Raw genomic sequence first — 72,089 nt, 5'->3', positions numbered from 1 at the left:
TATCCGGCCAATAGTATTGTGGAGACAGGAGTGACAGTGTCTTCTTCACTCCGACATGCCCGAAATGTCGATGTGCGTTCTTAAGAATGGTAGGGCGCAGTTCATGGGGCACATATATCTTCCTCAGTCCTTTTCTTTTGACGATGACTATGTTGTTTTCCAATGAATACGGTCCTCTTGGGTGCTCATTGGTGCATCGTTGAAGTTCGTCGTGTGACAGAAGTTGAACTATGGGGGCTCTGGAGAGTGTATCTGCTTCTACGTTGCTTACGCCTTTTTGATGTTTGATGTTGACTTCATACATGGACAGCTTTAAAGACCACCGGAAGAGACGACCTTGAGGATTCTTAACATTCTTCAACCACTGAAGTGCAGAGTGATCCGTTACGACAGTGAACGGCTTTCCGTGAAGGTAGCAATGCCATTTATCAATGGCATCTATAATGGCAAGGCATTCTCTCTCTGTAATAGCGTAATTCATCTCATGCTTAAGTAGTTTGCGGGAATAATAGGCAATGGGATGTTCCTTGTCTTTGTCGTCAGGCTGCTTCAGCACTGCACCAATGCCTTCAGCAGACGCGTCACAGTACACAGTACATGGTCTAAAAGGATCGTATATGCGAAGCACCGGTTCTTCAGTCATTCGCTCCTTCAGTTCCCGAAAGGCTTGCTCGCATGCTTCTGTCCACGACCATTTGCTGCCTTTGCAGAGTAGTTTCGTGAGGGGAAGAGCGATATCGCTGAAATGAGGGATGTACTGTCTGTAAGTGTTTACAGTGCCCAGGAAACGCTGGAGATCTTTCTCTCGTTTAGGTGTCGGAAATCTGAGTATTGCAGCCACGTTACTTTGCTTAGGTGTCACTATTCCTTGTGAAATTTTGTGGCCCAAATATTCAATGCTGGATCTTGCAAACTGGCACTTTTTTCGTTTTAGTTTTACGTTCTCGGCTTTAAGAGCTTTTAATAAGGCCTCGAGGTGTCGTATATGATCGTCAAATGTCTCCGAGTATACGACCACATCGTCAAAGTAGTTGGTAACATTAGTGAGCTGATGTTTGGCTATTACTGATTTCATTGCTCTTTCAAATGTAGCCGGAGCGTTCTTTAACCCGAACGGCATTACCAACCACTCATAGTGACCATTAGCCGTGACAAACGCAGTTTTCTGAACGTCGTCGGGATGCATTCGGACATGCCAGTATCCGGACGTTACATCCAACGTAGTGAAAAACTCCGCCTTTCCCAAGTGGTCAAGAATATCATCTATACGTGGAATTGGTTGATAGTCGGGTACCGTTATGGCGTTGAGCTTGCGGTAGTCAATACATAGACGAGTACGTCCTTCGCCCTTCTTTTGCGCTAAGATGACCGGTGCGGCGTAGGGGGACAACGAAGGCCTCACAACACCTTGCTTAATGAGGGCGTCAACTTGTTTGTTAATCTCCGCTTTGTCTGCCTGTGAGCATCTGTATGGTGCTCGATGAATTGGTACAGCATTGGTAAGTGCGATCCTATGTTGCTCAGTAGTGATGCATCCAATATCTGTTTGGGATTTCGAAAAGATCTCGTCATACTTGTTTAAAAGAGAGTCGAGCACTGCAGATTCACGCTCTGATAAGTTTTCCGAAGTCAGGGTTTTCATCAGCGGGGCTTCAATGGTTTGCTTTTCATTATGATGCGGTAGGTTCAAATTTTCACGTCCTTGTGTCACTGACTTGCTTTCCAAATTTACAGAAAGATTGAAGTACGAAGCGCTGTCTAGGCCAAGAATTAATTGCGTTCTCATGCCTCGCAGAACGTGTACATAAACTTTCTTTGTGACATTCCCAATTTGCAAGTGAATGTTTACGCGACCCAAAGTTCGAATGCTTGAAGTAACTTGCTGGACAGCGATGCTGGAGTCTCTCATCAACTGAAGTTTGAGCTGTTTGTACACATCCTCACTGATACAAGTAATTGTTGCTCCTGTATCGAGAATTGCAGTTATTGACCTTCCGTTGATGAGAGCTTTGAAGCGTATTAATGAAACTCTGGGTCGCTCTCCTCGTTTCCCGGTCTAGTCTCAATAGCGGACACGTTGCCGCGGCGCGGACATTCGTTGTGCCAATGAAACTGTCGTGGGAAACCAGCGGCTGAGCAATATCTACATTCGTTTTGTGGGGCACGCGGTCGAGAAGTCAACGTTGGCTGCTGCGGTTTGCTGAAGAGACGTGAAGCTCCTGATGTAGTGCCAGGATTACGAGCAAAAGAAACTCCTCTCACCCGTTTTAAGGATGTCTCGACCCGTTGAGCAGCGGCGAGCCACTCTGATGACGAGGTGAAAGACAGTCCGGCCAGCGCTAGTTCCACATCAGGAGGAACACCGTCAGTCAGTCCGGAAATGATGTGGCACTCTTTAAGGTCGGCCAAGGAGCCCAGTCGTTTTTTCTCGTCGTAGTAGTCCTTGATGGTCTGCCCTCCTTTCAGCCGGTAGTGAATGAAGAGACGGAAGGCATCTCCGTCGGTCGTAGTAAAGCGGTTTTGCATGCCGCTCTTTATGTCGTCCCATGTCTCGCCTTTGCCGAAAATCTCTGTCAGGTACCACTTGAACGCTTCCCCTTCGATGTATTCGCTGAAGTGACTGACCCGATCGCTGTGTGTCCATGCTGCCTCGACCGCCTTCATATCGAAAAGAAGAAGCCACTTGTCGACGGGGACGTCTTCTGGTGTTCCCTTGTACTTCGGTATGTTGAGCGGAGGCTTCGGCTTAGCCATGGCAGGTTGATGAGGTCGATCCTGTCGACTTGTGTGACGTTACAAAACAGAGACGCGTCGTGGTTCAGATGATGATGATGATGATGATGCTCCTTGGATGATGGCACCTACCCACTCAGGGGGATCGGCCAAGAGTCGGGCGGATCATAAAGTCTGAAAATTTTAAGAGCTAAAAGACGTTACTGTATCAATTAGAATGAAGCGTCTTTTTCTTTTTTAATGATTTTTAGTTTTTGATTAGACCGTGTTGCATAACCTCCCAAATGGCCAAATTGTTTATGTCATTGCCATGCATTTATTCTAATGCACGCGCACTTCCTCTTCGTCGCCTTCTCCTACCATCGCCTTGTTCATACGTTACATATATATATATATATATATATATATATATATATATATATATATATATATATGAGGGCCATGACGGCAACGGCAAGAACCAGCCGAGTTTCCGTAAATTGCTATCACAAAAATTGGGGGACGTTTAAGCTTCGCCTTTAAGAGTTCAACGCGATAGCGATATCCTGCCCTTAGTGCGCACTTCGAACACTACGAGTGTTTAACAGAATGCGCGCACTAAGGTGTGTGCCTTATGTAATGGGTAGCATGCTTTAAACCAGGAGCAATTATGCGCGAGAAACTTTTTCGAAGCTGCGATGCACCCACTACGGGGTCTTAAGGGAATACGCGCAGTAATGCGTGTGCCTATGTGGGTGGCTGTCTTTAAACGACCAAGTCGTTATGATATTGACATGGCGTGACGCCCGATGGCAATGTACGCTTGTACCACGCAATATTACTACAGGATTTTTGTGAAGCATGAAACTTACTTTCAGTGCAGCTCCAAGCAGAGGCGTGGCTGTGTGGTAGAACCAAGGAGGTTCTATAGAACCTCTGGAGTGGCAGTCCCGGCCGCCGCCAACGGGAGCAAGTGAAGCCGCCGGCGGCCATGTAGCTAGAGGAAAAACGCGGCGCGACCGCCATAGACGGCAATGGAATACGCGCGGCGCGCGCGTTGGTTTGCAGTCCCACAATCAAAAAATGAGATGGAAACTGCTTTAAACCCACGAACAGTTGCCTCTTCTCGTTTATGAAACAAATTATGTCATACTATTATGTCAGCTGCAGACTAATCTGTTGTCGAAGGGGTGCTTCGTATATCGAGCGCGCTGTAATTACATATGTGTTACTAGGAACTGGGTTTTTGTGTTGTAACGGCGTCAGTGTTCAAGGGGTAACCACAAGCTAACGTGGAACGCACTTATTCTCTTTACATAAGCACACATCAATCACGCGAACATTTGGCCAGAAGGAGGATTCGCAAGCATTAACCTACGTGGGCGACGTGTGCCATCACGGCAAGCGCAGCGCGCACAGCCTCGAAACGAGGTAGCTCTCGCCCTCTCAGACTAGACGCATAAAAAACTAAAGCAGCCGCGTCCTTCGGTGTTTCGATTTCGGTTTTGTCGGATTTCAAAAGAGTTACATCTTGCTTTTGCCGCAATTTTTTCTTTTCGTAACTATTTGTGTTGAAGCTACGTCAAGGAGGTAGAAACTAACAGGCTTTTGTAGATGCGCTGGGAAAGCAGGAAAAATTGTAGGTACAAATTGTAGGTGCCAGGCCGTCTGCCCCGTTCTGTCGAAGCAGCATTCTGCGAAGTGAATAGAGCAGAGGTGGTTGGTTGGTTGGTTGGTTGTTCCTTGGCAACCTGGCGCAACCCACCGCGGGGTATCGGCCATGAAACGGGCGGCACCTTATTTTAGAGATAAAATTGTTTTACATGGAGCAGAGGTGGTCAGAGCTGGTAACCGTCCTTAGCTCTCTAACCACTTCTTCGACCGGCACGTTCCCAGGTAGAACGCTGCGCGCAGTCTTTTGGAAACATGTAACACGGATAATCACGTCATGGAATGTTGCGTTTGCCAATTCCTCGATAAACATCCATCAAATTCGATATCCATGCACCGGATAAATATGCATGCACGCCGTCAGTCTTGACTTGCAAGAAAACACCAGAAAGCTCGGAATTCTAAGGGCGTTCTGACTTCCTACTCGTACCAATATTGCTCGGTACGTCCAGCTAGACTGCACCCACTTCGTGTATACACTTAAAAATCACGTACAACGTCGTGTCAGCGAACATTTAAAGCGTAAAATTTTCTTCGCTACAACTGCACGCATGTATTACATGTATGCGCACCTTTCAAATTGTTTCCAGTTTAACAGCATGCACGAAAAACAGACAATCGTCAGCGAACTAAGTGAGGACACTTACACGTGAAAAGTGATCCCAGGCGTCTTCTTATTGCGATTTGTGCAGCCATAAGCGACGCACGAAGTCGCCATGGCCTCGTAAAATGTTTAACTGCTTTACAAAAGCATGCCACCGTCCCCAAAGACAACTGCGACGGCGGGGCAACGGAGCGCACTCCGTCGTCTGCTTCCGAGTTTTTCCTTTTGCAATATGGCGGCGACCGGCTTCACTTACGGGGGCGCCACCTCCACTCCAGAAGAAATAGTATATAACCTCCTTGGGTAGAACACCTGCTTGCCGCGCAGACGGCCTGGGTTCGATTCTCACTCGGACCCAACATTTTTATTATTTACTTTATTTGCAGCTTTTTCGATTTTTCGGTCACGGACAAGATGATGATTTTTCGCTCACAACCAACGGCCCCGACGCCGACGGCGGAATTTCTGCGATACGAGCTCTTTAACGCTATCGCGTTAATAAAACGCGAGCGCGTTTCATAAATAAAATTTATTTACGTGTCGCTGAAAAAAAAAACTCAGATTTCGGTGTGCAGAGGTGGCTTCACGACAGTGCTTCACAGCTATGCAGAAAAGCTAGCTTCGCGGCAACACGCGAGGATCATTTTTGAAAAAATTTCCGCGAATAGTTGCCGAGGGTGCGGGTTGTACGCGAGAAATTGTGGTATATGTTACAGAACGATCCAGAAGGTAAACGTAATGTTGTAACCACGCCGCAGCATGCCTTATTTCTTGGTTGTAAGTCGACCTTAAAGCAAAAAGTAGTTTCGGTTTCGACTGTAAGTCGACCCCCCTCCCCCAACATTGGATTTCAAATTTAGATAAAATGGGTCGACATACAGAATTTGACCGGAAAGTAGTAGGACTGATTTTTTCCCACCAAAACTTGGTAAAGGAGGGGGATGTTCCTGTGCTGGTTGGGTGGTTCACCAATTGCCAATAGTCTCCAAGCTTTCGCGTAATGTAGATTGAATTTAAGGGGAACCCCTATCAAGGTGCCTTGTCATCCGCACAATGAATTTTGTTGGAGCAGCGTTATGCGGTGAAGTTTTACTTCAAACTGGGTAAAACAGCGCGTGACACCCATGACATGATCAAGATGGCTTATGATGAGTGATGCCATGGGTCGATCAAGTGTTTTTGAGCGGCACAAGTTGTTTCGGGAAGGAAGAGAGCAAGTTGAAGATGAGCAACGGTCAGGACGCCCTTCAACGGCAAAAAGTCACGACAATGCGCCGAGCCACATTCCTCTCATGGACCTCCTGTCGAAGCATGTCATCACAAAGCTTCCCCAGCCACCCTACAGCCCTGATGTTACCTTTTCACACTTCTTCCTCTTCATCCGACAGAAAAGGGTCATGAAAGGACGGCACCACGGCTCAGTCCAGGAAATTCAAGAGGCCGTAACGAGGGTGCTGACAACCATTCCAGTTTCTGCGTTGCAGGGAGCCTTCAGTGATTGGCAGAGTTGCTGGAAATGCTGTGTTGATGCAGAAGGGGCATATTTTGAAAACTATTAAAACGATGTGTCAGAGATGTGAATAAATTTTAAAGAAAATTCAGTCCTACTATTTTCTGGACAGACCATGTACAATAGCGTAAATATGCTATGCCACACGTACTTCAATAATTAGCGTTTGATACTCGTTACTGCTACACCCTGGCGCTATTGTGCAAGAAAAAAAATCAAGTTACATGGCAAAAATGTGGGATACAGTTAAAAATTGATTGGTACACAACCGGACACGTGTACGGGTAACCGCATCCGCTCTTGGATGATACTGCTATACTGCGTTGGATCAGGCTTCAGCGTGTTCGTACAAACCTAAAGGCTTGTACGAGGTAGAGGAGTAGCCAGAACTTTTAACAGCGGAGCCGTTTAAGCTTGGCAAAACTTTGGGATCGTCCGCACAAAACTGGGTGAGTATGAGCCACATAAAGCGGGTATGTGCCAAGTAGCTCCTAGCATAGCATGTCCACACAAAGTATAGCATAGCACATGAGTTGCAAAGCTAAGCAAGAATGAGAAAGAACGAGGTGAGGGAGAAGGAAAGGAGGGGAGGGTAAAGCATTGCATAGCTTTGTATAGTATAGTTTAGCAAGGGGGTGGGAAAGGGAAGCCAAGGTGAGGGGGAGGATAAGAGTAAATCGTAACATAGCCGTGCATAGTATTACAGCATAGCAATGGGGGTGAGGAGGGGAAGGCGACCAGCTCTGCTGTTTCCTCAACCTTCTCACCACTAGTGTGTAGGTGCCCCAAATTTTTTTTTCTCTAGGGAGCGGGGAGGTCAACCACCCTTTATGTACGTTCGTGCATGCATATGTGTGCATGTATATATACCTTTGCAAAATTGAAACATTTCGGGGGAAAATTTGAACCCCCACCCTCTCCGAAGACGCCCACGGAAGGGGGTGGGGGTGGAGCAATTCCCAGGCAAGACGTAGTGTACTGCCGGAATGAACTTCGCGTAAATAAACTTCCAAATCTTTGTCACAGCAGCGTCAGATTTATTTTGAGTACTTCACTCAATGCACAGTTAGCCTGGCTTTACTTCCCCCCCCAACCCCCCCCCCCCTCCCGCTGAATGACTCTGGAGGAACCGGGAAGAGGTTGACAAACGTTGTTGGCATGGTCACTCCTTCCTTTGGAACACCAAGACCACATGAAGGCTTATGTCAATCAAAGTTTTATTCTCATAGAAGAGAAAACTGGGAGAGCACGAATTTTAACGATAATAATACAGGCAGTGGATGGCAATAGCACTGCAGGAAACAATTCGCAGGTAAAAAATAACAAATGCGTGTAGCCTCGCCGTAAACGGTAGTTTGCAAAATGTGCCCAGTCCTCCACTACCGGAAATAAAAAGTGCAACAACCAAGTTTATGGCCGGTGTGCATCGTTTAGCAGCAAATTCAAACCTTTCTGCACGTAACGCTGCGCCGTAAATGGCTCGCCAAATAGTGAGAAAGCACCTTCAACATTTCATGGCCAAGGCAAACCTCTTTACGCATGAAATGAGCAACACGTACTATAGATAGTGCAATCCTTCAGTAAAGCTACAGCTAAGATTACTTCAAGTGTACGTCGTTAGTTCAAATGCGCTTCACAGAAGAGAAACAGTTGTAGCTAGTCCTACGAATAAGGCTTTTCTTGCCACGCCGTTGTGCAGCTCAACATGCCCATCCCTCCTGCTCCTCGCATTAAGATCAGGCCTGTAGCCGGGCGGGGGAAGGGGCCTAGGCCCCCCCCCCCCCCAATATTTTGGTGAAGTAGGTGTTTTTACGAAGAATAAATAATGAAAATAGGTGTTTTTCTCAAATAGACAAGATTTTCAGCAAGTGCCCCCCCCCCCCTAAAAAAATTCCTGGCTACGGGCCTGATTAAGATACATGCATTTGTGATGCAGTAGATGCCCAACCGGCCCAGTCCATCAATCGTTTTAAGTACTGGCGCCATTCTTTGGTCTACATGTCGTGTCTAGGAGGTAGCACCTCATACCCTAAGAAAGTGACACCACCCCGTCTTCCCGAAATTTCAAGGTGTTTCGGATCAATAAAATCAATACCACTGAAAAATCTGCAACATTAAACTCTAGGCATAAACGCAGCATTTCGTAAGCTTACGAAAAGGACTGCACTGAACTACAGTCGCAATATCAAAACTACACAGTTGATAAACTGGTAATCTTAAACTGGCTCCCTACTTGCGAGTCTGGACTTAAGCTTATGCATCTGTGGGAGCATAAAATTTTCGTAAAAATGCCCCAGCTGAAAAAAAATACAGCTCAGCTGTTTTTCATCTGCAAATATGTTTTAAGATGGTGTCGTTTTTTAACAAAAAAAACATCTGCGCAACCCCTGTAAAGGTGCACAAATCTTAACAGTAACAGGAACGAAAAGAAAACTGTCACATAGACCTGTACATACTACCGTGAGCTTAACACCAACTTTTTGTCACATTATGTGCAGGCAAATTATGACGTTGCATGATTGCATCGTTCTCTACAATGCAGAGATTGAAAAAAACATGAGCTCCATCTTTTCGTGAGTGTAAACCATTAGTAAAATTCACATATGAGCAATCACTGAGTGCCGTTTGCAATCGATCGAAAACAACATGAAATGCAATGAATTCCTCGAAAAATTGACAATACCTACATAACAAGGAAGGCTAAAAGAGAAGGAGGCAATGTCTGCCCAGACATTCATAACAAGGACTAGCACCAGAGATAAGGTGTGCTTAGAAAACAGATGACAGAGTTGTTCAATGACAGCTGCCAATGAAACACTGGCTAGTGCTACGTTACTTCTCCACCAGCGTGCACCCAGGAAATTAACTAGAGGTTAACTAACAAAAGGTACACAATGCCAAAAAAGATTAGCGAATGTTTTATTTAAGTGGCCTCAGCAGGCTTTCGCAGTTTTAGTAGTTCGCTACTAAACAAAAGCATGCACTCCTGGGCTTATTTTACGTAAACAAATCCAGAAGTTGTAACAGACACAAAGCTACCATTGCCCCTTGTGTGTGCTGTAACCACACAAGGACAATTAAAACAGTCGAACCCGTTAAGTCACTGTTTTTGCACACTGTGCCCTTGTAATAGTCTTTTATCATTATCGTTACGATCCCACACATAGGTGAAAGAATGACTACCGAATAACTTCTTCCTGTGATACACAATCCTGGATAAATAGACTGATCTCCTCCTCCCCGCAGGAAATTTTTTGGGCATAATTTGCAACTAGATTGCCCGCATGTACATAACTTAACAGAGCAGTACGGCGAGCCTAGAAAACTTGAGACCTGAAAACCAGGAGGTTGCGGCACCAAGTTATAAAAAGATTTGTCGTCTTTTGAGAGTAGTGTGAGGAGCACTGCAACAAGCAATACAATAAACAGTCATGCTTTCCAAGTACTAAAGTTCGCAGGCAGCATGCTACTGACTGCAAAAGTTTATGAAGCAACGTGGCCTTGACAGAAACATTTTTCTGCAAGCCAACACTAATGCACCTTGGTGTTGAAGTGCGCAAGCCAGAACTATGAGTACTCGTGTCCATGACAGTGTAAATGACGGTTTTCAACGGATTACTCTCAGAATCCTCGAAAACAGGCATTGTCGCGAAGTGAGGAAGTGCTGCCGTCAACAGTATGGTAATGTAGACGCACATGGATGCAGATGCTAATCTCCGATTTCAACTTTTAATGCGCTCGCCTGTGGTAGATTTCATTTTTGCGAGCAAGAAGACTGACTACTTTCGTGACAATATCCAAGTCACGCAAAAAAGAGAAAAGAAGCCGACCGGCAGACGTTACATTACTGTCAGATACAGTCACGTGTCCTGACGCCACTCCCTTTGCCATTGGATGTGGTAAAGTACAGCGTAGCGATGCAAGAGAATCCTCGTTTCTCGGTCTAATAAAAAATGCCTGTAGTGGTAGTGGCCACCTATAGTCAGTTGCAGCGTGTCAATAAATATACAAGCTCCGCCCACAGAACTGCGGCTTTCCATTCACCTGTGTGTGTCGTGTTAGCTGGTTTCAGTTCAAGGAGTGTCATCTTTCTCTGTGAATGTAAATACTATGCAGATTGGGAAATAAAAGTTCGATGTTTCTAGCTAAAGTATTAAGTTTGGATGAAGTGATGTCAAAATCTCTCGTTAAGATTTTCCAGTACATTACATTTTGTTTTTGCCTTAAAACTAGTGGCACGGATGTGTGTCCGTATGGAAAAACCAACTTTTATAGCGGTGCGCCAGTGCTTGATGTCATGGGAAACCCAACTGGATTAAAAGGGAATCCTGAATTAGGCTCTGGCGAGTGGTCCATCCATGGTCCATCGTCATAAGGTGCGTTGGCATGCCTCACTGCTGAAAGTTAGCAACAGATCATTGCTTTCCTGTAGTGGAGTAGTACATAGTACCCTACATTGTCAACCATTTTTCTAAACAATTTCCTATGCTTTCTAAGAGCACCCTTTGCTAGTACATACAGGGAAAAATTATGAGTTAAAGGAGTCATGAACCATTTTCCAAGTATTCCTTGAATGACCTCAGTATCGAAGTTTATTGCTTCACGAATAGATAGCCGCAAAAATTCCTTGAATTCGTCAAGAACGAGCGGAGTTACAGGGGTTTCTAACACGCTTTAAGCGCTTTCTATCTCCTCATCATGCTGGAAGCTATGCAGGGAGGGGTGGCCCGGGGGAAAGTAGTTAGGTCAGCACGCATGATGACCTTGAGCGCGCATTATGAAATGCAATGGCTCGCTCCTGTTGTGATTCCTGCATGCGAGTGCAGCTACTGTATAATGTTACCAGACTATGAAACTCTGTGCTCGCATGTGGCGCCACCCCATAACGAGAAGCGCATCTGATCCAAACACAGCTCTTGATTTCTGCTGGCTATCGGCCAATAGCATGCTATCTGCTGTTCGACATCAAACAGGAGGTGCCTGCAGCTACGATGAGAGCGAGCACAAGCATCTGGATGAAAAGAGAGCGCCTAAGAAAATGGCAATTTCACGCCTCGCTGGTAAGCTCTCCTTGCCGCACACGAGTGCAAGATTTGGTTGAGATGTTCCGAGTGATGGTACGCATTTAGCGTTGATTCCGTGATGCGTTTATTAAAGGGCCAGTAAACAACCCCGAGGTCCAAAAATTGTAATGAAGAGAAATATGTGTACTTCTGCTATGTGAACATGCTGCCACAAGAATATTGCGAGTACGTGCTATAATAAGGAAGTTGCAGGCGTTAGAACATCCGTTTCTGCTGCTTTCAAATTTTCACGCAGCCTCGCCATCCTTTTCCGCCACGGGGAAAGGAAGGCGTAGCCCGTCATCGTGACTCCGCCCCCTTCGGCAACGTGACACGACGTGAGCAGTTGACGTCACTCGCGAGCTCGATCAGTCGCAATGCACTTCTGCTTGCTGCGGCTCCTGGTTGTTTATTGTTTACATTGTCGCACGTGCTCCGTAACTTGAAGGGCAGTTTTCGGCTCTTCAGTATTTTTAAACCTTTGTGACAGTTCACAATGCAGCAGGAATGCGTGCCTGTTTTCCAAGATGTTGAAGGGGTGCGAGAGAAAAGCCTGGAGAACCCGGCTTGCCACGCAAGCAAGCACGACCCGTCCGAGCTACCGGAGATTCCCCTCTCTCCGCTTGATTTGCAGCCGACAACTGAACAATGCTTTGCCTCATGTCGAAGGTGAAGTGTGTGCAGGTGCTATGGAGTGCACTGAATATATGCGCGACAACTGCGTGGCCGAAACCGCATCGCCACAGGGCCAAGAAACAAGGAGCAGTTTCGTAATAATAATAATAATAATATCTGGGGTTTAACGTCCCAAAACCACGATATGATTATGAGAGACGCCGTAGTGGAGGGCTCCGGAAATTTGGACCACCTGGGGTTCTTTAACGTGCACCTAAATCTAAGTACACGGGCCTCAAGCATTTTCGCCTCCATCGAAAATGCAGCCGCCGCGGCCGGGATAAGGAGCAGTTTTGTAGCGGTGGGTGGGAACAGGAACCGACGTTAACTACTTGAGGCCTGGTTTAGATCAATCGACGAGCTCAGTGGTATGCTAAGTTGCCCATGGGCAAGTTTGCATCACTGCGCGTACGAGGGGGATTGGTCAGGCGAAGGAAAGAGGCGCGGGAATTCTTTTTCGAAATGGAGGGTCAGCGCGGCGGGCGGCGCTGTAATATTCGGAAAATGTGATCGCTGTGGTCTACTGTACGAACTGGCGAGCTTGTTTGGGGGGTATAAAAGAAAAGTCGGAGCCTGTTTACTGGCCCTTTAACATTTATTAAAGAACTAGCACAGGTGAAGCGACCAGCGGTCCAAAACGGAGCAAGCACGAGCACCAACAACCGTCCTCGTCTTCCACTGGCGCTCCTGTCTGCGCCCTATTCATTTTACACTAGCAGTGTCTGCTATCTGCAGGATGCGTTTTCTCACCATGCCCGAGGGGTGCTTCGTAACCCCTCTACTATGAAGCCACGTATGAACCAATGTGAGGCGGCATCACATGTGTTCACATGCTCAAGTACACATGTAGCAGCACATGCCAACTGAGGGGAGTGTGTTTTTCCACGAGTGATTGGTAGCCTGCTGTAGTGACTTATAGTGCAATTAGAACAGATGATAACTGTGTCTTCATGTATGCACTGTTGGCCACAAAAGTTTGCAGTACCTGCAGTGCATGGCGGAACGACTAAAAACAGCACGGCTGCACCACGTTCTGTCACATGATGTGATGTTGAGGCTATTGGCCGTGGCCTCCGCGATTAGCTCAACCAATGCACCATTGCCGAAACTGATCGCGTAGGCTCTGGCACATAGCCTCAACACCACACCGTGTGACACTAGGTGGCGCAGCAATGCAGTTTTCCGTTGTTCCGCCACGTGCTGCAGATACCACAAAGTTTTGTGGCTGACAGTACACTTGTTTGTATGTTTGTACGAAGTGTTTGTCACCTGATACGATTATGGTCACCAAGAGTGTATTTACTAGCACCCAATAAATTTTCCTGCGTGGAAAGAGTGTCCATGTAAATTCTCTCTGGGTGGCACAGCGATGGCTGTGGGCGGAGCCTATATATATTTTATCGGGTCGTAACCAACTACAGGGCAATGCACCCACTCCCAGGCCCCTATCTCCCAGAAATAGCAGCATCTGCCCGATTAAAACATTCTTCTGCCCTGCCTGTCGTCTCTTGCCCTTGCTATCTGTCACACTGGTCTGCCTCGGAAGCCTGAACATTAGGGCTACCCTTTGCTGGCTGGACACCCACACAACATGCTCTAAGACACAGTCACAATTTTTCCTCCTTCTTCCGCGGTTCCTTTTCGTAACAATCCACACACCGTTCTCGCCGTATAACGCTGATCAAAATGAGGTGGCAGTCTTCAAGTCATCAAGTTGACTTCACCAAGTGAATCTGAAGCTTGTGAAACGGCCACACCACTGTAGCATTCGACGTCATAAGATTGACCACCTCAAGTCCTCGTACGTGGAAGTTTGAAAGACTACTTGGCGGGAGTCCGTCGCTGAAATCCTCCTTGTCGCCTCTGGTGCATGTTCGCTCTTTCGGTTCAGCGTCAGCTTCTTGAAAATTCATAGAGGTAACTCAGCTGGTCCTTAAGCTTTCAAGGCAGGGCTCAGGAGTTTTCGCCGTCCTCGGGCAAGGGCTGCGAGTTGAAGTACTTGAGCGCTGCCGCGGCATTTTCCGTACCAACATTGTAGAGTGGGTGGACAGTGATCTGAGGAAGAAAGGGAAAGAAATTGAGTACATTTCATGGCACTGCGGGAATTCACAGACGCGAAGCCTTTTGAACATAACACAGTTGTGCTAATAAATTTGTTGATGTTACGGGAAGTTAGGGTAACGTACAGTAATCCCCCGTTATAACAGAATCACTTTACTCGAAATATTGCTTTATTTGAAATTTCTTCCGGTCCCAACCCAAACGCATGCATATCAAGCCGCATTACTTGAAGCATATGAAGAGCTTGACCCGCTTAGAATGAAGCGCTGAGCGGAGACGATCCTTTTGCACATGCAGCGTCAAACTGATACCGCCAATGAACAGGCCGCAAGAGTACCAATGACCGTCTAGTAACGTACCAAGCAAGTGCCAAGTGCTCCCAACTGTTAAGTACTGCGAAGCAAACGGGAGCTGTAATATTCCATGATACAGCGTGCCCGAACTGTTAATCTCGGTCATAATCGCATTGCTGGTGTCCACCGTGATACAATCTACACGAAAATAAAGTTTCCTTGGTGCTTTGCGATGCCAGAAAACCGTGGTCACTTTAATGCCAAAAAGTGGCCAGAAGACCGCAGGTTGACAGCACCGTAGCATCCCATGAGGTGCGCTGCGTGGTTGGCCATGTGATTGCGTTATTCAGTGTTTTTTTTTTGCACCTGAATAAAGTTTTGCTTCGCTGAATACATTGTGTTTTGACTTCGCTGCAGTTGTAGCGCAATTAAAGTTCAATTGCTTTAGCTTCTCTCGAGTGGTCGCTTATATAGAAATGCCGCTTATACCGAATTTTTTAACACGAAAGTGTTTTATGCCGGGGTCCACTAAGTACTTCCGTTACCGGATATGACGTTCATAAAATGCACGCCAATGGGTGAGAAAGAAGAAAACCAAGAAACAGATCCGCCACTGGGAATCAAACGCACGACGCTGCGGCTGCGACGGTAAGCGCCCGACGCTAAACCAACTAAGCCAGCTTGGCAGACGCCAGACACCTCATGAACGTGCCTTATATCTTTCACACATTCTCTCTTGCACGGTGCTCTCTGTTGGTGGTGTAGATAGGCGGTGCGGAGCGGGGGCATTGCCGCCGTCTGTGAGAGATAAAAGGAAGTAATGCGTCACGATCGACACTTACTAGTGCTTACTCCGAGATTGAGCATGACATCGGAGGTCGTGGTTAAAGTGTCTCGATACCAGCGAGGGACGCTGGCCGCGCTGGCGTCGCCGAGGCACCCTAGACGCAGTTGCATTTCGCTTCGTGTGAGCGTGCGCCGGCTCATCGGAGTAGTGCAGCTTCCACGTGCATCAACGGAATATTTCTCCGCCACCGACTACGTAGTTCAATTGCGAGAGCACCAACTAACAAAACTGCTGCAATAAGTGTTGCCGAAAGGACACGATTTCGACAGGCGAATGTCGCGCCTTGGTGGAGCGAGACAGAGGCCAGCGGGACGCACGCGTTCGCGGCTCAAGCTAAGAACCTCTACGAGCTAGGCGTCAACATGGGTGCATTCACGCCAATCGGTGCTATAGCTGCCAAGCACGAATAGCCATTGTACAAGCTCTCATATATCACTACACAATAAGCACTACTTCCGTGTAGACATGTTTCACTTTCGTGTTTTACCGATTCCTATGACAGAGGGATCAGCCATGTTTTTTTTGTTGTCCTGCTGACTTCGTTATAACGAGGGATTGCTGTAGTTACTATATCACGTAGACAGCACACTTATGTTAAATAATTGCTGGGATTTTACGTCCCAGAACCAAACTCTAAAAATGCCATAGTGGAGGGCTCTGTAAATTTTGACTGCATGAGTTTAATTAACGTGCACATAAATCTAAGCACATAGGGCTCTAGCATTTTGCCTCAATCGAAATGAAGCGACGGCGGCGGCCGGGATTCGATCCCATGACCTTTGGTTCAGTGGCCAAGCACCATAAAAGCTAGAACCCTGCGGCGAGTACTTATATCATGCTGATTTCATGCATAAACATAGTGAATGACCACCCTGGTTTCATATTCAAGCATATCACTATATATGCCCAACTGCTTCCATCACACGGTAAATGTTGAAACCCCATTGTTCTTGCGGTGTATGCAGATTGGTGAGCAGAGACATACATGCTGAAGAATATCAAATGTAGCATGTGACATCCATATCTTATATCCTTTGCAAAGGCATCATCACTTGCACCTCTCAACTGAGATGTTAGTAAAACGTACTTAGCATCGCATTCCACTATATGAACATCATTTGCAATGGTCAGACGAGTGCCACCTTATGTCGTGATGCTAAAGCCATGATATCACCGCTGTTCTTTGTGCTTTCTCTATAAATGCCAAGCATTTCATTAAACCAACCGCAGGATTGGCTGACACTGCCGGTGACATTAGTACTCGTGCTCTAAACTGTGCTCTAAAATTCTTGCGAGGACACAGCACACCCTGGTGCCAAGGTGGGCTCACTATGCCAGCATAGTACATTAATTAGATCCCAGAATAAATGCAGTTCTAATTACAAGCCAGAAGACCAAGAATCGCTGCGCTGTGCCACAGCAGATTCTTTAACTTTCCTGAATGATGTAAGTGAGCATGCTAACTATTTCCAAGGAGTATTACTTGACTACTTAACTGAACAGCACAGGCCAATCTCCAGTCAAAAATAAGAATGACCGAGTGGCTAATTTCTAGTTTTGCTCACGGATTTACCGACCGATTCACTGACTGCATTCAGCATACCAGAGCCATTAAATAAAACTGAAGAATGCTGTCCTTTGGAGGTGTCCAACGAGACATGCCTAAACTTCTTTCAAATAAGTGTACTATAGTGCTACCACCGTTTTCTTTCATTAATCTTAGCTTCAGTGATTCCAGCTCTGAATTACTATAGAATTTCAGTGAACATACTTAGAACGAGGGTGAGACAGCTGAAACTGAATTGGGAGCAGGTTTTGGAGCAGCAAAATTTTGATTTTAGAGCAGAAGAACCTTGATTTGGAGCAGTTTGCAGCATTTAATATGTCGTCCTAGGAGCTTGAAAAAACAAATTTGTAGCAACTTGGGGGGACAAGTGCATATTTTAATTCGCTTAGAATACACATCTGACTTGGTTGAATACACAACACACTTAAAATACACAACCACTTGGTAGTTTACGTTAAGCGACAGCAGTGCTATAACACACAGCCTAGCAAGTAGAAGCAGCATGCACGAAGGATGGCAGGACGTTTTTGCGGGGTAATGCGTATTTACAACAGCCCAGAGGAGATTGTGGCAGCACCATGGGAGCCTTCATCAGAAAGGTGCACAGAAGAAACACGCTAGGGAGCGTCTATGTGTTCTTCGAGCGTTTTATTTTCTTGGTATTCCTGGCACTGCTTGGAAAATCATGTTGTCAACTCAGCCTTTTTTCCTCAGTGAAGATGATGTGGGCATCATAATTCTTGCTTTTGAGGTTGTTTCGGAGGCGTTTGGCGCAATTTTTTGTGATTTTTATGCTTTTGGAGCAGCTTGATGCAGGAAAACGGAATCGCATCAAAAATGTGCAATATGCACAGCTGTCTCACCCCCGTTAAAAGGACACTCAAGTGAAACAATAAACCAATTTGAACGGATAAATTATTCAATGAAAATTCTACTGCTACTAATTTCACAATCATAGGTTTACTAATAGAAGAATAAACAAAGGTGAAAGTTTCATTTTAAAATTCCACGCCAAAATCTCTGCACATGGACGTCAGTGTGACATCATAGATTTCAAAATGTTTTTTCATATTCTGGCCACATTGGGTTAACAAAATTTCCTGAAACTGGTACATTCCATCTTCGGGCCCCTCAAAGGACAATGCACACCACTTTTATCAATTATAACAACTATGCAGGCCCCAGTAGACGCCATCAAAATTTCTGGCATCACTGCGAGTTGGTGCAGGAACCTCGCACCAACTCGCAGGCACCAACTCGTCAGTAGGATCTGCTGAAACTTAATTAAAAGATGACTCAAACACTACACAGAAGAAATGCCCTCAGGTCTGAGAACAAGCTTACAAGTTCGTTCGCGGGGTCTCCAAGGACTCGACTGCTGCTCAAGATGCCCCCGCCAAAGTGTTGCGCGACGCTCAGCCCACTCAGCAGGTAGCAGGTGTGGTAATAGTCTCGGTGCCTTTCAAAAGAAAAAAAAAACTCTGTTTAGCAAACGTTACTTTTTCAAATACCAAGGCTTTCACATCAAGTGGTACTGCCAAACCCCCATTTCCTTTATAAATGTATACTTGTAACACTATTAACGGCAACACAATTCTTATTTGCTATATCCCAACTAGCAGGCCCGTAGCCAGGAATTTTTTTTTTTGCTGAAAACCTTAACTATTTAAGAAAAATGCCTATTTTCCTTATTTATTTTCGGTGAAACACCATGTATCATAAAAATTTCGGGGGGGGGGGGGGGGGGGGGGCGCTGGCTATGGGCCTGCCAACTAGGCATATAGAGGTTCGACTCTATACATAGTGTAAAAAGTGTGAGGGCTCTAATCAAAGGCCAACCATCTCAGTGCTGTTAGAAGTGACAAAATAAATGAAAAAAAATGGTAAAAAGATCTCATGTCATTGAAGTTCAATACATCAAATAGAAAGAAAATCATTGCAAAATTCATTGATCCAGCCAGCATGTTTACAGATGAACTACCAAAGTTCACAGCAGTTCCTTTTCAGCTTACAATGGACATATGAAGTGACCGGCAAAATTGATTCGAAACCTGGGCAAGTTTTCATGACAAATGGACTGTAGCAAACATACTAACCTCAAGTACATTACATTACAAGAGCATACTTGAACAAAATTAAATGTCAGAACCTTGAACAAATTACCTTAATTCTAGTAGAAGTCCAGTAAATCAGCATTCTGCACTTCAACTTTTATGTATATAGTACATTCTACTGTATTTACATACGGTGCATAAACACTGCAGTGAGGATACAGTAGATTTTTGCTAAACAGAAATCTCTTTAAACAGAATTGCTGCTTAAATGGAACAACTTCCTCGAATATGATTGGTCTCGTACTTTAACTCCACACCCCTGTTCCTCTTTCAAGTAAACGGACCTCCTGTTAAACAGAACACATTTTCCTGGTCCCTTCAGGTTCCATGTAACGAGAGCCTACTCTATTTGTTCAGTGCTTGCTGTCCTGTTAATTAACTCCTTAGAGAACAGTGCTGTTAATGTGTACTCTTGAAGCAGCGTGTAAGAGGAGATTGAGGAGATTACGTGCATCTCACAGAGCTATAACAACTTGTGCCGAGGCACCTAGTGATGAACATGGCCTGCAGGAGGTTTGTGCGAGATTGCATTTGCTTTGCAAAGACTCATATGGAACAGCGATGACAAAGTGCAGCTTTCGACCACGAACTCTAAGAACAGGCGAAAATGCCAAAGTAATATACAGTTGAACCCCTTTACAGACACGTGCACCAGGAAGCAGTTCTTGTTCCTTACAGTCGTATCTCGTAACGAAGTAGAACTGGGACCATCGATCAGTTTCTTACATCCAATATTCGTTGTAACCGTAGACATACAGATTGGCTCTAACAAATCGGCAATCTCGCTAGTGCAGAAATTATAGATACAAGAGCACATTATTCTAGGCTTCACATCCATAATAAACATGGTTATGCTTACCAGTCTCCTTGTCGCATTTCAAACTTTGGTTCATACGGTGGGGAAATCCAGTCAAATGCAGTTATTTTTGTTCTGGATGACCAAAATTACAAAGAGGGTTCAACTTAAATTGAGGATGACGAAGCGAGCATTTCAAGGGAAGATGATAGGTGTATCTTTAAGGGACGAGAAGAGAGCAGGGTGGACGAGGGAACATACGAGTGTTAAGGACATCTTAGTCGAAATCAAGAACAAGAAATGGACATGGGAAGGGCATGAGCGCGTAGGCAAGATAACCACTGGTTATTAAGTGTAACTGACTGGATTCCAAGAGAAGGCAAACACGCGAGGAGGAGACAGAAAGTTAGGTGGGTAGACGAGGTCAAGAAGTTTGCGGGTATAACGTGCAGCAGAAAGCACAGGACCGCGGGTTGATTGGCGGAACATGGGAGAGGCCTTTGCCCTGAAGTAGTCAGGCTGATGATGATGAACCAAAATTACCACAATTTTCTCAAACGATTTAAAAAATCATGTGGTTGTGAATCACCTTTTGATATTTATTTGACTTTTTATGCTACCTTCTGAGTTCCGAGTTTTGTGCAAGTGAAATATTTCTTCATTACAGCCGATATTGCAGTGGCTCTTGCGTTTCTGGTTTCACTATAAAAAAAAACAAATGTCACTGCACTGAAGCATGACCAACCAAAGTTCATGATTGGTCCACTATAGCTAATAATTTGCTTTATCAATGTTCATTATGACGAGGTTCAACTGTATATGGGGTGTCTCTAATAAGCTGGGTACCATGTTCTCGTTTTCTGATCAACCCTTATTTTGATGTAGGCACACTGGTGTTTCTTATACCCAATTGTCTATTGTACCAGTGCCACACAGGCACTTTGATCACGATCAGAGTTGATCCGGATTGGATTTCTGGATTGTGATCAACTATCACCGCTGCTATACGGTCCAATCTAATCCGGATCGAGTTCGGAGCATATGTCAGTCAAATCGCGACCTGGGAGCCAGATCTCGATGCGCAGCACGTTATCGGCAGGCCTGATCTCGGTTAAAAGTGAACGTGTAGCAGGACCTGATCTGCCTACGTAACTGCCTCTTATCAAGGGGTTCAACCGTACATTAGCTCTACAAGTGCTCTTTCCCTCTCTCACTTTCCGGGCTTGTCGATGAGGCCGCCCGAGGGGTCCTGGCAGCAGAGGAGGATGTACTCCTGGAGGGCGTCCTGGTCGAACAGCCAGCCCTCCATGCTCAGGGACTCGTTACCCAGGGAGAAGAGCACCTTGTGCAGCAGGGGGAAGGCCCCTCCCTGCCAGAAGCTGTAGCAGCCGTCCACCAGCTTGTTGGTCCGCCCCTGGAAGCCGCCCTCGAAGCGCATCTGCCGGTTCACTAGCCACCGCTGCAAGGTTTGGGCATGGCAAGATGACACAGGGAGTGAGGATGAAGATGTCGTGCCATGGCTGCACCGTACGATGATTGTGCGGTGGTCACGATCACGCGATGGAAAGTATCATGCAGCAGTCACAATCAAATACAGTAAACTCTCGGTAAACGGAAACCTCTTTAAGGGACACTATAGTGAAACAATGAGTCTGTTTAAATTGATACATCATACTCCGAGAAGTCTAATGTCTTTAATTTCACCATCATGCGTTAATCAAGGCCAAAGTTTCATTTTCAAGCTTCATACCGAAATCTCCACGTCATAGAATTCAAAGAGTATTTTCCATATTTTGGCAACACTGGCTCAACGAAATTTCCTGAAACTTGTAATGTTAAGCCTATGGCCCCCTAGAGGTCAATGCACTCCATTTTTACCGATAAGGAACTATGTATGGCCTAGTAAATGCCGTCAAAATCTATGACGTCGTGGCGTTCAGTGCGGGAATTTCAAGGTGGCGTTGCCACCCGCGTTTTTATTTTGTGCGTTTTCTCACTTACCAAGCGCCTTTTAGCAGAAAGAGAGCTGTTTTTGGTATTGTTAAATTGTAGTTTACTAATATACAAAAAATCATTTCTCTCTTTAGTGTCCCTTTAAGCGAAACTGCTGCTTAAATGCAACTTCTGCCTCCAGTATGATCGGTTTCATACTCGAATTCTGCACCCCTGTTCTTCTCTCAGTGAACGGAACTCCTGTTAACGGAACATATTTTCCTGGTCCCTTCAGGTTCCGTTTAACGAGTGTCTACTGTACTGTATGAAGACGTTGACTTAATTGAGATTTCACTGGACATGTATTTTATATTAGGCTTCAAGTGGTCATGTGACGATACCCCCTAGTGTTTTTTTTATTTCTTCCACAGCCTGCAGTTGTGCGAATGTTCCGTGCCCAATGGCCGCGCGAGTAGTGCTGAATAAAGAACAGAAGTTTGGCTATGCAAACACGAAAGTGAATATTTCAATAAAAGGAAATGAGGTGTTGCAATAAAAATAAAAACTCACAGGGTCTCTTATGCATTCAACTAAGATGTCTCGAAGGCGAAAGCCACCTCCTTTTTCTTCTCAGTCGATGCATTGATCCTGCACTGCCACCCACCGAAAGCTTTGCACACCTAACGTGGTTTGGCACTGCTCCAAGATCAGAGGCACCTCACCTGGTTTCGCACTGCCCCCATGATCAGCCCACCTTTGACTAAGCAATGATGTTATGCGATGACATCATGTGATATGTGATGCGATGTCACAGTGACGTCACAAATTTTGGCGATCTGTGATGTCATGATGGTGTCATATGGTGACGTCATTATGTGACGGTGACTTTTAGCATCACTCGTGTGATGCTGCCGACGGGGGAAACTGGTCAATATTCGAGTTTGATGATGCATCTAAGGCTCTGCCTTAGTAATAATAATAATTATAATAATAATAATAATACTAAGGAAAGTATCAAAAGAATGCAAGCTCTAAGCATCTTTCAGATGCTCACCAGGCTTGTGTCACGCTTTTCATGCACACGTGTCTATTGAACAAGTTTAGAGAATCTGAACTTACCAGCAGTTTTTTCAGGTTGCAAAGCATCTCCCTCTCGAGAAAAACCAGAGCGGCAAAACCGCAAAATGTGTAACCGCCATGTGCCTCCATGCCTGGTACACCGCCAAAGCCTCCTTCGTACGTTTGGCACCTGCAAAAAATTTTTAGAATTTCTGCAAGGAATCTGGAACGAATGCTGCTGCATAAGATGAACAAGCATCTCGAAGATATCCAGGTAAGAGATGAACATTTCAGAAAGTGAGTTGGTGTCATATTTATTTATTTAGAATGCACTGCAGGCCCACATGGCCCAGGCAGGAGGGTTAAAATACAAGAGAAAACACAAAATTCCGGAAGGCCAAAAATAAACAAACACACACTAACATCACAATTACAAAGATAACACATCAAAACTTGATCAGGTCAATCCGGTCAACAGAGTTAATCAATGATGATGGTAGTGCGTTTCATTCGTCAATAGGGCAAGGAAAAAAAGAAAATTTGAAGGTGTTAGTTCTTGTTTGATATGGAGTTAATTATTCGAGATGATAATGTCTGGTCAGTCTTGTCATTAACAAGCATAGATATTGACCAGGATGGAAAGAGAGTTCGTTATTTTTTAGGAGAAGAAGAAATTTAAGCCTGAGTGTTTTTCGTCTTAATTTTAAGGTTTCTGTTCCATGAGTATGCCTGATGGCTGTTGGCGAGTTGGTGCTACGGAATTTAGAAAAATTAAATCCGACATCCTTGCATTGAACCATTTCAAGTGCATTTAGTGCGGGGATCCCAGAAAATGCATGTGTATTCTAATTTAGGGCTAATTAACACTTTGTATGCATGAAGTTTAGTTTCTGGGGGCACCAGATATGGCCGAGATGCTGGCAGTAAGGCAATGGCAACAGAGTTAGGACACAAAGTGTACAGTACCCACAGCTTGAAACGCGAAAACTTAAAGCTAATTAATGCACATACTTTCGTTTCCAGCATCCAAATTTCATGCCACATCAGTGTATTTTTTACTCGAACACTTACATCAGAGCCAACGTCAATGCTCTAGCGAAGAGATTTGCAGCGACATGACGTGGTTATCGTGAGCAATTGCTTGTAGCAATTGTTATGCTAAAAAAAACAAGGTTTCGCTTCTATCGGTGAGTACTGAACAAATAGGCTAGTCTTAGTAACAATCAAATTTCTGAAAGTAAAAAGATTATCCATGCAGAATCCCCTTTGGGAGTTGTCTATGCGGCGCCTAAGAGTAAAGTTTTATTGTAGGTTGTATCCTTGTCTAGAACATTGTTTTTAGGCGGCACTGGCATGGCGTCTTTCATCATCTTTCTAGCAATCGTCAGCACCTTGAATGGTCCCATGGAAAGCGCATCCTGCTACTACCGAAACGAGCGTTTTGCATCAAATTTTTGCACATTTGGAAATTCGCCTGATGTGTAGTCTTCCATGGTGACTTTACATGTTGTCCAAGAGTGGGCTTTTACTCCACCACCATAGCATATTTCACTGAAGCCTTTACAGAAAATACTCTTTGAATGTTCTTCAAACGTTATTGAATGTTCTTGAATGTTCTATTGAATGTTGAAAATTTACTGAATGTTCTTCAAACACAACGTCAATTCTGTCATTATAATCGTGTTTGCTTCTTATTATGTTACAGTTCCCTATCCTTTTATGTTTTACGTTATATTCCTGTTCGCATCGCCGTTTTGTAGTATGAATACTTCGTACTATGAATATTCTACTGTTTTCATTTCTGCTGTTAAGTAGTGTTATTTTTTTCTACCATTATAATAAGGTCCCCCTCCAGTGTTTACACTATGGGACCTTTTTCTGTACTAAAATGCTTATATTCTGTATATGTACTAAATACTGAATAAACTTCAAACTTCTAAATTTGTTTTGCACCACCAGCACAACACATTAATCCTTTGAGGGTCGATTTTTTTTGTTTTGTTGATTTAAATTCTTCAGAAAAATGTACTTCAGGAAAAAACTGTCGTAAATTTTTGAGGGTGTCCCTAATGTGACAAAAAATATTGTTTGTGTTCTTAAATAATCATGGTTTATTCATGAGTAACAGCAAGATAAATTCTAAAGAAAGCATATACGACTGTTTAAAAATTATGCGTTGCAATACCGTCTGTGTAGTTCACAAGCATAGAAAAATAAGTGCACGAAGTGGCGTCAAGTGGAAACACAGAAGTAGAAAAGTCACCTCTGATCCAGTCAGCACCATCTCGCCGCACGCACTTTTGAGATGTCGCTCGTTCATCAACATCCGAGTCTAAACTCGAAAGTAACTCCTCGTCTAACATCCAATGAAACAGATTCTGATTCGGCAGTCGAGCGGTGATTCTGAGGTATTTGTGCTAGCATCACTTGCAGCAGAGCAACTGGTGCGCTCTTTCATAGCACAAGCGAACTGTGCAGTGAGCACACTGAAGAAAATTGTATGATGGTGCGCACATCCGGAAAGCAAAAACAAGTGAGAAACTTATACTAATAATCCTTCAACTTATCGCCAACGAGACGGGAGCGGTTTTTGCGAGTCCCCAAAACCGAAAACGCAACCACAGTGGCATCGTTTGTGTAAGTCGGCACCTGTGCGGAAACAGGCGTCATTGCACCCCGGGGAGCAATGAACAAGAGTGTAACAAAGCGGTCGCCCTTCGAGACGTTCTAAACCAGACAGCCATCAGTCTTGTGGGCGCAAGAAGGAGGAACCATCCAGAAGATTAAACCGAAGCCAGCCACTGCTCACGACTGCACGCACAAGCGATAGCTGGTGCATCGTTGTAATAAAGGATAAAAAAAAAACAAAGTGACATCGGTGCAAGAAAAAGATCCCATGCCTTCCCGCGAGGTGGCAGCACGTGCCAAGCAAGCGAATTTATCGAAAAAGGCGCACTTTTTAAACATACAAGTGATGGTACACATGTACGTCATCTTGAAGGTGTTCGTGGAGGACGTACATGTACGTCATTGACCCTGAAAGGGTTGATGTGGTTCAGACAGGTTCACATTCTGCAAGTGTGGGTGTGCAGCCCAGTTGTGGAGACACTCGGCTTTGGACCGTGGGGGCACGGGTTCAAAGCTCCGCACCACCAAGAAACTTTATTTTGCTTTATACCTTTATTTTCATAACGCTTTGTCTTACATGACAGAGGGACATTTCTCGTTGAGTCAACATAGAAATTCTTACACATTTACAAAAACGGGACTTCATCATTCTTACCATGTTCACCTTTCGGTTTTGATTACACACTTGCCTATCAAAAGTATCAGGGATGAGATTCTAGATTAGCGGCAGTGAGAGTGACTATGCAGTAAGCAGATGCTGATTTGTGTGATACGTCTTACAACCAGGCCCCTGTTTGCAGCATGTCACCCAGGCCCGTAGCCAGGGGGGGGGGCTCCCCCCCCCCGAAATTTTGGTGAAGTATGTGTTTTTACCAAAAATAAATAATAAAAATAGGTGTTTTTCTCAAAAAGTCGAGGTTTTCAGCAAGTGGGCCCCTGCCGAAAAAAATTCCTGGCTACGGGCCCGATGTGACCATGTGGCCTTGATCAAGTGATGGTCACTACGGCAATTTCACAACATGCAGCATGCACCACATACATTTCAATGAACAGTACCTTCAGGTTCAGATGGCAGCTATAAAACTCGAGATGATACATCCCTATGATGAGCATCTTTTGCAGAAGACAAAACTGCACTACATTTAAGTTGAACGTGAAAAAGATTACAAAAGAAATTTGGCCATCAAAGCGTATCGTTCTGGATGTTTCGTGGCCAAATAGTTTCAACATGAGTTGAATTGAATTCAACATTGGTCGTGTGGAACGCAACGGGGTTGTGCACCCGTCTCAGTCCCATGTAGGGACCGGCAAGCCGAGCCTGCCAACCACATCGCAGGCCCATTGGACAGCTGTGAAGATTCGACATTCTTGAAATTTTTTAAGATAATTAATTATGGGGTTTCTTTCAGCGAGCCCACATCTCCTTTAGATAGTGTGGCTGCCCCTTATCATGCAGGTAATCTGTGGTGGTGCAAATGCTGGGCAAACAAAGACAGTAGTGGATTCCAGCAATTGAAAACACTGCCGCCACTTGTCACACGTGATAGGAGTACACCTGTTGGCTGTTATGGTCAACAAAGTACATATATTAGGCAAAGCTGTTTGTGCGGTGTCGTAAATGAGCTGAGGTCCACATTTCAAGCGAAACGAGCTAACAGAACCTGCAGTGTAAAGGAGCAGGAAGAGAGGAACGGTGGTAGCACTAACATCACAGCAACTGCAATTCTGTCACCACTCCGATAATAATGATTACTGGTTATAGCAATATAAATTTCACACCAGTTTGATGAATGGTTCGACTATGCTTGTTCAAGAGCTTTCAAGCACTCACTTGATGACCCATTCTGCCGTTCCTTCGAATAGCGACGGCGTGAACGTGTTGGTCAGCTTGGCCACGGACAGAGCGCAGTAGGCACCCCTGGAAAATAACAAACAGTCAAGCATCGTGCTTGTGCGACCAGGGAGAAGGCAAAAGGCGATGATGTGTAAAAGCTTCCATTCTGACCGAACAGCGTGCGTTGGCATTCACTGAAGTGACACTCAGCGAATGCCAACATTATTCGAAGCAAGACTGATGTCGCAGGTTTGTCAACACCAGAGTGCTAAGTTTATTTTGACAACCAATACATAAAAAAACATCAGAACAAAATCTCAGAGGAATTCATGTAAAGGCCACATAAGCTCCTTACGAAGTTTCTAAATCCCTTACTTGACTTAGAAGAACAGATTCATCGACTTTTCTAAAGCCTTCGACCGCGTAGCCCACCATCGTCTCATAACTAAGCTTTGCACGCTAAATCTCGACCCACTTGCACTATGATGTTTAATTTGTTTTTTGACAGCTCGCTCGTTCACTTCCACTGGTGGAGAGTCGTCCACTATAACAGATGTGCATTCCGGGGTTCCTCAAGGATCTGTCCTTGGCCCTCTTTTGTTCCTCATATTCATCAACGACTTGCCATCCGAAATTACATCGTCCATCCGTCTTTTCACCTACTGGGTGATTCCACGTAAGATCGAACAAACGATGGCTGGTCGACCTCTCAAATTTATTTTGAAATTTTATATATTATTGCCTGATGAGTGGAAAGAAGAGATCCGCAATTTGTTTTGCCGCCAAAAATTTTTTCGAACCACAGGAAATCAATAATGACGAAGAGGTGGAGTGGAGCGCTCATCCGCTCTGCTGTTGTGGCCAACTTTCGTTATGAATTGCACAAAATATATTAAAGTTAGGTAGCTGAAATTTATTTACATAAATATATGCATGTTTTTGCTTCTGCTCAGGTATTTTTAGTTTTTATGTGTAGTGTAGATGTTTTTATAAAAAACCTCAAAAATGGCCCAATCGACAAAATTTTCTTTACTTTGAAGGTCTTTATCTCAAAAATGCCTTGTAGCAGAGGTACGAAAATTCCGCATTACGTTCTTCGTATGCGTATCTACCAAACTGCCAAATCTTGTATTTATATAACTTTTCAGTAAAGAGATATGATCGGGCTAAGTTCAAGAAAACACCGAACAATGCAAACTTCTGACGACAATTAAAAAAAAACCCCATTTTTTAAATTTCTTAAATTTTGTCCACGTATTCTCCTCCACATCAGCTTTCACAATCATTAAAAACATGTTGCATAATGTCGTTGCACTAATAGTTACGGACCCTCCAATGAGACCCTTAGGCAAGGATGGGCAATTCCGACTTCTTGCCCAGCAAGTGTATAAAATGCAGGCAGGATTGAATTTCTTTTTATTAAAAGGTCAGCAGGTACCTAAAAAGGTGTCGCCGGCACTGAAGACGTTAATCTTGAAATTATTTCGTCACTGCAGCGGCCACGAGCGCGGAGCTACCGAGTAGGCGCGCGCGCACCCGAGATGCTCGTTGTAAGAGACGGCGCAGTGAGAGCTCGTTCTCGCGTCCTCAGACCGATTGAGTTCGAAACAGCAACACATCTCGGGTGACTTGAACGCACGTGCACTGGAGCTTCGCTATTCTATCCGCCCTCTGTTCGCATCTCAGCTAGGCGCTGATAACACGGCGGAGATGGAAGCAAGATGAAAACTCTATAAGGGAGCTATGAGCGCTCGCTTTACGCACGCTGCTGCCACAGAAACTGCGCTGCGCCAGTTGCGATCAGTGGAAAGCATGAACGTGGCGCTCCAGTGGCAAAGCAAAATATGGATTGTCAAAGGCAAGAAAAGCAAAACTATCGGTAACCGGATGCGCTTGTCTATATTAGATGTCGGCAGCAGACGGCGTGAACTGGCCGCGCGTTCGGTGCGCTGTTCACACTTCATTCGGCGCGGATAGTTCTTGTGCTTTGCTCTTACTCTACTCCTCCTGTGCGTCTCATGACGAGAAAGTATAGCTCTGAATGAGTCTATTGTGGAGACTACCTTTCGAAGCACAAGAAGCTTAAAGGAGTACTGACACGAATTTTAAAAAATTTCGGATTGTTGCTCTAAATAAAAATACTGGTGTCGAGAAACGTAAAACGACTATTGTGGTGCCTGGGAATGCATCCTATGTATTTTAATTAGCGCCACCTTAAAAAGACACTTTCGGTTTCGATATCGAGGGGGTGGCTTCTCAGTGTCGTTTCATAGCAGTGTGACATCACGGAGATACAGAAATTCGCGACGTACTAGTGGGAAATCCGTCATCTGCTCGTGGTGCAATAGACAACGATGAGTGAATTGTCGTCCAGCGACCCTGACAGTGATTTCTACGATTTAGGCTGCATGCAGGACGCAGAACTCGCGAACTCTGAGGAACTGTCTTGACTCGTCGGGATAATGTCCTTGCAGTGTGGCTGGCTTGCAAATGCTCAGCGACGAATACTTCAAAGTCAAATTAAAATATTTTATACGTGTTCTCCGACTCCAGTGTGTGGACAGCGTGGACACTGCATACCAACGAAGCAAAAAATGTCCCTTTTGCGATGTTTCAAAATCGTGTCAGTACTCCTTTAATTATTGCAACGAAGCCAAAATTTCGCAGAGTTACCGATCTAGACATAAATGCTTTGAAGGAACGTTTAACGCCCGAAAGATCAGTGACTGTCAGTGAGACGGACTACTTGTGCTACGCGTGCTTTTGCTACCACTTCACGGAAGATCTTCACGGAACGCACAGTTTAACGATGACATTCTTATGCCCCCTGAAAAAGAAATCGACGCAATTAACCAGATCACTGCGACTACCGGTGCACGTGCGTTCAAGTCACCCGAGAGGTGTTGCTGTTTCGAACTCAATCGGTCTGAGGACGCGAAAACGAGCTCTCACTGCGCCGTCTCTTACAACGAGCATCTCGGGTGCGCGCGCGCCTACCCGGTTGCTCCGCGCTCGTGGCCGCTGCAGTGACGAAATAATTTCAAAATTGACGTCTTCAGTGCCGGCGACACCTTTTTAGGTACCTGCTGACCTTTTAATAAAAAGAAATTCAATCCTGCCTGCATTTTATACACTTGCTGGGCAAGAAGTCGGAATTGCCCATCCTTGCCTAAGGGTCTCATTGGAGGGTCCGTAACTATTAGTGCAACGACATTATGCAACATGTTTTTAATGATTGTGAAAGCTGATGTGGAGGAGAATACGTGGACAAAATTTAAGAAATTTAAAAAATGGGTTTTTTTTTTAATTGTCGTCAGAAGTTTTCATTGTTCGGTGTTTTCTTGAACTTAGCCCGATCATATCTCTTTACTGAAAAGTTATATAAATACAAGATTTGGCAGTTTGGTAGATACGCATACGAAGAACGTAATGCGAAATTTTTGTACCTCTGCTACAAGGCTTTTTTGAGATAAAGACCTTCAAAGTAAAGAAAATTTTGCCGATTGGGCCATTTTTGAGGTTTTTTATAAAAACATCTACACTACACATAAAAACTAAAAATACCTGAGAAGAAGCAAAAACATGCATATGTTTAGGTAAATAAATTTAAGCTACCTAACTTTAATATATTTTGTGCAATTCATAACGAAAGTTGGCCAAAACAGCAGAGCGGATGAGCGCTCCACTCCACCTCTTCGTCATTATTGATTTCCTGTGGTTCGAAAAAATTTTTGGCGGCAAAACAAATTGCGGATCTCTTCTTTCCACTCATCAGGCAATAATATATAAAATTTCGAAATAAATTTGAGAGGTCGACCAGCCATCGTTTGTTCGATTTTACGTGGAATCACCCTACTACTGTGTTGTGTATCGCAGAATCACCAACAGTACGGATCAAACATTACTGCAGCAAGACCTTAAAGGGGCCCTGCAACACCTTTCTTTGTTATATTGGAATAGTCCCATTATTGACGTATGACTCTTCACGAGCCATATGCCGCAAAAATTTTTCGAATCCGTCAAGTCTAAGTGGTGTTACCAAATTATAGAGATCACGTTCCGCAGCTTTCTCTCTCAACTCAACGCAGCGAGCGCGCGGAAAGCTGCGCGCGGCGTGAGGGGAGGGAGGGAGGGCGGAGTTGCGAGGAGGCGACGTCAGCGCCGGCGGCATTTTTTTTCATTTTTTTCTCTCTGGCGTCTCGGCGCAACCACGTGGTCTGTGCCGCCACTTCCGGTCGGCTTGCGTCGTTCTCGTCGAGCGGAGTCGATCGCGCTGTGTATCGCGCGTGCTTGAAAACTGCGCGTCGGTTTGGTAATGTTGGGTGTGCACCTCGAACGCCGTAGTGTTTTCATCGCTCTGCCAACCATGGAAGCAAACGTGCGCGCTCGTTTGGAACGAATGACAGCTGAGATCGGTTTCGGCCCGTACTCCGATACACCGCCTCGTAAGACGGCACTGGCAGACGACCCCGAAGCGCCGCCATTACCGGACGCCAGCATTGTTATCGGAGACACGCTGCGCCCGTGCCTCGGTCGGTCGTGAGAACGTGCCGACGATGCAGTTCTCAGCTGACGAGGCAACACTCGAACGGCTGCCACTCTCAACGGCAACCGGCGATGGTCAAAAGCACAGAAATATTCACGTTTTCGGCACTGCGCATGGCGAAGAAAACGGAACCACGCAACTACGAGCAGACGAGCTGTCGGTGAGACCGGAAGTGCTAATATTAATGTTTGTTCGGTGTTTTTAACGCGATAACATAATATAAACGTACATATTATCTATCTACTTATTGAACTCAAAATTAACAACGAAAGTAATAATGAGGGTGTTATCGTGATTATAACATCAGCCAATGGTGGAACTGCCGACAATCGCGTCATATTTTGCGGACTAATACATCATTTGTCGAGAGAAGAGGGAGCGATTTTCAGCTGACTTTGAGAATTTATTGTAAATTCCAGGCCGTGCGCATCGCTATAATATTTGGCTGGCGTGTTCTCGGGAGCCTCAACTACCGATCGGCAGCGCTTTTTGAGCATGCTCGAAAAGTCTTGCAGGGCCCCTTTAACATTATCGAGGCATGGTGCTCACGCTGGCTCATGGAACCACATGTTTCAAAAGGCAAACACATGATCATCTCTCACAAAAAATCCAACCTTGTCTTTCAGTATTCATTAAACTCCACGGAGATACTATCTCAAGCAGATTCCTACCACTACCTGGGTGTCCTCATAAACAGCACCTTGACCTGGTCTGGCCACATTGTCAAACATGCAGCAGACTCCCCCAGGACACTTGGATTCTTAAAAAGATCTCTGCGGCCCTCCCCTCCCGCCATCAGGAAACTTGCGTTCGAAACGTTCGTCAGATCTAAACTAGAATTTGCTTCCGCCATTTGGAGCCCTCATCAAGATTACCTCATCAGCTCCCTCGAGGCGGTGCAAAATCGTGCAGCCCGGTTCATATCATCCCAGTACAGTAAACATGCAAGCGTAACTCATATCAAATCGTCTTTTGAGCTAACTCCTCTAGCTGTTCGCAGAAAAACCACACAGATCAGCCTGTCTCACGAACTATATGACAACTTTTCTCACCTGCATGGCACTCTGCTCATTCCTCCAACTCGCACTTCCCGTCGACTGTTCAACTCTAAAAGTGTACAACGTCTTCATGGCTCAACTCAAGCATTTAACAAATCCTTCTTGCCATCAGCCATTGAACATTGGAACAGTCTTGCTGAGTATGTTGTTCAAGAGAGCAACCCAGTAAAATTCAGAGTGTTGCTGTCTTCTTTTTTCAGCTGACCCTCGCACATACCTGTTCTTCAACAAAGCTTCTGCTTTGCAATAAAGTTTTTTTCTTTATTTTTCTTCAACCGTCCGGTATTCATTTGTGTTCGCGTCTTGCAACCAACCGCGTGTAATAGTTAATAGTTCTTACACTTTCATAATTTGCTTTATCTTTGTGTTCAACACTGTGCAATGTATATTTGCTTCACTGTTATTCTTTAAGCACTGCATTTGTGTCATGACATGTCCTTATGATATTTATTTGCTCCCCCCCACCCTTATGTAATGCCTTGTTTAAGGCCTTTAAGGGATAATGATGAAGATTGTTGAGTGAGTTGGTAATGCATTATGTGAAAACTGCGCGAAAAACGTAGACAAAGGAAGAAACGGACGACACAAGCGCATACTAACAACTGAAAGTTTATTGAAAAAACACAGAATATAAAGAGCAAAAGCAACCAAGTGTGCAAGGTTAACCAACAGACAGGAACAGTATGTGCGCATCAAGATACGCAATCTCCGCCTTGTGCAACGCCACAGATGGCCTGGCAGCACAACTATCTCCAGCTTTGAAGATAAAGTATGTTCCTTGTGCCTTGCCAGAACTTTTGTTCCGTGAAAAACTGGCCTGTACTTACAATCACGACATTGCAATGTAGAATTTGTAGAAGGCTGTCCTTTCATCGATAACCTGTGGTCATTCCATCTCTGATTGAGACAGCGGCTGGTCTGCCCAATATAACTGTTTCCACAGGAGAGAGAAACAGAATATACCACACCCTTGCCACATTCTGATAGGCTGTCCCTGTGTTTGACCCCGCACTCAAACCACTTTGGAGATGCTCCCTCCACCTTTCTTTCGACAGCCCTGCAAATCCTGCCCAACTTATTCCTCACGGAAAATACTACGTGTACTCCGTGCTTCGGGTCGACCTTCTTGAGGTGGTGCGACACACCATGCAGGTAGGGGATGCTGACCAGTGCCCTCTTATCCGGCTCACTCGCAGCAGGGGCTGAACCTTTCCGCTCGGACTTCAGGTTGCGCAAAATCTTTTCACAAAGGCAAGCCAGAACAGGCACAGGGAAGTGGGCCTCCCTAAGCCGCCCCACCTGCCTGTTGAAGCTTTCCACAAGAAGGTGTGGGCATCTGTTCTTTAAGGCTGCAGTCAAACAAGAAACAGCCTCCCCGTTTTTCACTAGCTTAGAATGGCTGGATCAAAAATCCAGAATTGGCTTTTCAGAACGTGGTGAATACATCCAGCCAACATGGGAACCACCGAACTGAATGACCAAATCCAGAAACTGCATAGCACCTTCTTTTGGAACCTCAAAAGTGAAGTTTAGACGAGACCCCTTCTCCCTTGAAAAGTTTCAAAGCGTCCACTCTAGCCCCAACACATCGACGGGAATCAACGAGAACAAGGTAATCGTCAGCATATTTAGATGTTCTTCCTGCAATATCCGTTAGGTCTCGTTCGATTTTCCTGTCCACTCTGCTCAAATAAATGTCGCTTAATACCGGGGCAACGCTGGACCCAATACAGACACCAGACTTCTGAGTACAGACATTTTCACCCCAGCCAATCACAGTGGACCGTAAGTACAGTCCAACAATTCCAGAAAAGCCCCAACAGAAATACCACAATTGTCCTGGAATGCTTGCTCGTCATTATCCTTAGCAATGCAGTCCTGCACATAGGAAAGGAGTTTATCGTGCGGCAATGAATAAAATAAGTTCTCAACATCAATGCTAAAACCTGAAAGAGAGGCTCTAACGTCAGTCTCGAAAAACTGGATCACTTCAGAGGAGTTTTTCACACGATACGGGTCCATAATGCACAAAGACGACAGGTGCTTTTACAGAAACCCCGAGACGTGACGCTGCCAATTCCCACGTTCACTCACAATCAGCGGTGAGTCTACTGAACGATTTGAATCTGCGAAAAGTTCTTGCTTCCGTAAAGAATGAAAAGTGTTCCCTGCTTCATGTGTTCTTCACCGCGAAGACCCACAAGATTGGTGTGCCATTTCGTCTAATTGTGAGTGAACGTGGGAATTGGCAGCGTCACGTCTCGGGGTTTCTGTAAAAGCACCTGTCGTCTTTGTGCATTATGGACCCGTATCGTGTGAAAAACTCTTCTGAAGTGATCCAGTTTTTCGAGACTGACGTTAGAGCCTCTCTTTCAGGTTTTAGCATTGATGTTGAGAACTTATTTTATTCATTGCCGCACGATAAACTCCTTTCCTATGTGCAGGACTGCATTGCTAAGGATAATGACGAGCAAGCATTCCAGGACAATTGTGGTATTTCTGTTGGGGCTTTTCTGGAATTGTTGGACTGTACTTACGGTCCACTGTGATTGGCTGGGGTGAAAATGTCTGTACTCAGAAGTCTGGTGTCTGTATTGGGTCCAGCGTTGCCCCGGTATTAAGCGACATTTATTTGAGCAGAGTGGACAGGAAAATCGAACGAGACCTAACGGATATTGCAGGAAGAACATTTAAATATGCCGACGATTACCTTGTTCTCGTTGATTCCCGTCGATGTGTTGGGGCTAGAGTGGACGCTTTGAAACAAGGGAGAAGGGGTCTCGTCTAAACTTCACTTTTGAGGTTCCAAAAGAAGGTGCTATGCAGTTTCTGGATTTGGTCATTCAGTTCGGTGGTTCCCATGTTGGCTGGATGTATTCACCACGTTCTGAAAAGCCAATTCTGGATTTTTGATCCAGCCATTCTAAGCTAGTGAAAAACGGGGAGGCTGTTTCTTGTTTGACTGCAGCCTTAAAGAACAGATGCCCACACCTTCTTGTGGAAAGCTTCAACAGGCAGGTGGGGCGGCTTAGGGAGGCCCACTTCCCTGTGCCTGTTCTGGCTCGCCTTTGTGAAAAGATTTTGCGCAACCTGAAGTCCGAGCGGAAAGGTTCAGCCCCTGCTGCGAGTGAGCCGGATAAGAGGGCACTGGTCAGCATCCCCTACCTGCATGGTGTGTCGCACCACCTCAAGAAGGTCGACCCGAAGCACGGAGTACACGTAGTATTTTCCGTGAGGAATAAGTTGGGCAGGATTTGCAGGGCTGTCGAAAGAAAGGTGGAGGGAGCATCTCCAAAGTGGTTTGAGTGCGGGGTCAAACACAGGGACAGCCTATCAGAATGTGGCAAGGGTGTGGTATATTCTGTTTCTCTTTCCTGTGGAAACAGTTATATTGGGCAGACCAGCCGCTGTCTCAATCAGAGATTGAATGACCACAGGTTATCGATGAAAGGACAGCCTTCTACAAATATGTCATTACACTGTCGTGATTGTAAGTGCAGGTCAGTTTTTCGCGGAACAAAAGTTCTGGCATGGCACAAGGAACGTACTATACGTGAGATCGTCGAAGCTTACTTTATCTTCAAAGCTGAAGATAGTTGTGTTGCCAGGCCATCTGTGGTGTTGCACGAGGCGGAGATTGCATCTCTTGATGCGCACATGTAGTTCCTGTCTGCTGGTTAATCTTGCACACGTGGTTGCTTTTGCTCTTTATATTCTGTGTTTTTTCAATAAACTTTCAGTTGTTAGTATGCGCTTGTGTCGTCAGTTTCTTCCTTTGTCTACGTTTTTCGCACAGTTTTCACATAATCCCTTACTTGATATGACACGGCACTCAGCATGACAGAGAGAGAGATAGCGGATTGCAGAACAATAGAATTGTAATAAAAGCGACCTTTACACACATGCATTCTGTATGCAAATGCATGCTAAAATAAATACAAGATAGTTACCTCAAAGCAACATAATCCATAATGAAGGGGAGTAACACAGAAAAAAAGCGGACCAAATAAAAAAGGATTAAAGAACTAAAATATTTTGGCTTCCACACAGAAGCCAAAATATTCATACGGCTCAACATCGGGGTATCTAGCATTCGTTGGTGGTGGTGTCTCACCCTTTTATTATGCCTCCTCCAGACGACACGAGTGATTGTTTACATTAACGTGGTTTTAGTTAACGATGAGTTATTTCAATATTCTTCTGACACTGCAAGTGAGAACATTCAACATCATGCTTTCTGCTTCCGCAACACCAAATCCGTAAAAATCATCCTGACTTGGTTGACAAATGGCAAAAATTCTAACTACGGTAAATGACCCAACAATGGCTCAGTGACAAACTCGCTACAGGATATCATTAAATTTTGCGGTATTATGTGCTATCACCACAACATGATTACGAGGCAAGTAGTGTGGGACTCTGGATTAATTTCTAGAATTGCCACGCCACAAAGGACAAGAGGTGACATGCCCCTAGCTTTGACGACCTTGTCTGTCATCTTTTGCTGTGTCGCAATTGTAGCAATTAATCGAGCACAATCAAATCCAGCAACATGTTTTACTGAACTGCGGGTTAATCTTTGCCAGCTGGGGTTCCTCAAGGTGCACCTAAATCCAATTACTATGCATGGATTTTTCTACATTTTGCGCCCACTGAAATGCGGGCCTCCTGTCAGGAATCAAACACGCGGCGTTGTGCTTGGCACTGCAACACCATACGTGCCAAGCCATGAAATGGTGCGTCCGTCACATTAGAAGAACACTATGGTGGTGGAGTATGAGATGAAGTCAAAGCAAGAGAAACATTTATAAGTCAGTGTTTAATGACGCTTACCTGACGTCAGCCTCTCCTCCTTCGTGCATGATGAAGGAACCGTCAGGCTGCTTCATCCGCCTCAGAAAGCTGTACAGTGTTTTCCTGCGGGCAAAGCACACACCTTGGAAGTCGCACACACAATAGCGGCTGATACGCTCGGCAATCACATCTGTTTCCACACATGCTGCGTCGTGTACTGCTTGAAACAAACGTGGTCAGCAGGATCACTACTGTCGAAGGATCATTTTTGAGAATGCAATCATTTTCATGACACTTTGTGTGCATAATCTACAGACGCCTGTTTACAGACATAGGCCAAGAGCAGCTTCTGGTTTTCGCCACTGGCTTAATCCCGTACCTTCAGCGAAAAAAAAAAAACACCCTGGTGAGTAGCATGAATACAGTAAAACTGAGGCCCTTTGATTTTTTTTCAACTCTTCTCTCTTTTTTCATCCAAATACTTCAAATAAATGTCACTCTAAGCTACATAAAAGATTGCGAGAGTTGCTCTTGAATTATTACATGGTTTTCTTTTATCTAAAAACCTATAAAGTGACTTTCTGCACTCTGAAACAACTTAGAAACACACTTTCAGTTTAGGAGCAGTAGAGCGATGAATGAAGTGATGGTAAGTTTCTTTGGGTTGAATGCTTCCTGCTATCATCGCAATCTCAAAACCGTCATTAGCACGTCACGTGCTGCTTACCTATTAATGACCTTGTAGGCCTCCTCAGTGCCCAGTATGCTGAGTGCGTTGACCGCAGCGTACGTTGGTGCAAGATGGGCCTGCTGACCGGGACCACCTGAACGAAGAATGAGGCACAAAGCGTTACTGATTAAAGACTGATGATAATGGTGGTCTTTTCTTTTTAAGATACTGATATTTATTTCTTGGGTTACAAACTGCAGCAAGAACCAATCAATGGCAAAGTCTGACAATGTTCTTTGCCCCGAATGCAGATTGGCATTGCTAGCTCAGGGCAGCCAAATGCAATAGCTGAGAGTATGTTGCACCAGTGGCACTTTGTACGCAGGAACCACAGAGCGGTGTGATAGAAGAGAAAAAAATAGAGTGTAAGAAACAGTAAAAAATACAAGAGAACGTATCTGAAACAGGTACAGTGCAGAATACATGTTTATGAAGCCATGAAGACATTTTAAGAGTTAAGCAAACGAAAAAACTCAAACAGCAAGTTTCTCATAGCATACTCAAATATAATGTCATTCTCAATTAGAAATTCACTTAATATACTTTTATGAACACTTATAGAGGAATTGAACAAATTTGTAAAAATCGGGAATGTAGACACTTGGAACACACATTTTATGAGGGCAGTGCCTCAGGTTACTGTGACAAAAAGATAGGATCTATAAGTGTCTCACTCAAGCCTTCCATCACTTTTCAATTTCAAGCGAAAAATTATCAGCATAGCACAGGGAGATTTATAAGACTACTTTTGTTCCCTTAGATGCACTAACAACAGCAATTGACAGAACAAGCCAATTTCAAAGGCATTAGGTTGGCTTTTTACAGCAAAGCTATATACCTGAACCCCGGAATGGTTTCGTCTCCCTGGACTAAAAACGAAACGTCAGGCCCCTAAACCACCAACAGACGATCGTGCTCGCTCTTCTGCTAGCAGATGCACATGCTCCTTGTGTTTTCACCTCGGACATTGAGGAAGGGCATTCGGAGAGGTGGACAGATGAGCCGACGAATGTGTTCACTGTAGAGTTGCGCACAACTGCAACGCCACAATGAAGTTTCAACCTCTGGGTCGTTTAGGGGCCCTTCAACAATTGCAGGCAAACGGCATATCTTTCTTTGTAATCAGGCATACAGCATAGAGCTCAGTATTCCTCTCAATATAAAGAAAACCACAAAACAAGCATCAAAAATGCTAGATAATAAGTAGGGCTCCGTGTTTTCGGTTTTATCCGAAAAAATCTGATGAACATACGGCGGTAAAATTTTTGCCAATTCCGATTTATCCGATAAACTCACATTTCAAGGGCCAATATGACCTGGTTTTGTTCTTCATCGAAAGAGCAAGTTCTAAGCGCTCATTGATACATCTTCTGGTTTGACCAATTTAAAGTTTACCGTGCGTAGCTGTATTAGGCGACGTAGCTGTACTGTGCTCCGACTCAGCTTCCTACGTACAGAAGCTTCACAAGGACTTGCAACTCTCCAACCTCGAATTCAAGGCGCTTCACTTCAAAGATCCGTGCCACGTACTCAACAACGCTCTGGAAGATGGAATCAGGACAAGCTCATTTAACGTAGTTCACGATTTCATTGTCCACTTTCCTGCCCTGTTGAAGTGGTCACGGGAGGTGCGCCGTAAGTTCAGTCTTGTGTGCTTGGCCATGGGCATGTCCATCAAGTCGCTGAAAATCGTATGTCCATCGAGGTGGTTCTCTTTTTACGAAGCTCTAGAACATATTTTGGACTACTGGCGCACTATTTTGTCTTCCTTGAGAAGCAACGAAGCCAAGGGAACGAAGTGCGAGAAGCTCAAGAGTCTTATTTCATTGCCTGAAGCTGTGCACAACTTGCTCGTTAAGATGAGGTTTCTGAAGACCAATTCGTGTACCGTGCTATCAATCATTAAGGAACTTGAGGCAGAGAGTACCCTGGTACACCAAGTTTATGCCGTACTGGGGGTTCGTTTGCATGCACTCATCAGTCAATGGCGTGATCCAACTGAGGTCTCCGCATCAGATGTCACAAGTCTGTTGGACCTCCTTGACGAGACTGACCACTTAACGACTGCTGCAGACTTTCACGGATACTACGCTGCTGTCGCCAAAAAGTGGAGACAGACATCTGAGAGGAACCTGTGCGATCAACTCCAGCACACCAAAGAATCGTTTTGGTACTGTGTTCAAATTGTGATTCCAAATATAAAGCATGACCTGCCATGCGGGTTCAAAACCTATGTGCCTTTTTTTCAATTAGTGCTTCTTGAAACTGACGACATGAGCCAGCACCTGAGTGATTTTGTAAACTATCAGTGCTATGCGCGCTGCATGTTCTGCCGCTTCCCGTTTCTAGCGCTAACGCTGAAAGGGCATTTTCAAAGCTGAGAGTCATCAATCGGAAGGAGCGCGCTTCGATCACTGACAGAACTTCGCAAAGTATGCTTGCGTTTTACAATAAGCTGTAAGCATATGGTTGTTATACGCACAAATACAGGTGTTTTGTGTTCAAGTATTTCGCTTGTGTGTATATGTTTTTGTGCATTCAAACTTTCTAGACAAAAAATGTGCTTCGTGTGTTTTGATGTTCTAGTACTCAGATATGAATTGATCTAAGAATTTGGGGTTTTGAGAATAATGCAAAACTCCGAATTTCGGAGAATTGGGGATTTACGAGAAATAAACTCAGATAAACGCCGAATATCTGCCAAAAATATAAACTCTTATAAACACCCGCAGATTTTCAAGAAAAATAAACACCGAAAACATGGAGCCCCAATGATAAGATGCCTGTGAACAATGGGAACACCCTTCCATGCATTCCCGGTAAAGAATAAGTTAATGACGTTGAACAGCTCTTCCTTCTCCCCACGTGTTTACTGCTTTCGTTAGAAAACGAAGACCCATCTAGCAACTCATTCAGCTCATGCTAAGACTGCCATGAGTAGACCATGGAAATTAAAGACACCAGAAGAACAGCATGAACACAATGCTCGATGAAAGGAACAAATTCATCTGGCTGAAAATGGTCGTGGAACCAATCATGGTCTACTACAAGGACCACAAAGTGGTTATCACTACGATTACTTTAAAGTAATAATAAAACATACCCCCCCCCATCAGTATGTGTGGTGTTTGATACAGCTTCACTGGGCACTCACGTTCGCAGGACGGGATGGCGGCCAATTTTTAGCACAGCCCAATGCCCGAAACATGGTTGCAGTGCATGTTTCCTAACGAGAGGAGGGGCTATTCCTGTTGTGCCATTTTGACAGCTTGACTGTGAGACTACCCGTCATTGAGACAGCAGTTTAAGTGTTAAACAAACGTTATTCACTAAATGAAAAGCAAATCTATACATTACATACATAAACACTGCTCTAACGGCACATACATGCACCATGCCATAAATAATATTAGACTGGCATTACACATTGCACGAAAATTAGCTTGTTTTCATGAAAAAGGTTTGTTGCAGTACCTTTTAAATGCGAAGCATTTCTTAGCGAACTTCTGCGACTTTGAGCGTATCTATCTATCTATCTATCTATCTAGCCGCCTACGACTTTGTGCTCTCCTGGCCGTTTCGTTAATCGGATGTATACCAAAATTGGTGTCTCATAACATGACCTTATTACGAACATAAATGACAGGTCATAACATGAAAATCATGACACGCATGTCATGAACAGCATGATTTACATTCCACGGCCTTTGGGCTCCCTGGCCGTTCCGTTAATCGGATGTGTACCAAAATTGGTGTGTCATAACATGGCCTTATCACGAACATAAATGACAGGTCATATCATGAAAATCATGACACGCATGTCATGACCAGCATGATTTACATTCCACACCCTTTGGGCTCCCTGGCCGTTCCGTTAATCGGATGTGTACCAAAATTGGTCTGTCATAACATGGCCTTATCACGAACATAAATGACAGGTCATATCATGAAAATCATGACACGCATGTCATGAACAGCATGATTTACATTCCACGGCCTTTGGGCTCTTGCGGCCGTTCCGTTAATTTCATATATACCAAAATTGGTACGGCGTGACAAGAGTTCATGACAAACATAATGACAGGTCCTAACATGCAAATCACGACGCGCATGTCATGTGCAGCATGATTTACATGACATGGTCTTGGGGCGCTCGTGGCTGTTTAAATGAAGGGATACATACGAAAACTGGTATGACGAGACATTTCTGTATGACCAACATAACTGACACGTGGTAACATGAAAATCATGATATGCATGTCATGTATGACATGATTTACATGCCACACTCATGGCGCACTCGCAGCCGTTTCGCTAGATTGATATACACCAAAATTCGTACTTTGCGATGTGACTTTATGAAGAACATGAATAACAGGTGGTAGCATGAAAACCATGACATCCATGACATGTATGTCATGATTTACATGCCACGCTCATGGTGCATTCGCGTCCGTTTCGCTTGCGTGATATACACCAAAATTGGTGTTACGCGACACGACAGTATGACGAACGTAAGTGAGACGTGGTAGCATGGAAATCATGACATGCAAGTCATGTACGACCTGATTTACATGAAACGCTCATGATGCGCTAGCGGCAATTTCAGTAGATTGACATACACCAAAATTTGTATTGCACGACGCGACTGCATGACGAACGTAACTGAGAGGTGGTAACATGGAAATCATGACATGCAGGTTATGTGTGTCATGATTTACATGCCGCGCTCATTGTGCATTCCCGGCCGTTTCGCTAGCTTGGTATACACCAAAATTGGTATTGCGCGACGCCACTGTATGATGAACGTAAGTGAAAGGTGGTAACATGATAATCATGACATGCATGAAACGTACGACATGATTTACATGCCATGCTCATGGCGCACTCGTGGCCGTTTCGCTAGATTGATATGCACCAAAATTGGTATTGCGCGATGTGACTGTATGAAGAACATAAATAACAGGTGGTAACATGACAACTATGACATGCATGCCATGTATGTCATGACTTACATGCCACGCTCATGGTGCATTCGCGGACGTTTCGACAGCTTGATATACACCAAAACTGGCATTGCGCGATGAGACTGTATGATGAACATTACTGACAGGTGGTAACATGAAAAACCATAATATTCATGTCACGTATGGCATGATTTACATGCTCTACTCATAATGAACTCGCGGCCATTTCGCTCCATTGATATACACCAAAATTGGTATTGCGCGATGTGACTGTATGACGAACATAAATGAGAGGTCTTAACATGCGAATCATGTTATGCATGTCATGTACGGTATGATTTACATGCCACTGTGATGGTGCGCTTCCGGCCGTTTTGTTAACGAGATGTATACCAAAATTGGTATGGCATGACACGAGTGCGTGATGAACATAAACGGTAGGTCATGCATTTATATACCAGAATATGCGTTTCATTGGCATGGTGTACTCTAGACTGTGCATGCATGCGTGCATGGCAAACATGCGATATATGGTGGACTAGATGCCATGGCATCAATGATTTCATTTGGCTCAAAGACAAACAAGGCGATATGTGCAGCTCTTTGCTGACTGCTTCGCATTACATCGATTCCCACAGTGCGTGGGATCTGCCGAATTTTTTTTTTTTTATGGAATTATAAATTTGCAAGCCTAATGCTTCAACATTTTAGAATTTCCTGATTTCTCAAAATTTCGCTCAACAAAAAGAAGAAAAGGGAACAATGTCTCTTGTTTCAATAAATCACAGGAATATAAACTGTTCTTTCAAGTAGGGGTGTGCGAATATTCGAGTTTCGAATTCGAGTTTCGAATTGCGCGATGAGACTGTATGATGAACATTACTGACAGGTGGTAACATGAAAAACCATAATATTCATGTCACGTATGGCATGATTTACATGCTCTACTCATAATGAACTCGCGGCCATTTCGCTCCATTGATATACACCAAAATTGGTATTGCGCGATGTGACTGTATGACGAACATAAATGAGAGGTCTTAACATGCGAATCATGTTATGCATGTCATGTACGGTATGATTTACATGCCACTGTGATGGTGCGCTTCCGGCCGTTTTGTTAACGAGATGTATACCAAAATTGGTATGGCATGACACGAGTGCGTGATGAACATAAACGGTAGGTCATGCATTTATATACCAGAATATGCGTTTCATTGGCATGGTGTACTCTAGACTGTGCATGCATGCGTGCATGGCAAACATGCGATATATGGTGGACTAGATGCCATGGCATCAATGATTTCATTTGGCTCAAAGACAAACAAGGCGATATGTGCAGCTCTTTGCTGACTGCTTCGCATTACATCGATTCCCACAGTGCGTGGGATCTGCCGAATTTTTTTTTTTTTTATGGAATTATAAATTTGCAAGCCTAATGCTTCAACATTTTAGAATTTCCTGATTTCTCAAAATTTCGCTCAACAAAAAGAAGAAAAGGGAACAATGTCTCTTGTTTCAATAAATCACAGGAATATAAACTGTTCTTTCAAGTAGGGGTGTGCGAATATTCGAGTTTCGAATTCGAACCGAATAATACCTCATCGAATAATTCGATTCGACTTTCAAATAGCTAGTATTCGAAGTTTCGAATAATTCGACAAGACAAATATCTCAAACGTGACGGAGGACAATGGTGCAATTTGGTTAGGGAGGGGTGGTTAAAGTAACACTGACGTCGTTACAGTAAATCTTTTGTTAAAACTTTCACCGATATCCTAGTTCAAAAGTGAGCGCACGTTGATTTTAAAGGAGATTATGTCGTGTTCACACGTAAAAAAAAAAACACACACACAAGAAAACCGTCAAGCCCTTCAGAACTTTGCTTCCGAAACGAGGGCACGAACTTTTTGCGTAGTTCGGTCGCATACCCCTCCCCCCGCCTCAAGCACCTTCAAACGTCCCTATAAAAACTATTGGGAGACAAAAGATACGCCACACGCCATCGTTGTTCGTTTACGAAAGACTGATGTTTATTACGATGAGAATGCGAGTGGTAAGAGTTCCGATTTCATGGTTGCCAGAGGACCATAGAAAACAAGCTGGTGTTAGGAGATTTTACATACTCCCCCCCAATGAGCCTTAGCTCATTCACGTAAAGATTCCAGAGGATACAAAAGTTGCACTGGTCTTCGGATCACAGTCCCACTTGGTAGGCGCACCATACAGGCCCTGATCCGCCCGTCACGTCCGATTAACACTTCGGCGACCACTCCCATCTTCCATAGTTGCCGTGGCAATAGATGCTCGTAGACAAGCACCGCCGTGCCTTCTTTGATGGCGTTCGACGAGGTCGGTACGTAGAAATGTGCGCTACGCAGACTGTTCAGGTATTCCTTCTGCCATCTTCGCCAGAATTGATCTGTTATTCTTTGTTGGTATTTCCAACTCCTTTCAAGATTGTTCGGCCGTGGCGTAGCATCTTCGGAAGTCGATGTGGGCAGTGACGTCAGACGCTTGCCAACAAGAAAATCAGAAGGGGTCAGAGGTTCTACTTCGGTGGCCTCTGCAGAGACATATGTCAGAGGCCTAGAATTGATGACTGCTTCAATTTCGGTGAGGATCGTCGCAAGTTCCTCAAAAGTGCAGTAACTGTTTCCCAAAACTTTCTTGAGAGAGGACTTTACAGATCGTACCAATCTTTCCCAAAAGCCGCCCCACCACGGGGCTCTTTCGGCGATGAAGTTCCACTGGATGCAATGCTCAGCAAAATAATTTTGGTGTTCTTTCCCACGTATGGTTTTCCACAAACTTCGTAGGTCACGTGACGCTCGTTGAAAGGTTTTTGCGTTGTCTGAGAAAATAACTCGACACACTCCTCTTCTTGCCACAAATCTTCTGAACGCCTTGAGAAAGCTGTCGATTGACATGTCTGTTACCAATTCAAGGTGTATCGCTCTTGTGACCGCACATGTAAAGAGGAGAATGTAAGATTTCTTGTTTCTGCCCTGATCTTTTGTGTAGAGCGGGCCAGCAAAATCTATGCCTGTCACCTCGAAAGGCAACGCCTTTGTTACTCTCTCAGGAGGCAAAGGAGCCGCTACTTCAGTGGCGGCTCTGCAGTTGAAGCGGTCACAGGTCACGCATCTTTTCAGCGTCCTTTTTACTACCTGCCTGCCCTTCATTATCCAGAACTGTTCTCTTAGTTCTGTAAGCGTTTCAAGAGGCCCAGCATGTAAAAGGCGCCTGTGCGTTCCTTCAATTAATAGGTCAATATAAGGATGATTCGGCGGGAGCACAATCAGATGCCTGGTGTCGTAAGGCATCTCGGCATTTCTTAGACGTCCCCCAACTCTCAGTACTCCGTGACTGTCTAGGAATACATTCAGATCACGTAATGGTGAGCCCTTCGGTATTCTTGCTGAGTGAAAAATGCACTGGAGTTCCTCGGGAAAAGCCTCACGTTGCACCTCTCTGATTAGACATATCTGAGCTTTGTTTATTTGTTCGGCGGTCAGAAATCCCTGCTCTTTCTCGCGGGGATACCTAGAGTTGTGCACAAATCGCTGCATCCATGCGACAACTCTGATCAGTTTAGTCAAGGAACTAAATTGCTTAAAAGGCAAGGCTGATTTTTCCACTGACTGCGCAACAGTGTGAACGTGAACTGGCTTTCTTTCATCTTCCGCAGTTATGTCTTCACAGACGTTTTCGCTGCGTGGCCACTCAGCAGAGGGCTGGGACAGCCATGAAGGTCCGTGCCACCAAACTGTAGTTGTTTTGAGCACTTCAGGCGAAACTCCTCGTGTTAAGAGGTCAGCTGCATTCTCTGCACCTGGGCAGTGGTTCCATTGGTCTGGATCTGTGAGCCGTTGGATCTCCATCACTCTGTTAGCCACGAAGGGTTTCCACTGCTTCGCAGAGCCCCGGACCCAGTGAAGTGCGATGGTTGAATCCGTCCACAGAAACCACTCTTCCACTTGTAGTGTAAATGATCGGGCCAGGTAGTCTTTCAGTCGGGCACCCATTAGCATACCCATCAATTCAAGTCTTGGAAGGGAAAGCTTCTTTAGTGGGGCTACTCTCGATTTTGACAAGATCAAATTTGCATTTGGAATGCCCAGTCGACAAACCCGCAAGTATGCAACCGCTCCGTATGCCTTGGGGCTGGCATCAGTGAATATATGAATCTCTACTTTGTCATATTCAGCACTGACACAACATCTTGGAACGGTTACCGCAGTTAAATGATACAGTGCAGTGTGCCATTGCGTCCACACTGCTTGCACCTCTTCGGGCAATGGTGCATCCCAGCCAACGCCTAGTTCCCAAAGTTCTTGGAACATCAATTTGGCAGTCACAGTGACTGGAGAAAGCAGACCTAAGGGATCGAAAATACGCGCTGATGCTTGAAGAATGAATCTTTTGGTGTTGCAGTTTCGGTCAAGGAAATCTAAGATAGGCTCTATAGAAAAGGCAAGGTGGTCCTTTTCTTTATCCCATACAAGTCCTAACACACGCGTAGTACTGCTTGTGGGGCACTGCACTGTGTTCGTGGGACATCCAGTTCCTTCATTCTGAAATATCTCCTGCAACCTTTTGGAATTTGAGTTCCACTTTCGAAGAGACATGCTTGCCCCCTTCATTATGCCCAGTGCTTCTCGATAGAATTCTTCAGCTGCTTCTTCCGTGTCGGCACCTGAAATGAGGTCGTCGACGTAGAAGCTCTCGGCCAGTGTTCATGCTGTGCCCGAACAGTTGTCCATCATACCGAGATGGTGACGTATCGTGGCAGCAAGCAAAAATGGGCTACTGGTCACTCCGAAAGGGACTCGTGTCATCCTCCAGACTTCAAGTGGCGGATTCGGTTTTTTCTTAGTGGGCACTTCTCCATACCAGAGGAAGCGTACGGCATCTCTATCTTCCTTTCTCAGTGATATTTGTAAAAACGCCTTTTCGATATCAGCACTGAGTCCGATGCGGTGCGTTCTGAAATTGAGCATGACCTTTAAGATATCTGGGTTTAAGTTCGGTCCTGAATCCAGTGCTTCATTGAGTGACACGCACCCGGTATCGCTCGACGACGCATCAAAGACCACTCTGACGCTAGTTGAAAGGCTAGCAGGGCGCAACACAGCTCGGTGGGGCATGTAATACAATCTGTTCTCAATGCTTACTGCGTCTTTCGGGAGCCGCTCGGCGAATCCTTGTTCAAGGTACTGACGTATGGCCTCGTCGTACTTCGTCAGCATTGCCTCATCTTTCAACAGTTTCTGTGTGAGGCTGGCCAAACGTTTCTTTGCAACTCCCTCGTTGTCAGCAAGACGAAAATCCACGGGCTTCCATGGAAGAGCTACTTCGTATCTTCCATTGGTGAACTTAATGGATGACTCAAAAGCCTTATGAACTTCTTCGTGCTCCTGATTATGTGGAACTTGGTCCACAATACCCATGCTTTCGAGATCCCAGAAAGATTTGAGCTGAGTCGTCAATGCACATTTGTTTTCCGCTACAACGGCTCGAAGGACAGCTACCGTTGCACTGGTGTTGCGGTACGGCACTTTGCCCTGCAGTGTCCACCCGACGTGTGTTTTAATTGCAACTAGGCCACCCTGAAGCTTCTGCACTTCGCCGGTCACTAGACTCCAATAGTAGTCAGCGCCAATCAGTATACCAATGCCATTTTGCTTTAATTGTGCAGGCGGCAAGGTAACGTCAGCTAGGTCAGCCACTTTCATTTCGACCTCTTTCATCACCTTCTCGGGCACAAGAAGCTCGTCAGAACAGATCTCAGGTATCTCCAAGGCCTCGAGACAGTGTTCTTTTCTGTCATACTGACTCCTCAACCAAAGCCGTACTTGCTTGCGCCTTTTCTTAATGGCACTGTCTGCTCCTCCAAAGGGAAAAATGGTAATGTCTTCCTCACCAAGTACTTCCAAATTCAGCTGACGTGACAGTTCTTCTGTCACAAATGTTCTCTGACTTCCGCCATCAAATAGTGCACGGGTGAGCAGTCTTCGCTGGGTACCCTTTGCCCATATTTGAGCTGTCTGGAGCAGTACAGTTGTCGTTTTGTCATCTTTGCTACCTGTCGCAGAGTGCAATTCGGTTGCTGTGTTAGCAGCAGGCTTCCACGCAGGATTGCACATTTGAGTAAGGTGCCTCTTACTGCATATTTTACACTTTACTCCTTTGTTGCGACATTCTCGCGATGTGTGCCCTTTAATAGAACAGCGGAAGCATCTGCCAGCTTTGAGGAGTGCCCCTTTTCTTTCTTCGAGAGAAAGCGGCGTCTGGCATTCCTTCGTCACGTGATCCTTAGCGGCACAAAACGCACAAGGCTCTTTCTGTTTGGAATCACTAGCTGTTAAGAGTGAAGCTGCTGACGCCCTCGGAGCTCTGGACCTTTCATTATCAAAACGTGGTTTTGTATTACTGCCTTTGCCTTCTCTCTGCCCAAATTGCAACGCCTTTTCCCGGCTCTCCACTTCGTTTTTGAGAAAACATTGCAAACTCGCAATGCACAAGCTATCCTCTTTTTCCTCTGCAGAGCAATGTTTGTGATATTCTACCACTAGTTCGCCTGGCAGCATTCGCAGAAGTGCGGAGGCGAGCATTGCTCCGTAGCTGCCTGTCTGAACTCCAAGTGCCGTGAGAGCGGCTATATTTCGCTGCATGTGGTCATAGAGGCGACGTAGGTCTGTTACCTCCTGCCCGCTTCGTACAGTTGGGAGGTCCAGCAACTGCGTAAGATGCTCCTGGATGAGCACATCTGTGCGTCCGAAACGCTCCTTCAAAAGCTCGATGACCGTATTATAGTTGGCTGCGGTCGCTTGTATACCGGCCACTGCCGCTGCTGCCCTCCCAGAAAGCGCCGACTGCAAATACAAAAACTTCTCTCCGTCGGAAAGAGCGTCGTTGTCGTGTATGGCTTGCTAGTACTGCTCCCAGAAGGGCTGCCACTCCGTGGCGGCGCCGCTAAACCGCTGCAGCTCGAGTTTCGGCAACTTCACCTTTGAACCGTTGGCTCTCAGGTTCCCGTTGCGAGGGGCCCGTGACGCCTCCGCTGCGGTGATGGCGTTCGCTCGTTGCGCTCCGGCTTGTTGGCTGAGCCTTGCGACGTAGGTTATTATTCTGTCGTTGTACGCGATTGTACGTGCGTAGTTCTCCTCGGCTTCTTCGTCCGGCACAAGCGGCTCGACAGCAGCGTCCACCTCGTTCAGCTGTGTTAGGAGGGCGCCGAGTCTTGCTGACAGCACGTTCAGTGTCGTTTCGTCTGCTTGTGCTTCTAGCGATGAATCTGCTTCGGATATCAACTTCGTCGCTTGGGTTCTCAGAGCGCTTCGTTTTTTCTTAAGTCGTTCCATCGTACGTACCTCCGTCGTTGCGTTGCTTTCAGCACCACGATTGACCTCGGAGGTAAGTAGAGTCTTTCTTCGCCGCTGGCTTTAGGTTTCAGTTTCACAGGGCGTGGCTTGTGGCGTCGTTAGGCCTCGTTGTTAGAACCGTGAAGTCCAAGGCGGTTGCACCTCCAAGGATTGTTGAGTTAACGGTAAAGTCCGTCGGAATGCCGACGCATGATGGCCTCTTTGCAATGCTGAAATGTTGGTCGCTTCAGCTCCCGGGTTTCGGCACCAAAATAAAGAAACTATTGGGAGACAAAAGATACGCCACACGCCATCGTTGTTCGTTTACGAAAGACTGATGTTTATTACGATGAGAATGCGAGTGGTAAGAGTTCCGATTTCATGGTTGCCAGAGGACCATAGAAAACAAGCTGGTGTTAGGAGATTTTACAGTCCCAACTTTGGCCCAAGAATCCATTAATGATTGGCTTCACTTCTGAAAACTTGTTCACACTGATCAGTTGCCGCTACCGCAGCACATGCAGTTGAAATGCTGCCGTGAACGGGCGCCCGAAGATTTTTTGGACGATGAAGCACTCATGACGATGAAGCACGAGATTGCTGTTGTCAGATGAGCCGTAAACACCATAACATCACTGCGAGAGAGCCTGAAGCCAGGTCATGTGGAAGAGCTTGTCTTTCTGGATGACAATTTGTAGCCTTTTGGCAGCAGTCTCTCACCGTATAATGTGCTCGAGGACATGAGCAGATTTCAGTTCGTTGTTCTTTCTTTCAATTTTCAATAACGTCTTTTGCATTTGATATTCGATATTTTCGGCCACTATTCGGCACTGTTCAATTCGAATTTGATTCGAGCTAAAATTTCACTATTCGCACACCCCTACTTTCAAGTGCAGCAAGTTTCACCTGAATCTGTTTGGAATTCTGATGATGCAGTAGACTCTCAATAAACGAAAATCTCTTAAATAAAATTGCTGCTTAAATGGAACAACTGCCTCTAACATGATTGGTTTTGTGCTTGAATTCTGCACCCCTTTTCATCTCTCAGTAAACGAAACTCCTGTTAAATGAAACATATTTTCCTGGTCCCTTCAGCTTTCGTTTAACAAGAGTCTACTGTATATAAGTACACCTTACATGTTTATATGTCAAGAGAGCAGTGATAACCTTCACCTAAATGCCGTCTGCAAGTGACGCATACCACTCTTAAAGTGAGAGGAAGTGTATCAACTAGAGGTAATAATGTTAAAGCTTACCACTAAAGCCTCCTTCAGGATGCTGACACTTTCCCAAGAAGTCGGCAATGCTGAAATGTCATAAAACAAAAGGAAAATGTTAAGTCAGACGAAATTTAACATCGCATTTAAACTATAGATTAAGAATGATGGCAGCTAATGTGAAGTACAGCTTGAGCCCCGTGTGGACAGATAAAGTTTTTCCCAAAGGCTAGCAGTAAGTTTGCAATGAACCCTGAGGCACCGACACAGAAGTACGACACAAAAGCACACAAGAGTACAGTAACCGAAACTCCGGAAATGTATAGCAACGCCAATGGTAAGAAAACTCTCGTACAGCCGTCAGCACGCTTAACACGAACGCACCGCAGCGTGGCCTCGACTTGTTTGACTGACGCCAGCCACGAAGCGCTAGGTGCTGTTGTCGAGATACTACCTTGGTATGCTTGGATAGTATGTCGGCATGTATTGGTAACACCTCAGCAACAGAACCCAAAGATATGCGGCGCTAGCATCAATCAAACCGTTTTAGGACACGCTGCGGAGTGTTCGTGTTAAGCGTGCTGACTGCTGTACATTTCGGTGCCGAACGGTTGGTAGTGTGGTGAAAGTTGCGGCATTCAGGCTGTTACCCATCTAAATCCCACATTCCATCGTAAAAAAAAAGGAATGTGTACAAAGCATTCACAATTTTCCTTATTTTCACCAAATTACAGCACAGTATATCTCGATTTGAACATCATGCCCCGTGTGCGACTTACCTCTTACATTCATGCGAAACATAATTGTTTGTGTGACATCTGTTCTAAATAAAGGGCTTCCCTGCAACACATGTTGTGACTTCGGCATAAAGACCTGAACAGGTGACAGCAAGAAGACTCAATAGCTTTGCAGTGCGGCCAAGTCATTCCAAGCACTGTACCACACCATGACAAACTGCAAATGAGTTCTGCGGAATCCCGCAAAGTGGAGAAAGGGTTAAGAAAAAGGAAACTGACAACCACCCGTTTGTAGCAAGAAGACACAAGGAAATCCGTACGGATTCCTTAGATAGACAGCTTCTTAGTTGCCAAAAAATTCATCCTGGTCCAAGGATCCAACCCGGGACCAATGCTTTTCCGGGGCGGTTGCTCCACCAACTGAGCTAACCATGAAGCTAATTGAATTAAAGGTTAGCTCAAGTGGTAGGGCGACCGCCCCGGAAAGGCATTGGTCCCGGGTTCGATCCCCAGACCAGGACAAATTTTTTGGCAACTCAGAAGCGTTCATCTGAGAAATCCATACAGATTTCCATGTGGCTTTGTGCTACAAACGGGTGGTCATCAATTTCCCTTTCTTAACCATGACAAACTACATGTGAGAAAACCTTCTTACCTTGTCTTCATTTCTGAGTAAAGGGTGATCTCTAGGAGCTCTAGGCTGTGCAAGATCCAGTAGCACAACCAGGGGCGGCTGGCATCAAGGTCCTGGAAAGAAACCCAGCTCTCTCGTCAGTTCTCAGGTTGTCATCGTCACCATCAACCTGACTACACCCACTGCAGGGCAAAGGCCTCTCCCATGTATCGCCAATCAACCCAGTCTTCTGCAATTCTCAGATGCTGGCGCATAATTCGCAGAGCAGCAAGAGACATCACAAAGCTCCAACGTCTCGCACAAATCAACGGTATCAGAGTACAGCATGTCACGTTAGCAGCAAGGCAGCTTAACTCATGCCATGGGAGACCAGCGCTGGATAGGTGGCGCGCCGAAAAATGCGCCTGGCAGGAAGTCGCGGCATAAGTCCACCGCTCGATCAGACGACATTTGTTGCAGCTCGCATATGTTTCGGCTGTGCGCGTCGTTTCGCTTCGGTTCAAGCTTCTGTGAGAGAGAAAATAAAACATTAACAAGCTTCTGCAAATACTCATTCAGCTAGCGCCATCAAGCGAAAGAATACTGAAGAAAATTTGCAAAGCTTTATATATTTTTCGCAGTGTGCCGCGGCGAGCGCGCCTGCGTAAACCCGCGTGCGTGGTTCCCGGGTTTGCGGTCCCATGCTTGTTTAAGTTGTCGGCAGCTATGGCGCCAGTTGTGCTCCGCTATGGTTTTAGTAAAATAACATGGCCTGAGGACCACTTCCGCAGAAAGGCACTTGAAAACGGGGCGAAGCTGTGCAAGGCGAAATACGTGTACGATGTAAAAGAGACGGTGTCGTGCCGTGACAGCGATCCTCAAGTTGCAGCGAAATGCCACTCGCAAGTACACCAAGCCAGCTACGATGTCACACTTCAGGTAAGCGAGCATATGATGCTAGCTCGGTTATTACTGTGTGTTCTTGTCTTGTTTCTTTACGGCGCGTGTAGTTGTGTAAAACAAGCGTGACGCTGTACGCAGTAAATCGCACAATTGGTTTAATCGTACAGCGAGTTGACTTCCGTGCATGATCGCAGCGTTGGCACTACATGTTTTCATTTCGAACGAAAACTTGTGTACGTTTACTTAATGCAGTTTTTATGTCTTCGCCTCTAGCTGTCGTCTCAGCGCCTGATAAGTGGGGCCACCTGTTCATGCAAGGGCGGCAGCGACGGCGCCTGCAAGCACGTCGCAGCGGTAGCACTCAAGCTCAATAACCTAGCCGACGCGACGTCGTCAACTGACGTGCCTCAAGTGCTCCCATAGCTGGCCGTCTTCACTGTTGTATAAAACAATGAAACACGCGAAATTCGCTTTAGACCCAGCTCGACGCCGCCAGAGAGGACCGAACTTTCCCCGCTCGCCTGACAGCTTGTATCCAACGTTGTCTCCGTTCTTGCTCGTATGGTTTCGCAGGAAAGACGTAGAAAGATATATCACCTCTCATTCCTACATAGTTATGACACTTATATACCCTGCAGTACCGTCGGCCTCCTTTTTTTTTGTCCGGCGTTCAGTGCTCGCACCGCCTTCACTAGTAGCCATCCTTGTGCGTGTCGTCCGCGGGAGCGGCTGAGAAGTGCGTGCTTTGACCGCCAGGGCGGCACGGAAACTCCAGCGCTGGATCCCTATACCACTTAGTTTTTATATTAATGCCAACATTTGGTGTTTCATGTGCCAACACGACAATTTGACTGCAAGACATAGAGCAGTGGCCAACTAGAATGTCTAAGAACACCGCTTAGACAACAGAGCAAGACAAAAAGAGGCAAGTCACTCGCCTGGTAGGCTTTAGGCAAGTGGCTCAGTCCTTTCATGAGGTAGGCGACGTGCCGTTCTCTCTGAAGACGGGGGCATCTGAGAAAAATCGAGCGATAAAAATGAGGCCAAAGTGACGTTCACTTGTGACAAACAATGCTGCTGGAGACTTATTAACGCGAAGGTTTGGGCTAGTTGGTACTCCACGGCACAAGACATTAACAGTGGGGTAAAATATAAACAAACGAAAATATATGTGCTTGTCTGTGTCCACTCACTTCATCATTCTTTTATATTTTTCCACGCTGTTAGTGTCTTGTGCGGGAGACTACAACGCAAAAGTGTGTGATGCAAGGCACAGACTGACAGAGTGGTACAGAACGCTGCCAGCTTGGCAGCACCCATAATAAGGACACAGACAATAAAATTTGACAGCATGTAATCCGTTACACCAATTACATCATGACAACCTCTCGGTTTAGTATCGCTCAACGAGTAGAAATTTCTAGAGGAAGCAGGGCCTTTAGCGCACCTGTATGACCTAAGGTCGACAAAAAAATTTGGAGCTGACTCGCACTCACTCAAGAAATATATATTGTGCTGAGGGCTCACTCGGACTCAGACTCACCAAAACTTTCCTCAGCCGGACTCACCCGGACTCACGGTTCGATCTGAGTCTGAGTGAGTCGACTCATGAGTGAGTTTGCCGACCTATGTGTATGACACACCCGTATGTGGTGACCGACTTGTGTGTATCGGTTCGACAAGTAGCAGAAATCATCGAAATTATAACTTGCAAATATACCGCCAGCGAGCTTATGACGTTCATCTATTAATGCTAACGTGACGCTAACTCTATTAACGTAATAGTGATGAAATCGGCATAACGTCATTTTCCTTCCCATCACGAATCGTTAACCATTAAGACCCTACTGGTTTTAGGAGATGCTGATAGAGCTACGAAATTTAATATTGTTTAGCAAATGTTCTTTCCATGTTTCACGCTAGCAACGCAATAAAAAACGCGGCTGTCGCACAGCCGGTATAATCCAAAAACAGAACAACGGATCTATGATCTAGTTCTATTCATAGAAACAGTGGCGATGCCTTACCCTTCTTCTAGCCTGACCGCGGCTTGAGAGGTCTTGAAGAAGGCGTCGACAGAGTCCTCCACTTTTTTCTGCAAGTGAAGCACAACTACGTGATCAGCGTCACTTTATTGTCCAGTCATGTAGACTATATTCTAACAACACGAGATGGTATACACTGCCTCCGACTGGACTAAGCAAGTGTCAACAAAGCATTGACACGTCATCGTACTTCACAGAGTCAATGATCGCAACGGGTTCGGCCACGGCAGTGTGCCGATAGGTGAAGGCGATCAAAACAATGATCTACGCCCTTACATAACTAAGTCGCGTCACGGTTAGGTCAGATCGTACCTGCTCCTCGGATGACGCCGTCGGGTAATCGTCGTCATCGTAGCGCTGACTGTCGATGGAAGGACTGCAGCATCGCGTCGGCAACAATTTACAACCGTTACTCTCGGCCATGGCAGCTGTACAACTCGCGTACCGGCAGATTCAGAAGCGCAACACGAAATCGACGCTGTCAGCTGCCATTTTCGACTTCAGCGTGGATTTGGATTCGAACTTGACTGGATTTCAGAACACTTTTGGTTGCCAGATGAGTCAGTACCGGTATGGCCACAATCAGAGCTTCAGACATCTCTTTTTCGTTTTGGTCTTGCCTGTCTTTGTTGTACCGATGCATTAGGTAAGGTTGGACATACAAAGAGCTTAAAACACGATTCGCAGCAACTAATAAGAAAGTGAACCAAAGAAAGAGAGCAAACAAAAGTAGCTTGCGGTGGTGCGAAGACGAAGGTTTGGTAACGAAGGTTCTAATGCGGTACAACGATCTTTATTTGGATCCCGTACAGCAGTTGAACATGTACTACCTTCAGCAACAAAGATTACACCTGCCCGAAAATCTTTTAGGGGCGAAGCTCCTTATGCTGTGGGTCTGTCCATCCTCCGTTTGTTTGTAGTAGTCACCTCTAGTTCGTGAGAAGCGCGCGTTCTGGTATGCAGAAGAAGAAGACGACGTTGACGAGTGAGACTCCCGCGCGTGTTCGCCTGTGTGGCGTTCTTTCTTCTTTACTACGTCTCGTGTTTTCAACGACGCCCGAAGACAACAGTTCAGAAGTAACGCGCCATGAGGCTCCCTCTTGGCGCGCTTTCTCTTTCGCTTGGAGTCGCCGGATGGAAGACAAGGCTACAGAGACCCACCCACGAGATAACCGTTAACTTTGCAGTGGTCGAACGTCTTGGCAAAATATTGCCGTTCTCTTATGTTTTCTTTACTTGTTGTTGCCTTCTGTAGTTTCCCGCCTACCATGTAAGCCTAGCTGGTTTTATGTCAAGCTTGTAGACGATGTGGAACTGGACCCCATATACTTACTGCGGTGGACGTTCTCTGTCTTACCGAGACGTGGAACGCCAAAAGACCGTATCTCAAAGGATACGTTCCAGTCGTTTGCATCGATGATGCAGATCGTCCTGCAGGTGGTGTGGCCGTATACGTCAAACAAACAGAAATGGCACAAGATCTGAAACTACTACCAACGACACAGAGCCACAATGGTGAATATGCTGCCATCGATTTTGATAGATGCATCATCATGACCATGTACCTTGCACCCAATTTGTCGAGTGGGAATATCAAGACATTCATTGACACGGCATTGTGTAATTATGACAAGTACAAGAATATACCATTTGTGTCAGTTGGTGACCTGAATGTCGATATTACCGACAAGAACAATGAGTGGTTAATACAACATATGGCAGCCAAATATGCTCTCACGTGCACGTCCTTTGATCACATGAAACCAACGACCATCCGAGGGACGTGTATAGACCTGGTATTTTCAAATTTTCAATTGCAACCCGGACAGGAACCGCTATCCCTTCATTTCATAGATCATAAAGCCGTGATAATCAAGGGACAACGCAAGCCAAGCATCATCTAATTAAGAAAAATAAATGTTTGATGTTTGTAATATACACACAGTGTTTCTCACTATTGTAATGATGATTGATGGGGAGTTACACAGAATATTCACGGTTTACCGATGATTCCCTCCGGAGCTTCGCCCCACTCATCATCCTTCACCACGTGGATATGCTGTGATTTTTTTGTTGTTGTTGTTCGTGTTTATCCTGACGCTCCTGACGCAACCGCAGTGCTCCCTCTGTGCCGTGGAAGCCAAAAGAACATGACATCAAAAAGGGAGCGAAAAATAAATGCATAAAACGTTTTCACAGGACAGAAAAGACACCTCCATTCTGAGCTGGAGCACGGGATTACAGAGGCTGACGTCATTGCCTCGGCAGTGCATTTTTGTGCGCTCACGACAATTTACTACAGCCCAGAGGGGATTATGGCGGCGCCCAGAGAGCCTTCTGTAAAAAGGGTATAAACTGCCCTAAGTTACATTACACTTGAGTCGAAGCCTGTTCTTGCTTGTGTGATACGTAAAACACTTTGTTTTCACTCCATGGCATATGCCACAGAGGAGACAATTCTTTTTTTATTTTATTTTTCTTGTGCGTTCGCAATTCTCCTGACTAGATGCGTTAGCTGCGATAGCGTGCGCTGTAGTCGAGGGAGTGTGGCCGCCCCGGACCCATCTTTGTGGATGTGGAGCCCCAGCACGCGTAAAGTTTCCACTTTTGGGATGGGCTGTCCGTTTAGGGTGACGCTGGGATCGGGTTCATTGTAGGCGGCTGGCCGTCCTCTCGTTCTAGACTTCAGGATGAGATGTTCCGACTTTTCGGGAGCGCATCGGAGGCCGCTTTTTTGTAAATACCTCTCGACGGTATCTATGGCTTCTTGTAGGCGCATTTCTTGCGTTCCGGTATTTGAGGCCCTTGTCCATAACGTGATGTCGTCTGCATAAAAAGCATGTCGTAGGTCTGGTATAGCGTCGAGGAGGCTGGGTAGTTTGATCAAGGCAACGTTGAAGAGCAACGGCGAAATGACCGAACCCTGCGGAGTACCTCTGCTCGGTAGTCGGAAAGTGTCACTGCGGAGGTTGTATATGCCCACTGTGGCCGTGCGACAAGACACGCTACGTGTGATGCAAGCTCTCCTCAGCAGTCGAATAACCTATGGCACTCCCTATCTCGCGCTGAAGAATGCAGAGGTGGAGAAGCTCAACATCCTAATACGTAAGGCCACCAAAATCGCTTTGGGGCTCCCATTCACGGCTTCCACTACGAAACTTCTCAAGATGGGCGTGCACAACACCTGGCAGGAACTAGCCGAAGCGCACAAGGCTAGTCAACTAGAACGGCTAAAGCTATCGCCTACTGGAAGATCAGTGCTTCAACGGCTGAACTACGGCGAAACTTTTGTAGCCGACACAGCCACGGACCGAAAAGAAAGAATTCCGCCAAACATGCGCGAATCTCTCTGCATTGCACGAATCCCGCGCAACATGCACCCTACGCATCACAAGCAAAGAAGACAGGCCCGAGTGAATGTTCTACGGCGAAATCACAGCCATGATCCGGACGCCAGATATACAGACGCGGCCAAATATCACGACAGAAACGCCTACGCTTTGAGCGTCGTAGATTCTCGGGGCGTAGAGCTCGCATCTGCCACAATTCACGCCCGAAACCCAGAAACTGCAGAAGAGGCGGCAATCGCATTGGCAACCACCACGTGCTTGGATGCAGCTGTCGTCTTCACAGATTCGCAAGCAGCAATACGAAACTACACCAAAGGTCGTGTGTCTGTACAAGCACTGAAGATATTGAAGCGCCGAAGCACTCCGATGCCGTACACCTGTGTGACATGGGTTCCTGGGCACGAGGGGCTGGAGGGGAACGAGGCGGCACACGCCGCAGCCCGCGATCACGTCTACCGGGCTATCCCCTCCCACTCTCCAGACGCCGGGACTGCGTCCGCGGAGGCTGAGCCCGTACCCATCACATACTCTGCAATACTGCAACATCAAAGGCTAGAACGCAGAGAGTACCCCCCACCACATTCAAAGCTCAACAAAGAGGACAGCACCATACTCAGAAGACTGCAGAGCAACACTTACACCCACGGTATACTGATGCACAGAGTGTACCCAACGTTGCATGACTACCTCTGCCCAATTTGCGGCGTACCTGACACCTTGGCCCACATGATCCTCGCGTGCCCGTGCAGCATACAGACAGATGCAACGCCTTCGCCGAATGCCAGTAACGCCGCTCAAGAAAACGAGGACCTTCTCGAAACGTGGGAGGCCAAGCTCGCCTCAGAGGACCTGGACCAACAACAACGTCTCGTCGCCAGGGCCAAAGAGGCAGCGAAGGCCAGAGGGTTCCTGGAATGAGGAGACCTCCCACCTAGGGTAGACGCGGGACTAGCACCGCGACACCGTTTCGTACAATAAACGTTTATTCCTCCTCCTCCTCCTTGTGCGTTCACTTGACGTTGTTCAACTTCAGGGCACTGACGACGTACCACATGTGCAGGGACGTAGCCAGGATTTTGTTTCATGGGGTGGAGGGGCAGGGTGCAGTTGGAGGTACTATCTGTGATTTCGTTGTGTGTGTGTGTGTGTGTGTGTGTGTGTGTGTGTGTGTGTGTGTGTGTGTGTGTGTGTGTGTGTGTGTGTGTGTGTGTGTGTGTGTGTGTACATACAAAGAAGAACGGTTAGGCGACCTGGTACTTCACAGCAAAGGGAAGGAGCGGCGTGGATGCAAGCCGCTGTTCGAACTAAACTCTGTTTTATTCCGTCACAGGCTACAATTAACTCGTGAAACAACATGAGGCTTGCATCATCCAGAGAGAACGCCCTATGTGCGTAAGCAAACCGCCTGTACTGAAGTCTACAGGTGTACAGCCTGAACTCACCAAAATAATATTCACTCGGACTCACTCAGACTCACGGCTCTATCTGAGTCTGAGTCAGTCTGAGTGTGTCGACTCATGAGTCCGTTAGCGTATAATTGGCTTTTTCGACAATGGTGTCAATGCTCTTTAACACCAATATCTTGCATAATTCGTGCTTTACTTGGCGCCTTTTGATCTCGTACCTTCAAATATGAGTTATCAGTGGTTGTAATCCAGTAAGGATATTTTTTTAAATTGAAAGATGTGCCTCACACGAGATATTTTCATCAAGAACTTCCTTCGAAAGAGTTTGCGGAGGGGGGGTTCAACCTTCTCCCCCCTCTCCATAACTCATGCCCTTATTAATAAATATTGAACGGGCGTATGAACGCTAGTGCTTTGAAGTATACCCGAGCGTGCGCCTATGGCCGAGCGCCGCTGCTTCATTACACTCGGCCACACTGCGAGCATGCTCTAAGCCAAAAGAGAGCAACGGGGGTATAGGGGTTCCTCCTTTGAGGGAGTAAATGCATTGCCACTCCCATCACTCTCCGAAAAGGAGCAACGGCAAGGGGATGAACCGTTGCTCTCCTTTCAGTTGCTCCTTGAGGGATGAACGGTTAGTCCGGCCATTTGCTCCTTGAGGACAAACTGTTACTCCTTCCTGATGCTCCTCAAGGGAGCAAAAGTGCTCCTTCCCGTTACTAAGTTTCTACATGGGTAAAAAAATCGTTTTTTATTTACTTCTAGAGCATATTGAGGTTTATACATACATTTGTTTGGATGTACAAACGACATACAGACATCTCATTCAGAAATAAATTTCAGAAAATTTGCAACAAACACACAGGATTCGAACTCGCGACCACTTAAGCGCCATGCGCGGTAGTTCGGTCCCGGTAGTTTGACAAAGTCAAACCAGCGGGACCGATTGCGATAGCTGCCCTCCCGCCAAAATCAGCCAGTGACAAGGTAGAGATGACGGGGGGGGGGGGGGGGGAAGCAGGGGGGGGAAGCAGCGGCGTTAGTTCGCTGTCAGTCTTTCTGCGCATCGCGATATAAGTGTGTGTTGCGTGATCTCTGCTGCAACCATGGGGTCGGTGCTTTTGCTGCTTTGTAGTGGAGACTGCCATTCAGCATAAAACCGCAACCGTAAAGTCTATCACCTGTGTACTTCTCTCAACCGCTTGTTTGTTGTGAAGTACGCACGGAGTCTCGCGAAGCTTCGCATTTTATTGTCACATTCTCAAGCTATATATTTATGCCAAATGTTATACGCAAACACGTCATTTAACTTGCGACGACAGCAGCTTCAGGTGCTGGCGATCAATGCAACCATGCCTTTTATTAGGAGCTTTTAGCTTGTATTAGGGGCTTTTAGCTTTACGTTACCGTGTTACGAGTTGCTGAAAGGAATCTGCGCAAGCGCGGGCCTTTACGGAACGTGGACTACTCGCCGGATTGGCTTTACGTTTACGGCTCTATCTCGCAAATCCACCGTCGTTCACGGCTACTCGCGATACCTGCTTTGCCGACGCTCCAGCCGCCGAGTAAAAATAAGCCGAAGTGCGAGCGCCAATTGCGATCGCACTTGTTTCAGCGGCTAAAGTCACTGTGTGACCTAGAACTAGAAATAGAATACCGAAGCCGTAAGAACGTGAGAAGCCTTGACATAAATACCCCGACAGGCTTAGAGTGCCTCGATGTCCTCCTCCCCCACCGCTCCATAGGGAGTGGAGACAACCGCGTCGTCTGCTACGGCGTCCGCCATTTTCACGCCGGCTCCGATCTAGGGGCGCATTGACGGCGCGCGTGTGAGCTGTTTGCAGGCTGTACGGAGGCTTTGCGTAGACTATAATACTCCGGAAATGCATTAATGTGTTATCATGGTTTAATAAATCTTATTTTTGATAGTTTACTGTCTAACAGCACTATGAAATTCGCCGCTTCACACGATGATATGCTACTGCCTGAAACCACCTTTAAACGCCCTGTGACCGCTTGTTGGCGTGATAGTTTATTTATTTTAAAACACAAACGGCGTCGTTTAACACCGGTTGATCTTGCTCTGCGGGTGTAAAATAACGCGTCGCTTAGGCTTTAGTGTAAAGCAATGGGTAATTGCGGTTCGAATCACCATATTACTTGGCATTTCCGCTCTTCAGGAAGATTTGCTCAGCGAAGCTGTGCTGGTTCAAAACAGTCATTATGCAGCAATGATGATGAAGTTACTTGAGGAAATGTCTACAGTAAAGGTAACCAATTAATAAATGACCAATGAATACGTGATTGCTGTCAGTATTTTGATCCAATTGCGTATCTGTGTTATCTATTATCATTTATTTGTCACACGTATTTGGTAGAACTCCTGAGGCAAAAGATAACAAGCTAGCAAAATGACAATAATAAATTTCAACACGTAAAATAGCCATATCCCTCTCCGGCTCTACTTGACAAGCGAAGAAAAAAAAGACAACATACATCACAAAGAGAAACGAAAATGTCTCAGTTGTGCCTAATACACCAACACACGATTTCAATGTTCACTGCAGGCTCACTCCTACACATGTCTTGCTTGCATGCCTATTAGCTCCCTTCGCCGGAGGCGAAGGGAGCTAATAGGCATGCAAGCAGCCTCGGGCCTCGCGGACGTGCACGCGCAGCCTCAGGCCTCGCGGAGTTTGAAATTAGCAGCTTTTCCACAGCTTCTTCGTGTCGCTGACAGCATCCTGCCAACTTCAGCCGCGGAACCTTGTTTAGGTATGCAGTCACAACCTTCAGGGTTGATTTCATAGAAAATTCGCTCTCGGTCCAACCGGTAACACATTAATATAACTAGAGATGACAGCGCGCAGCATGCCGTCCCAGCCTCTTGGCGTACGAAAAGAAACAGCTTCGGTAGTCTTCCACGTCACGTGCAAGGTTGCGTGCGCTGAGTGCGAATTAGGATTCCAAACTTTACTTCTAAAACTGGTACAGACACGCGCAGAACTTTACAATGGGATTTGTTTTCTGAATGCTTTACACTCACAGTTAACAGTTAGCGTAACTTGTAAATTACTTCGTACGCTGTCTGTCATCAAGAAACATCCTCCCGAACGCGATGTATAAGGGAAGATCTTGCAGTCACCACCCTCGTGCAGCAAAAATATTCCAGAACAAACAAATATTTTGAGGGAATTGCATAATACTCACAATTCACAGGGACGAGGTGTTCGTAGGCTGCCGATTGTCGCGCTTGATTTTAGCCACCGAGACAGTTCTCCTTTTTGGGTGCCTCGGAAAGTAGTGGTTTGATCACAGTGGCACCCAGCCAGTGACGTAGGCAGAAATGTTTTTTTTTTTTGGGGGGGGGGGGCACTTTTTTGATGCGATATTGGGTCTGTGCAGATAAGTGGGGTAGAGTTTCATATTGTGTTCTGTACCGCAAGGGAAAAATATTCTTGGGGGGGGGGGGGCACGAGCCCGGAGTGCCCCCTCCCCTCTGGCTACGCCACTGCACAAGGGAGCCAGGCATTTCGCGTGAAAGCGCTCAAAGAACGCCGTAGTTAAATCCGCATCAAATTCCTGCCGACTGCCGCCACGTTGTAGCCGCGTCTCGACACGCACGCTCGGCGTGAAAATGGCGGACAGCACTACGAAAACTGGTTTTGACGACAGGAGCTCAGTCAAAGGATGTCTCCACTCTCTACGGAGGGGCGGGCGAGGAGGAAATCGAGGCACTCTAGACAGGCTTAGAGTTACTGTATATACAGTAGCATATACAGTAACTCTAGACAGGCTGGATAGGTGATGCCATCTAGCGGGAACAAGATGAACTATAGGCAAGTAAAAAATTGTTATTGCAGAAACATCGTGCGTTCTACTTCTCTACTTCTGGTGTAGAAGCCTTGCCGCGGCATAATTACAAATAAGTTACCTTTTCAATCATTTTTTTTTTCCTGAAAAACACTATATAGGCGAAAACAAACCTGTCCATGACATTATGGTTGCACGAAGTGTCATAAGATGGCAACACTATCGTCACCCCTTTGCGCATGCCGGGATACTGTACACGCTAAAAACCTCTCGTGATTTTGCCGCAGCGGTGATACAATCTTATCTAAATTAAATATAATTTAAATACCGTTATCATCACCACCTCATGTTTTATTCAAACGTAAAGGTATCCGTTTACGTACGTGCGTAAACGTTTACGTACGGAGAGCTAAAACTTTTCTAAAACATGGGTTCCGGTAACACGGTAACGTTAAGAAGTATGCGTACAAGCTAAATGTCCCTATTAGCGGGCGTATCTCTCTGTTCAGTTTACAAAAAGTAATTTCCTTACGCCAGCGCGCAAGAAAATGTGGCCCATGCATCGACCGACACAGGGTGCGTCCTGCAGGAGGGCAACGGTTGCGCGCCGAGTGCAACCGAGTGCAACCGTTGCTCTCCTGCTGATGTCTGTTAGTATCTCAAAAGTTTTGTCCTTCTTGCTCAAAGTGCATTAGTTTACTTCCGACAGAACTTATTGGGGACTGCTTTGGCTGCTTAACAGGACAGCTGTTCACTGACAGCGGCTCTTGCTTGTCATTTTTGCAATTGATGAGAGTCGCTGCTCAGCTTGACGACCAGCTAGCCGGTCGCCATCTAATCACAAGAACTTCAATCAGAAGCCTTCGCACGATGGCGCAAATACCGGTGTGGAGTTTTACCTTGGCTGTAAAAGACCGTTTACGCAATACCGAATCACCGGTGTACAGCAGTGACAACGCTGCTAGCGACATTTTTCGTGACGCATTGTGTGCACGTATAGAGCTCATAAAACTGCAATGACTTTTCATGTTCTACTTATCTGCTGGCGTAAAACGTTCGTTATCAATATACTCACTAATGTGCAATCTTTTAACATTTTTTCTTCAACGAGAGAACATGTGCACCCCAGAAATACCTAATACCTATTGTATTATCACATGGTGGTGACGATGAAGAAGGCGGCAGTCACTCTGGTAGAAAAGAAAGGAAAACTTGTGCCCAGAAAAATAAGTAACTCAGTGTACAAGCAAAAGAACGCTGTACACTGTTGTCGTTGGCCTTCGGTAGGCTGATCATCGGCGGAACGCGTTCCAACCTTCCAGCGTTATACCGCTGGTGCTCGCGTAAGCTCCCGAATGAACTAGAGTGTTCGCGCCCTGCGCATAATTTTAATAATAATTGTTGCGGTTTTGCATCACAAAACCACGATATGATTATGATGGACGCCGTAGTGGAGGGCCACCCGGGGTTGTTAACGACCACCTGGGTGTTTTAGGCCACCTAGGGTTTTCGACCACTTGAAGTTCTTTAACGTGCGCCTAAAACTAAGTACACGGGCCTCGAGCATTTCGCCTCCATCAAAATGTGGCCGCCGCAGCTGGGATTTGCCCGTAATCTTAACGGAACAATCTGAAACAAGCGCGAAGATTCCGAAACATCGCGGTGCGGCTTGAGCCGAGCACTGCTAATAATTTTTTTTTGCGGTTTAAACACGATCACACCAAAATAAAGAAATAAGAGCACGTGGCAACATAGTTGCACAAATCGTCGCAGCACACCGCTGTTATTCACGCTATTGCCACCTATAGCTCCGATTACCTGGCGATTAGTAATAGTAAAAAGAAAAAAATTAGGTGGCCTAGAAAATGAAAGCAAATATATGCATATAAAATAGAAAATCCGTTCTGTATCATACATTCATCGTGAATAAGTATTGAAACACGATACAGAAGGCACCCCTAATAGCTATGTCAAGTAAGCATGAAGTATCGTCAACTTACTTGTTAATGTAAGACAAGAAAAATATTTAGTGCCTATGAAGAATTGACCGAAACGACTTGGTGGGACGCTCATGAGAAAAACAGATCATTTGGTATAGCAATATTTCTCGAATCCCTTTCCTAACAACTTTAAGGTGGCTCCTAATAATTTCGATAATTATAATGCAAGCTCAATTTCGCTGTTTTACGAAGCAATAAGCACGATGTTTGGTACTGTATACTCACTTCGCGCCCACATAATTACATATATTTGCTTTCAAAGTCGCCTTGGCAGAACAGTAAACTCCAGTGAAATATAAATGCGTAAACAGTAACAGAAATAAAGCAAACAGCTCAACGTAAGAACAAAGCAGAGAGCTTATTTTGGCAGCACGTTACAAGAGACATATTGCTGTGACCAAACCGGAAAAAAAAAAACAGTTCAGAGCCCTTGTACGGGACGCACAAGGACTAAGAAATCATTTGTGCTAACAATCAAATTATGATTTCAAAAACTCTTTCAATAAAGATAGCAGGAACATAATAATAAAAATTCGACCATCTCCCTGAAGGGAACGCTGATGGGATGCGAAGCAGCGTTGCGCACGGGTGGCGTCACGGGTTGAACGGCGCTAACGCGGGTGCTGCGGTGAGCGCTGGAAGATTCGTTTGAAGCGAAACTCGGTGTAGCGTTTACTGGTGTAAACGTTTGTTTGAAACGCAGACACGGGAGGCGAGCGGGCGTTGGAGCCGGCAGCTGCGGCGCTCCGGCGGGTGAGGGAGAGAGTGACGTACGCACGCACCTGCGAGGGAAGCGCGCGAGGGGTGCGTGACGTCAACGCCCAGCTGCGGCGTGACCTACTTGGCACCACTCTAACACCTGCGCCGAGGGAAGCGCATGGCCTCGCGCTTGTGCGGACGGACGGACAGCGTTACACAGGCTAGTCAAAGAGCTGCTATGCATCTAATAATCATTATGCTTTACACACCGAAACCACGGTACGATTATGAGGGACGCCGCAGTGGAGGGCTCCGGAAATTTCGACCACCAAAAGTTCTTTAACGTGCTCCTAAATCGAAGTACACGGGCCTCAAGTATTTTCGCCTCCATCGAAAATGCAACCGCCGCGGCCGGGATTAGATCGACAGCAGGAAGATAGGGTACACGAACATATCTTCTGCTAGGTAAACGCTTCACCTATTAGATCTAGCATCGGTACAAGGATCTCATTTGCTCATAAGTCAATCGCATCTAAGTCGAACTTACATCCACAAGATCCTTCAAATCGGTGATGTATGAAAGCCACGAAACGCAAAGCAACCCTATGCTTCAGATTTCGTAACGAAGCACTTCGCAGGGGAGCGGCATCAGAATCTGCGCGATAATCGCCGCACGCATTGTGGTACGCGGCGCTGGACAGTGGATAAGGGTAAGTATAATGGCACTGGCACACGAAAAAAGAAAAAAAATCGGGAAAAGAAACTCACTTGAGCTAAGCATAGACGTTCGCGCGCTTGTTCTGTCGTGACTACGCGAGCGCTGTCATGTTGCCCTGCTCCACCAAAAGGGACGCGCACACCTCATCGCCTGCCTTCACTGGTGGAATCTGGCGGAAAAATAAAATTGTCACTGCGCTTAGTTTTATTCAGGCGGTTTGTTGGCACCAGTACCAGCTTGAGAAGCGGAGTTGAGCCAGCGATTATTGTTTCGTACGGTGGGGTTCCTATAGGAGTATCTTGTATCTTAAGATACACGATACATTATTGAATGTATCGTAAATACAGATACAGATACTCGTCTTGCGAGACGTATCGCGATACAGATGCAAGATACCCCAAGAGTATCTAAGATAGTATCTAATATACATGTATCTTCGATACTGCCCAGCACTGCCGCCAACGAACTACGCAGCGTGGATGGCGACCTCAAGAATGTAAGATAACTTCAATTCGTGCACGCGAACCACGATGGCAACAAAACGCGTCTTCCTTTTTTTTATCACGTGACCTCAGAGTCGCTTGACAAGACGTAGTCACAGTAAGACATGGCCAGTTGAAGCCGATCGCTTTAACCAATGACGACATATGTGACGTTGCAACTTGGATCACGTGAACCCGAGCTGTTGAGGTGCAAATAGACTCTCCCGCTTCAGCGGCTCGTACAACGAGAGAATACTACAAAGCAGAAAACTGGGCGAGTTGAAAACTGCATGGGCGAGTTGCCAGTACTCTTTAAAGGGGTACTGACACAAAACTTCGGAGAAGCCTTTGCCCTGCAGTGGGAGCAGTCATGCTGCTGCTGCTGCTGCTGCTGATGATGATGATTATTATTATTATGAATATGACACGATTTGGAGGCATCTGAAAATACATTTTTCGGTTCCTCGATGTGCAGTGTTAACGCTCTCCACACCAGAACGAACCAGACAACACGCCTAAAATATTTTACTTTGATATTAAAGTTTTCATCGCCCAGCATCTGCAAGCCAGCCCCACCGCAATGGACATTATCACGACGCGTCAACAACTCGGTGTTGCCTCATCGTTGTTTACACGCACCACGTGCGACTGACAGCAGACGGCAGGGCTGCTGCTAGAGTTGTCCAGAGTAGAGCTGTGCACGGGCCGTATTTCCGAGCCCGGCCCGGGCCCGCCGACTTTGTCGAAGGCCCACCCGAGCCCGACGGCAAAGGGCTGCGAGCCCGCCCGGCCCGGCCCGACGCACGAAAACACAATCCCGGGCCCGGCCCGGCCCGGCTTTTTGAAGGTTCGCTGCGAAAAGAAAACATCGTCTTCCGGTAATTTGGCATTTTATTGAGCATATCAAATATTATCAAACGACACACGACGAACAGTCTCTAATAGAGACTGTTCGCGATACTTTTGCTATACAAGTAGATGGCCTCATGCCAGCAACAATGGAGTTCCCTCGCCAAAGCCTTCACGTGTATGGGGTATGCCAATGCAAGCGTCTGCTCGCACGAATGCGATCTACGTCGGGTCGCTCGTCGCTGTCGCGTGCATTTTCACTCATATGGGATTTGGCCTTGAATCTAACGCGAACAGTCGCGTGGCGTCGTCACTAGTTCAGGTGGTGTTACTTCTGTGTTTGTCGGAGTGCAACAGAGGCAGTGCTTTACCTGCTCCCCTTTTGTTTAAAGTAGCGAATGGAAAGGAAAAGCGGTAAAGGGCGGTCGCCGAAAAGGCGCTGTATGCGTGCTGGAAAACAATTCCCGCTCATTCTCTATATTTTCGGGCTTGAGTCGGGCTTTGCGCCGGGCCCGAGCCCGGCCCGATAAAACTCGAAGTAGCCCGAGCCCGGGCCGGGCCCGAGGTGAAAATACGTCGGCCCGCCCAAGCCCGGCCCGCGGGCCAGGTCGGGCTTTCGCGCTACCCGGAGCCCGTGCACACCTCTAGTCTAGAGTAGAGCACTGCACGGGCCGGGATTCTCGGCTCGGGCCCGGCCTGGGCCCGGGACTCGTTCAAATTTACCCGCCCGAGACCGGCCCGAACCTGAGAAAAAATTTCGCCTACCCGGCCCGGCCCGCCCCACCTGCAGATTGGGCCCGACAGGGGCCCGAGCCACTAATCTAGGTAGGGTTGCCCGAGCATAGAATCGACCCCAAGGCGTTTTAAGGGGCAAAGGTCTACGCATGCTTGGTGCATGCTTCACTAGCAAGTACACTTTAACCTACGGTACTTTCTAGTAAAAAGGGGCTGGCTCGCCGTGGGAACAGTTGAGCGGATATACTGGTACGATGAACGTTCGTTCGGCAGTGGTATAGTGTACCTAATTTTCTAGGAATACAATTGGGATCATCAAGACCGTTTTGTAGCAGATATTGTTGGAAGAAGAGTGATTTGCAGGATGTGTCCGGTTTCGATAAGGAGCGCATTAAAACAGAGGCGACAGACAACAGAATGCTCTCTTCACTTTGTGATTATTGCGCTCTCCATTGAGATTTTAATGGACACGAAAGTGAAACAATGAATCAGCTTAGATTGATAAATTGTACTCTGAGAAATCTAATGTCGTTCATTTCACCAAAACAGATGCATAAAGGATAAAACTGAGGTCAAGGTTTCATTTTTAAATTTCGCGCGAAAATCTCCAGGCGTGACAAGTATTTTAAAGCGTTTTCTTCGTATTTTTGCGACTTTGGCTTGTCGAAATTTCCTGAAGCTTTGTATGTTAAGTCTGTGCCCCCCCCCCTCGGAAAACAATGCACTTCATTTTTACCGATTAGGAACTAGGGCCTAGCAGACGCCGTCAAAAATCTATGACGCGTTTGATGCGGGAATTTCAAGGTGGCGTTGCCAGCCGTAATTTCTTTTCGCGCGTTTTCTCGCTTCCCATGAGTCTTATCGCGGCGGCCGGCGTGGGGATTTTGGAATTGTGAAAGAGTAATTTATTAATAATACGAAAATCGTTTTTTTCTTAAGTGTCCCTTTAAAGCGTGCTGTAAGACAAAGTCAGTTGTGCACCCTTCTGAATATGTAGCACATATATCTTCATCGTAGTAGCACCTTTCCACATCAAGAGAAATAGAGGGAAAAAGTCAGATTTACTACATTTGTTGTAATTACACTAACCTAGATAAAAATTATAACGAACCGCGTGCACTTTGGAAATACGTATAAGAAGCGGAATGGCAAAAAAGAAACTATTTGTCATAGAATTTTTTTCATGTATCACACCACTGCTATTATATACACTCTATAAGTTTTTGTGACATAGTTTATACGTTATTTGCTCGCATGTTATTGTGCAACAAAAATCAAATTATAAAAATATTGCGCTATAAGCACACCATGCGCCGTTACATCACATGTCCTGCCGCGCCAAAGTTTCTTGCTTGCGCTAGTCCCAGGGGCGCACATCTGCCTTTGCGAAATGTGAAGGCGTCGGCAGTCGTCGTTCGTAACTTCCGCCACTTGAGCAAATTTAGGAGGTCTTTTTGGACCTCTGCAGAATGACAATAGCTGTCAAGCTGATCCCTTCATTTCTCTCGTTCCCGAAAGTTGTGTCACTCTTCAATGTAATCTATAAATGCCTCTGAGAGCTTGTCCTTACAGTTTTCATCAGTTTCTTATGCACGGCTTGCACAGGGCTCTGTTTTTTTTTTTTCGTAATATAATGGTGTATGCCTTCCTAACAATGTTGTACCGGTAGAAGGTGGTTTACGCTGGTGGGCACT

General features: G+C 45.8%; 1 protein-coding gene across 1 annotated transcript; it reads right to left on the bottom strand.

Moving 5' to 3' along the window:
- Positions 1–14,104: 14,104 nt before the first annotated feature.
- LOC119374283 (protein farnesyltransferase subunit beta) lies at positions 14,105–56,842 on the bottom strand. Its single transcript, XM_037644361.2, has 12 exons — positions 56,656–56,842; positions 56,326–56,393; positions 55,237–55,312; positions 53,438–53,529; positions 52,085–52,134; positions 38,492–38,588; positions 37,804–37,887; positions 27,364–27,450; positions 22,965–23,094; positions 21,128–21,372; positions 18,348–18,462; positions 14,105–14,290 (listed from the first exon to the last, which is right to left on the bottom strand). Exons 1-12 carry the CDS (start codon positions 56,764–56,766, stop codon positions 14,189–14,191), a joined length of 1,257 nt encoding a protein of 418 aa, XP_037500289.1. The 5' UTR covers positions 56,767–56,842; the 3' UTR covers positions 14,105–14,188.
- Positions 56,843–72,089: the final 15,247 nt, after the last annotated feature.

Source organism: Rhipicephalus sanguineus, chromosome 11 (assembly GCF_013339695.2).
Source record: "Rhipicephalus sanguineus isolate Rsan-2018 chromosome 11, BIME_Rsan_1.4, whole genome shotgun sequence".
In the NCBI taxonomy this organism is placed as follows: Eukaryota; Metazoa; Arthropoda; class Arachnida; order Ixodida; family Ixodidae; genus Rhipicephalus; species Rhipicephalus sanguineus.
This window is presented reverse-complemented; position numbering and strand designations above follow the sequence as displayed.

Coding starts and splice junctions, on each gene's coding strand:
- LOC119374283 (XM_037644361.2), bottom strand. CDS start 56,766: ATGGCCGAGAGTAACGGTTGTAAATTGTTGCCGACGCGATGCTGCAGT. Junction 27,451..37,803: donor GGAGGAGAGGCTGACGTCAG/GTAAGCGTCATT, acceptor GTTATTTTCCAG/GGGTGCCTACTGCGCTCTGT. Junction 18,463..21,127: donor CTCATCGACAAGCCCGGAAA/GTGAGAGAGGGA, acceptor TTCTTTTGAAAG/GCACCGAGACTATTACCACA.